Source organism: Polypterus senegalus, chromosome 1 (assembly GCF_016835505.1).
Source record: "Polypterus senegalus isolate Bchr_013 chromosome 1, ASM1683550v1, whole genome shotgun sequence".
In the NCBI taxonomy this organism is placed as follows: domain Eukaryota; kingdom Metazoa; phylum Chordata; class Cladistia; order Polypteriformes; family Polypteridae; genus Polypterus; species Polypterus senegalus.
In genome coordinates, this window is record NC_053154.1 from 313,282,968 (window position 1) to 313,344,689 (window position 61,722).

General features: G+C 39.8%; 1 protein-coding gene across 1 annotated transcript; it reads right to left on the reverse strand.

Annotated features, from left to right (window-relative positions):
* Positions 1–2,359: 2,359 nt before the first annotated feature.
* Positions 2,360–58,541, reverse strand: uevld (UEV and lactate/malate dehyrogenase domains). The gene is made up of 12 exons (XM_039736201.1): positions 58,228–58,541; positions 42,494–42,578; positions 30,182–30,247; positions 27,486–27,649; positions 22,203–22,338; positions 20,167–20,297; positions 18,523–18,628; positions 13,556–13,726; positions 10,925–11,098; positions 9,175–9,262; positions 6,489–6,612; positions 2,360–3,383 (listed from the first exon to the last, which is right to left on the reverse strand). The coding sequence occupies exons 1-12, from the start codon at positions 58,267–58,269 to the stop codon at positions 3,219–3,221; spliced, it is 1,452 nt and encodes a 483-aa protein (XP_039592135.1). The 5' UTR covers positions 58,270–58,541; the 3' UTR covers positions 2,360–3,218.
* Between the last annotated feature and the right edge of the window lie 3,181 nt (positions 58,542–61,722).

Genomic DNA, 61,722 nt, shown 5'->3' on the forward strand with positions numbered 1-61,722 from the left:
CTATTGACCTGAAATTTGGTACAAATATACTACATGACGTCTGCTATCCGCTTTGCGGGGTGATGATTGACCTCCAAGGTTATTCCTCTTTTTATTTTTATTTTATTGTAGAATCAACTCTTGGAAGCACATAGCAGGAAAGCCGTGAGGTGCATGCGTATCGGCACCGTTCTCATCCCCACCACCTTCATATCTTAAATCATTCTTGAGGCAGATTGAAGACTTATGTGCCAACTTAAGTGAAAAATTAAAGAAAACGTACTAAGTAATTAATAATAATAATTCTTTGCATTTATATAGCACTTTTCTCACTACTCAAAGCGCTCAGCATTTGCAGGTTAAGGGCCCAACAGAGCAGAGTCCCTTTTAGCATTTACGGGATTCGAACCGGCAACCTTCCGATTGACAGTGCAGATCCCTTAGCCTCAGAGCACAAATGCTGACTTAATCAGTTTTAACTCATAAAGATGCCAACGAAAGTAGAGAAGAAGCGGGCCGCTAGGGTGGAGAAAAGAAGAGCTGCTCAGGAAGCAGCAAGCGCATCAACCTCTGAGCAAATGAATGATAAACGTACAGAGAAAGAGGATGAAAGTCAAGTGTATTCACTACACGTTATCATGCAGTGCGCCGTTACTGGCAAGTAATGAAGCATCATTAGTCCATTAGTTGACATTTTCAGTGCAAGTTTCAACTTGTGTACAAAAAATGGTACTGAACATCAGTAGGAGCCCATAACCCGATGTCCGCCTCTAGCAACTCATTTTCACGCACTTCTCTACCGCTACATTGGCGAGACACAATCTATTTGTTCTTTATGCACAGTTTTGTTTTTTAAGCCACAGACTTCAAATTTAGCACACAGGCCGTTCTCCCCATAAGGCAGGTTTCTGACATTTAACGTTAGCCCAGACCCGGGATAACAATGAGTGAGAAGAAATAGCCCCTCACTGTTTTTGTAATCATCCTCAAGCTGCTCCACATGGGCTCACACTGACCCCAAAAGGAAAAACCTTTACTACTGTATATAAAGATGCTTTTCAATAATTACAATAGTTATGCACTTAATGGAATACACCTAAAGGTAGTCGATAATTATCAGCTCTTTTGCGATCATTTCGTTTAGTTTGGTTGTACAGCTTTGTCCTTGCACATGTGACACATAAAGGTTTGACCTCGATCAGTCAGTTTCTCTTATTGTGCTGTAGGCGGCTCTGCTCTCCATTTGCACCAAACAAGAGCAGTGAACAGTGATGTTCTTTTTATGGGCTGAAATGCTCATCAGATCATCACAATCATGGTACAGACGTTCAATGTTGTTATCAGCAGTGGATATAGATGGGCGTACTGCTGCTTTTTCATGCTTAACACTTGCCCGACCATTTTTGAACTGCTCAATCCATTTGTAAACACTCAGCAGTAAAACAACTGAGGTTCTGCTAAAGCTTTATAACACACTGGTGAGGCCTCATCTGGAGTACTGGGTGCAGTTTTGGTCTCCAGGAAACAAAAAAGACATAGCAGCACTTGGAAACGTCCAGAGAAGAGCGACTAGGCCGAGTCCAGGGCTACAGGGGATGAGTTATGAGGAAAGATTAAAAGAGCTGAGCCTTTACAGTTTAACAAAAGGAAATGAAGAGAAGACCTGACTGAAGCGTTTAAAATTATGAAGGGAATTAGTTCAGTGGATCGAGAAGGTGACTTTAAAATGAGTTCTTCAAGAACATGGGGACACAGGGTACATTTTTGCACAAACGTTAGGAGGTTGTTCATTACGCAGAGAACCACAGATGCTCAGATTAAGTGACCAAGTACTATGGTATACAGTATGGCTCTGAGAACTTTCAAAACTCATCTTGATGGTATTTTAGAAGAATTAAGTGAATTGGACTGGCAAGGTTTGTTAGACCGAACGGCTTGTTCTTGTCCAGATTATTCTCATGTTCTTGTCTCCATTTTAAGCAGAAAGCCTTCTGAGGATTTTGGCCCCTGGTAAACTTTCAGCCAATAAAAAGTGGATCACTGTTCTTCTTTTGTTGTCAAACAGGGACCATGTTGGCCACGTTTAACCTTAGGAAACAACAAGAGAATCTGACTGATCAGGTTGCCAAACAAGACCCACCATGTTTCCAGAAGTGCACAGGGAAAGCTATACAGCTAACCCACACAAATTTATCATAAAAGTGTGGAAAACTATCAACATATCCTTGCACTATGTATAATTACTTTTTACCTTTCCATTCTCTCACCTGGGTAATGTCAGCTACCTCAACTATTACTTTAACAAAATAGAAAACGAATTATTCTAAAAAATCTGCACATGCATTCTACAGTAACTGTTTGAATTCCTTTGTACACAGAATTTTCACTTGTATTATACAGATTTATTACTATGGCATGATTTTTAAATATGCAGTATACATTACAATACACAATCACTTCATTTTTAAAGTATAAAATATGGGAAGATTATTAAATCTAAAATTGCTGATGAGCAATTTTGTAGTGCAAACATGATGTGTTAACAGTTCAGAAGTACAAATTCATTGAGTCATTTGTTAGTGCGATCAAAATTCCGTTAATATTGCTACATTTCAATGTTCATTTCGAGAATATATTATGAAGTACAGTATGCAGTTCAAATGAAAGATCCAAAGTGGGCACTCATAGCAATTAGCATGTCATCAGATTATATAAATATACACTAAGCGTCCTTTATGCATACCATCTACCAAGCATGAAGTACACAGAATTAATATGATATTCAGGTTTCTTGACTTTAACTTAAATTAGGTTAAATTCTCTACCACTTAAACTAACTACCGACTTTTCAAATTATTCAGATTCAGATGCTAAAAGCATTCTGCGACGTAATCTCCGCAAAACTTTGTCTAAGCCTGCAAAGCTAATCATCATAGCCAGCTCCCATTTCAGGTTTATTACAGACATTTGACAATTCAACTTCTTCAATAAAAACCTTCTTTACCAAACTCGGCTAAATAAATACATTTCCCTATTACTGTATATTATCTTGCCCTGCCATGGGAAGTGCCCTTTGGTTAAAGTAAATGATATTTGGTTTCCCTATGAAGACCACCAGGCTATGTGCAACTGCTAACTCGGGTTTCTTTGGTTTTCGAATGATGACTCCCAATGGCAATCAGTTTTAAGGCTCATGATGCACAAACAGCAGGATGGAGGATCCTCTGAAGCGCCAATAATTACACGGTCAGTTGCTCCAGAATGCTGTGCAAACTTGCAGCACTTTTTCGTATGTTGTCAGCTTCTTCCTCTTCTAGAGATATCTTGCATTTGTCAATCACTCCACTCGCTCCTATAACACAAGGTAAACTAAAAAAGACCTTGGCATTAAACCCACACCAGCCCTGAAAAAGAAAAGAAAACATCATTATTCACTTTTTATTAAGTTCCCTGAATTAACTGAAATAATAACATCTCAGCTGGATGTGTGATTTCTACTAAAATAACATTTTTAAAACACAATGAAAACTAAAAATTCTACGGAATTCTACGGAATCTATGGAAAACAAGTCATTTCATTTAAGGAAGGTAAAAATTTAGATTCCAAACCAGAACAAAGTTGGAAAACGGGCTTCAAATCCAATACATAAAGGTGAACGTGTGTTTGTCTGGTATGCAGATCCACATTGTTGAACAGGTCTCTGCCAAATTTAGCCCAAATTCCTCATTTGTACTGGGCAAGAAAGTTGGCCAAGTTTCATTCCAAAATGTATCCCCCATAGAGGAACTTAACTCACTGCCCACACCTGCACTTAAATTTTGGGAGCTGAGGATCAGTTCGGCAAGGTACTTGCCACTGAGTGCCACCCTTATGGCTCCTTCTGTAGGTTGTCCTATGTTGCTCATTCAGGCTGTGGGTAAAAGCCCCGACCACCAGGCGCTTGCCAACAAGCTTTAAGTCCTCGCTTCTTTGTGTGGACCCGTTTCCATTTTCCTGAGACCTTAGAGCAGACCCAGAACATGCTGGGCAGGTTGCATTTTCCAGCTAGCCTGAGAAAACTGTGGTATTCCCCCCACATGGGTCCAACTCCAGCCCAAATCAGGGCATCACAGCTTAGACTGCTGCCCTTGTAATCCATACCCAGATAAGCTACAGAAAATGGATGGATGGGCAGATATATACCTGCACTTTATTAGGGCAGTGCCCCTAGGAGGCATTTTTGGACTTGGGACAGGTATGCAAAGTTGCTCCCTATGGTGAGTTTAGTCAGAACAATGTTGGTTTGGGCTAAAATTGCAATTCTTTAGTAACTGTACTTGCACTTTAGTAAAAGTTTACCCTGGGCACTACTGTGTACCCCTGTAAATCTTATATATAAAGCAGACTGTAACAGTCTTGTGGTCTTGTACGAATGTTATCATCCAATTGAAGTGTGGAACGTTTACTGAAGCACCATTTGTCAGCTGATTAGGAAGCTGACATGTAACCATATATATATATATATATATATATATAATATCCAACGCCTTTATGTCTGAATGCCTGTTCGCGTTTCAGAAGAGAACTACTTAACAGATTTAGATTGAGATTTTTTTCTATAATTTGCTTGAACATTACGGTTGATTTTGTGACTTCTCTCATTGTGCATCATAATTCGCTTGCGGTACCGATTTATTTGTGCGAATCCAAGAGGGAGTTGCAGCAGGCCAAGTGGAGAGGGGCGGGGCCCTCCTCACTCACACGCCAGCCTTGGGGCGTGTACCTTACCTCCACTTAGCTAGCAAACGAGAGAACTACTTAGCGGATTCAAATCAGGTTTTTTTCTACAATTTGCTTGGAAATTCCGGTTGATTTTGTGACTTCTCTCATTGCGCTAAGAATCATAGTTCACTTGCAGGAGCGATATATTCATGCTAATCCGAGACAGAAGCTGTGGGCCAAGGGGAGGGGAAATGTGACGTCAGGAATAGGGAGCCAGGCAAGACCCTCATCACTCACGCGGCAGCCTCCACTTGAGTTGGTCTAACCCAGTGTCTCCCAACCTCGGTCCTGCGGCCCTCCACTGTGGCTGCAGGTTTTTGTTCCCACCAGCTTTTGTTTTTAATTGGACTCCTGGGCTAATTAAGTGATGTGTTATTTCCCAAGTTCTGTGTTTTGGAAACAATATAGAAATTAGAAAACTAAGTTTGGTAACAAATAATATATATATATATATATATATATATATATATATATATATATATTAAAATATACCAAGCAGTTATATGGGAATAATGTATTTTTTTCTTTTAAACAATATTTTCATCTTGATTTTCATTCTACTTTTCCAGGTGTTCTAATTGTTTAATTAATCCATTATTTACTAATTACTGGGTCTGATGCTAAAGTACTTGCAGCCTTTGATTATTCAGTGTTGTTTGCCAGCATGTCTTCTCTGCTCATTTTTAATTGTCATTAATAAGATACAACAAAGTGGAAAAGCTACACAGAGAAAGGGCAAAATATAATGAAATTAACAAAAGAGAGTTAAGCATTTAAATCAATAGCAAAAGCAGAAATATTTCTAAATGTCATATAAATGTAAAAATCATGCTGCTGTGCTTTTCTGAATGTAGAATAAAAGAAAAATAATACCAGCTAATTAAATGAGATCAGAGTTATCAGGTGTTGTCACTGAAGAGGAATCTGGTTGGAACAAAAACCTGCAGCCACAGGTGGTCCCCAGGACCGAGTTTGGGAAACACTGATCTAACCTCTGTGTTTTGGAGTGTACCTCGCCTCTGCTTAGCTAGTGATACCTGTTTGTTTATTGATTTTTAAAGTTTGTCCTGTTTCACTACTACGCGGGCAGAGCCACGGGGAACGGCTAGTATTCTATAAATTAGCCATTGAAGCTACTTTAAATAGTCACACAATAGATAGGAAGTGACAAAGATGTGAATAAAGCATGGCAACAATGCTAATGATGTAAAACATAGTAGAATATTCTGAGGCCCACTTGGTCCAAGAATAACCACAGCCTATTCCTGGGAAGACTGAGAGTAAGACGGGAACCAACTCAGGGTGCCAATCATAGGGAACAAATAAATAACAATCCATCAAAAACCTAAAAAAATTGAATATTTGTATCCAGTTTTGTTGAAATTAACACTTTAGTGGTTCTTGACAGCTATTCCAAGTAAGATGGAGTTTGAAAATAAAATATGGGTGAGCAATTGTTCTAAAAATGAAAAAAGGGTGAGAAAGAATGAAAGTGATGATGAATAAAAGACAAAGTAATAGTGAAGCCTAATGAAGAGTGAAAAGAAACGATCTGAATATGAACACTGCAACATCCTCTTTTCTGCTGACAGGCTTTCGGTATCAGGGATCCACAATTTGTTAGGTCAAAAATTAAACATTATTCTCATGACACATTTTCATCATGCGCCTAAAGCATACCAGATGTTGTAAATGCCATTTGAAATCTCAGTTTTGTTTGGGAGAAAATGAAAGAAATTGTTCATACCTTTGCCAAGGTGCTAATTGAGTGAACATGTCTTTGATCCAGCAGTATACTATGAACCACATCAGCCACTGATAGTCCAACTGAGGAAGAACGGTGTCCTCTGCCCTTTAGGATTTCAAGGGCCCTATGAAGAGAAGAAGCAGACTTTATAGTACCATTAAATAGATATACTGGGCACAGAGTGCCAGCTGCCTTACACGACAGCAGATGAGCAAAAAGCAGTACATGAGGAAAAAGTCACATGTAACTATTTTTCAGAAAGGCGTACACTATCAAATCTTATCGCATGCCAGGTCAGGAGCAATAGAATAACACTTTTTTGTGCACAATGTGTGCGCCTGCACAATTCTGAGCACTGTCAGCCACCATATTGAACTTTCCAACATCACTAATTCTCCAACTTCCCGTGTAGGTAGAAGGCCGAAATTTGGCAGGCTCATTCCTTACAGCTTACTTACAACAGTTAAGCAGGTTTCATTTCGAAATTCTACGAGTAACGGTCATAACGGTTGACAATGTTCACCATGTTGAACTTTCTTATTTATGGCCCCATCTTCACGAAATTTGGTAGGTGGCTTCCCTGTGCTAACCAAAACCGAGGTACGTACTTATTTCAGTGGTATGACGCCACTGTCGGCCACCATATTGAACTTTTCAACGGTCTTTGTTACTTATGGGCCCATCTTCAAGAAATCTGGTACGCGGGTTCCCAATGCTAACTAAATCCTCCTTACGTACATATATACGTCCATAGCCTGCAGCTCGGTCACCATGTGAGGCAGCGTTGGGTCCCCTATCCCAACGCCTCCCACCTTGTTGGCTGCCTGCCTATATAAGGCCGTCCATCGCTTCGGTCTCTACATTCCCTTCCTTGCTTCGCCACGGGATTCATGTCTGCCTGTTGATAACTACAACCTTTTATTTAAGCCACGGCTTCTCCGCTGTTTTATTGTTCGTTTATTATGATTATAGTTATTGTTTAGGTATTTTAGACTTACTTTACATTGTTCAGGTACCCATTTCCTTTATCATTCCAACCTTACCCCCATTAACATGTCTATCGAGGTGATCACCATCGATCAAAGAACTGTCACTTACTGAGTGGTTTCCATGTCCGGAGATGGCACCTGCCTTTTCCATTCTCTGTGTTACATATTGCACGGCCATATCAGGCTCACTCTTGATATCTGGAGGAACATTATGTCTTATGTATTGAATGACTGGGACAGGTTCAAGGTGTGGACTGATGACGGTACAGGAGATAATTATACTACACAGGAGCACTAGAAGAGTCAAATGCTTAAGCCCTTCACCTATGGTTCTGCATGTGAGTTGATGGCTGCCGCTGAATTGTTCGGTTGTCACTTTCAAGTGTACCGAAATGGCCAAATATTTTACACCTTTCAACAACTGCCAGTGCTTCTTAAACATCTTAGACTCACAGGTGACAATTTCAGTAGTGGACACTTTGATGTTTGATGTTTAAGTTTAAACTCTCAAAAGCTGGATGTGAGGTTATCGATGAAACCGGTTGTATACTTACAATGCTTGACAGATGCCGAATGTCACTTCAACACAAGTCCTGCAAATACTGTCGTAATTGAAACAAACCATGAAACTCAAACCGATTATGACAGCAGCAATCCAAGCTGTGAGATTTGAGACAAGATTACTGTTCACATGGCCGACTGTACGTTGCATGTTCAAGAGTAAGCTTAGCGCACAGCTTGGTCATATTACAACCGGAGGGCCAAACTCACAATGTGGTATACAAAGAGATCCTTAACAAATAATTATTGGTATATTTTCCCCCAGTTTAAAAAGGTTTAATTTGCTTCTTAATAAAAATGTTAAGGCAGTACTTCGCCGCTGCGAAGCGCGGGTATTTTGCTAGTACATTATAAATAGTAGCAGTCCTAGCACTGACCATTACTGGACACCACTCTTAACATCAGCCAATTCCTATAAGGTGTCTCTCACTATCTCCCTGTGCTTCCTGTGTCTGAGCCAATTCTGCACCCAACTACACACATCGCCCTTAACTCCCACTTCTTTCAGTTTGATGCCCAGCCTCTCATATGGCACCTTCTCAAATGCTTTCTGAAAGTCCAGATCAATATCATCATGTGCACCACTTTGATCGTATCCTTTTGTTGTTTCATCATTGAACTCCAACATGTTGTTACAATGTGACCTTACTCTTCTGAATCCAGATGGGCAATGATGTCTGTATACATCCAAGATTGTGGATAAGTTCTTACAAAAAATTACCATTTGTTTTCTTGACATCATTGTCTCTGGCACAAACTTATTTATTATGCATTTTTTTGACTTTGGGTTTTATTTTGCGCTTAGTGAAAGTGCAGTCCGACATTCTGGTCGTTCTACTTTCAACTGTAATTTATTTCCTTTTCTGCTTTATTAAATATAATTTTTTCCCGTCTAAGGTAGTACAGTACTTCAAATTTGACAAGCAAAAATGGAACAGAGCAAGCTTTAACAGAACACTGTTATATATTTAACTAGGTTAAAAAAATATATATAGTTCATTATTTTAGTAATAATCTGGCCAAAAATTACTTACTGTGAATTCACAATGGAGACTAAATAGGAACTCTACCTTCTCTATCACCCAGAAAGGCTACAAGTTTAAAAATCTCCACAGAGATACACATGAACTTTTTACCTGTCAGTGAGCCGCCTCAGTGGAGCAGACCCAGGTATAACTTCTGCCTGGTTGTCCTTGGAGATGTCAGCGCCGCTCCAAGCAATAACTAAAGAAATAAAAGTAAAATATACTAGCAAGTTGGTGTTTACTGATTTTTACAATCCAGGAAAATGTTTAGGACTAATGTATTACCATCTGCCTCCTCATACTAAGTCAGTGATTTGAAGCCTACTTGTTTTTACACCTTACAAAATGTATGTAAGTGTTACAATGGAGTAAAATAATACATCTTATTTATACAAGGCGCCTTTCTAAGCATTCAAGGTCACCAAACAATCAATAAAAAAACACATTATAAACAAATCTTAAAACATCAGAAAATATAAAAATTAAAACCAAACAAAGCAACCGTAATCATAGAGAAAATTTAAACAGATGAGTTTTAAGTTTACATTTGAAGGTTGAGAATGATTCACTATTTCTAAGCTCAGTAGGTAGTGAGTTCCAGAGCAGCTGAATGCTCCGCTCCCCATGGTGGTTAGATGGGTGAGAAGGACGGTCACGTGGATGGAGGAACAGGATCTAAGGTTACGGGAGGGAATGGCAACATGAAGAAGGTCGGACAGATATGGAGGGGCGAAGTTATGAATGGCCTTAAATGTTAACAGCAGAATTTTAAAATCAATTCGAAACTTAATCGGGAGCCAGTGAAGCTGCTGCAAGACCGGAGTAATATGGTGAACAGATAGGGTTCGAGTAATGACGCGAGCAGCAGAATTCTGGACTAGCTGAAGTTTATGGAGATATTTATTAGAGAGAACAAAGAGGAGTGAATTGCAATAGTCCAGAGATGAGAAGTAACAAGACTGTGAACAAGAATGGCAGTGGTATGGAGAGTGAGGGAGAGGCGGATACGATTAAATATTATGTAGGTGGAAGTAAACAGACCAGGTGTTGTTATTAATGTGAGATTAGAAAGATGGAGTACTGTCGAGGATGACACCCAGACTCTTGACCTGAGGAGAAGAGGAAACAAAAGAGTTATCAATAGCAAGTGAAAGATTATCGGCCTTGGATAATGATGATCTTGTACCAATGAGAAGAGCCTCAGTTTTGCCACTGTATAATTTAAGAAAATTTGAAGAAAACCAAGATTTAATTTCAGCAATGCAGTCAATAAGCGAAGATGGTGGAAAAGAAGAGGTGGGTTTACTAGCAAGGTAGAGCTTCAACATGTGTCATCAACATAACAGTGAAAATTAATGTTATATTTACGAAAGATATTGCCAAGGGGAAGAAGATAAATAATAAAAAGAAAAGGCCTCAGGACAGAGCCCTGGGGCACACCAGAAGTAACAGCGGTGGGTTGGATTAAAGCGGTGGGGGGGATTAAAGTACAAAAGAAAAATCCTGTGCCTGAAACTTGGATTGGGGGGCCAATTTAAAAACTAATAACTGAAATAACACGTAAATGAATTTGTATTTTTATGATCCTAAAAACGTCCGTATGCTGGAAAATCATAAAATGTCACAATGATTAAAATGATATAGCACTACTAGCATTATAAGTGCTCATCAGACTTCATGCAACCTTATCCAGGTTGGTTTTTCCCCTGTGGAATCTCTAAGCTGCCTTAGAATAACAATGCTTGCATATGCACTGCTATGCCAACCAAAATTCCTTTATTTCTGAAAGAGGCTTCAATATCTTTAAATGAAATTATCAGGTGGTAAATGGATGGATCAGTAGCTGACTGAAAGGACTCACCGTTATTTTCGGACAGCTCCCCAATGACCCATGCCTGCTTCTCACCGGGCAATAACTTGGTAGAATTAGAAAGTAGACGCTGCAGCCGCTGCGAGTCCAGATTACATCCTATTCCTATAACTTGATTTGGTGGAAGGCCGCTCAATTTCCAAGCAACACAGGTCATAATGTCAACTGAAAAATAGTTTTATTTTATAGAAAGGATAAAAATTAAAAGTAATCATGGTTACCTATATTTAACACCCCAGTACTTTACAATATACAATTTTTGTGTACATAGTGTGAATTTGTCTCAGTTGAGCAACACCAATATTGCCATATGATCAACAGTAAAAACAAAACTCAATTTTCTATTTAAGGTCTTTTAGATTTTCTATAGGGCTATGTTAGGAATTGCTGAATTGCCTGAGTTTTGCCTGCTATTTTCCCCAGGGCTCTCCAATAAGTAAGCGCTTTTGGGCTCTGCCACCACCCTTCTTTATGCCTTTTATATGCCCCAGCCCTTCCTTTTGTGAGGAAGTCGGGAGTAGCAGAAAAGTATGCGAGAGTGGTGCAGGATATGTATGAGGATAGTGTGACTGTGGTGAGGTATACGGCAGGGATGACAGCCTGGTTCAAGGTGAGAGTGGCATTACACCAAGGAGCTCGTTCATATGTGTAATGGCGATGGACAAATTGATAGAGGAGGTCAGACAGGAGTCTCCACGGACTGTGATAGTTACGAATGACTTTGTGATCTGTACTTAGAGTAGACAGCAGGTTGAGGAGTCCCTGGAGAAGTGGAGATATGCTCTTTTTCATTAAAAAAAATGTTTTTTCCCCATCCACACACTAGCATTTTCACATCATTTATAGTCAGACCCATAAGTATTTGGACAATGACACAATTTTCATAATTTCTGTATGCCACCACAGTAGATTTGAAATTAAGTAATCAGTATGTGATTGAAGTGTAGACTTTCAGCTTTAATTTAAGGGGTTTACCAAAAATATTATATGAGCTGTTTAGGAATGACAGCCATTTTTCTGCATTGCCACCCATTTCCAGGGACACAAAAGTATTTGGACATTTGACTGTCAAGCTCTATATCCAGGTGTGAGCAGGTCCCCGATTATTTTATTAACTATTAAGCAGGTAAAAGTTGTGGAGTTGATTCCAAGTGTGGAAATTGCTTTTGGAAGTTGTCTCTGTGAGCTCTCAATATGACGTCCAAAGAAATGTCAATGCAAGTAAAAACAGGCCATCATTGGGTTAAGAAAACAAAACAAACCCATCAGAGAGAGAGCAGAAACACCAGGAGTGGTCAAATCAACCATCTGGTACATGCTTTAAGAGAAGGAACACACTGGTGAACTCAGCAACACCTGAAGGTCTAGAAAACCACAGAAGATGACTGTGCTGGATGATTACACAATTCTGTCCTTGGTGAAGAAGAACCACCTTCACAACCCTCAGCCACACCAAGACAACTCTCCAGCAAGTAGGCCCATCATTGCCAAACTGCACAATCAAGAGAAGAGTTCATAAATGTAAAGAAAGAGGGTCTACCACAAGGTGCAAACCACTGGGAAACCTCAAGTATAGGAAGAACAGATTAGACTTTGTCAGTAAACATTTTTTAAAAGCCTGTCCAGATCTGGAACAATTATATCTGGACAAAGGAAACGAGGATCAGTATATACCAGAATGCTGGAAACAGTATGGAGAAGAGAAGATATGGTTGATGATCCAATTAATATTTCATCTGTGAAACATGTTAGAAGGAGTGTTATGGCAGTCAGTCAATGGTGTTTATTGATGATGTGACTGCTGGCAGAAGTAGCAGGATGAATTCTGAAGTGTGCAGGGCACTATACTGTCTGCTCAAATTCAGCCAAATGCTGCACAACTGAGAGGACGACACTTCACAGTACAGATGGACAATGAGCCACAACATACTGTAAGAGCAAAAAAAGTGCTTTTCAACATAAAGAAGTGAACTATTCTTCAATGGCCAAGTTGGTCAACTGACCTCAACCCAACTGGACAAGCAGTTCACTTGCTGAGGACAGAAGTGATGGCTGAAAGTCCAACAAACAAGCAGCACATGAAGACAACGGCAGTAAAGGCCTGGCAAAGCATCACTAGGGTGGAAACCCAACACTTGCAGACTTCATGCAGCCATTGACTGGAAAGGATTTTTAACCAAATATTGAAAATGGTCATTATATTTATGATTAGGTTAGTTTGTCCAAATAACTTTGAGCACCTGAAATAGAGGGGCCATGTATACAATTGGATGTCTTTTTCTAAATGGCTCACACAATATTTTGTTAAACCCTTTGAAGTAATATTGAAAGTCTACACTTCAATCACATCTTGATTGCTTAATTTCAAATCCACTGTGATGATGTACATTGCCAAAATTATGAAAATTGTGTCACTGTCCAAATACTTGACGACTGTACTGTACATCATTTACAGAAAGGCAATAAATGGAAACTAATGTCTAAATTTTTAAACAGAAACATGGCAGTGTGGACGTAGCCTTAAGGAAGGTGTGCGGACATGAACGATAATCAGATGGGACTAATTCTGGGATTCTTAACGTGTTTACTTATTTAAAAAAAAAATTAAAGTTGTTTACTTACCTGGTTGAGAGGCAATAAGTAACACTCCATTGGGGTTGTGCCTGGCCACATTTGGTATGATCGTTCGGAAAAGGTCAACATTGGCCTGGACAACATTTAAATAGGACTGCTCATTACTCCAGGCATTCGCCATTACTGCCACCACCATTGAGCCGGCAGATGCTGCAAAATCTAAAAACACACAAAAGTTTAATGAAACTGGGTTTGCAATGGTCTGTACATCTCAGTTTAAATAAATGGGTTAACATCTTTTCCTTGCAAATTGCATGAAAAAACCTTATGTGTCAACTGTAGTAATCTCAAAGCAGCACACTAACAGGACAGCCCCCTGTGGTTAGTAAATACAAAATGAACTCATATTTCGCTTGAAGTCCATTCACAGCAGACCATGCAGTATTAAACTTGTCCTCAATTGCAGGAAACACAAAGCAACAGCTGCTGCCCTCTAGAGGTGACAGTAAAAAAAAATATTTCTCCTCCCTCCTAATATCCTTTGTTGTTGCATGTTTTACACAACGGCCAGCCTCAGACCATTAGCTAAAATAAAATACCTGTGTATATTTAGATCACTGTTTTCAGTTTGTAGATCATTATTTTCTTTATTCAAGGAACACAGTCATCCAACACCTTCCACTGTATCCAGGGTACATCCTGCTTTCCTGACACGTTTATTCAGGCATTGTGTTTCTTTGGAGCTCAGGTTGCTTCCCCAGGAGACCACAGCGTAGAACACCACACTGGCTATTATGGTCTGACAGGACATTTCCAGTAGCTTGCTGCACACATCAAAAGACCCGAGAGTCTCCTTAGCAAGTGTGGTCTGCTCTGTCACTTCTTATACAGCCCCACTGAATTGTCAGACCAGTCCGGTTTGTTGTATATATGGACCCCTAGGTACTCGTAGCTCTGCACCACTTCCATGTTCTCCCCCTGGATGGTGACATGTCTCAGAGGCTCCTTGGCATGCCCAAAGTCCACCAACAGCTCTTTTGTCTTGCTAATGTTGAGTTGAAAGCTGTTCTTCATTTCAAGATAATGACACTCACTGTGGTGCACTGGAGTTCCAGGGCATTAGAAATGGCTCTGTAACGTTTATCCGATTGGTAGGTTTCAACAACCCTTTTCCTCACCTTTTCAGGAATTTCTTTGATCGAAGCCTAGTGTTCTCAGAGAAAACTTGTAGTAATGATTTCCATCTTTTGATTTGGAAAGGGTCACTAAATTAGAACATTAGAACACTCTAGACGAGAACAGGCCATTCAGCCCAACAAAGCTCGCCAGTCCTATCCACTTATTTCTTCCAAAAAAAACATCAAATTGAGATTTTGAAAGTTCCTAAAGTCTTACTGTCTACCACAGTGTCTGTGATTCTTTGTGTGAAGAAAAACATCATAATGTTTGTGTGAAATTTACTCTTATCAAGTTTCCAACTGTATCCCCGTGTTCTTGATGAACTCATTTTAAAATCATCATCTCGATCCACTGGACAAATTCCCTTCATAATTTTAAACACTTCAGTCAGGTCTCCTCTTCATCTTCTTTTCCTTAAACTGTAAAGGCTCAGCTCTTCTAATCTATCCTCCTAACTCATCCTACTGTAGTCCTGGACTCAGCCTAGTTGCTCTTCTCTGGACCTTTTTTAGCACTGTTATGTCCTTTTTGTAGCCTGGAGACCCAAACTGTACACAGGACTCCAGATGAGGCCTCACCAGTGTGTTATAAAGCTTGAGCAGAACCTCCTGGGACTTGTACTCCATCAAGGTGCTATATAACCTGTTAGCCTTCTTAATGGCTTCTGAGCACTATCTGGCAGTTGATAGTTTAGAGTCCATTACGACTCCTAAATCCTTCACATAAGGTGTACTCTCGATTTTTAGACTGCCCATTGTGTATTCAAACCTAACATTTTTATTTCATGTGTAATACTGTACATTTATTGACATTAAATTTTATCTGCCCAAGCCTGTATGATATCCAAGTCCTTCTGTAATGATATAACAGATTCCAAATTATCTGCTAATCCACCTATCTTGTCTGTGTGTCACAGTTTCTTGAGGATGGCCCTGAGCTAAAATGGCTGGATGGAAAAATACCAGACTCAAAACACAAGCCTGTCATTAGATTATGATGTACCGATTAGTTTTTGAGCCAAATCATGCAAGAGAAAGAGGCACTCTAGAGGAACCCTCAAATTATTTTTTGAAAATATCTTGAGAATTATGGCAACTACTGCAATTCTGCAATTAATTATGGTTTTTTCTCATCAATTGCTATCATTATGACCTATTTTATGATCAGAAAGATCAGCATCAGAGTGGTAAATCATTACTGAAATGTTAGAGAATAGTTTGGGTAACTTGGTTCCTATGGCGCAAAGCCTACTGACGCTCACTTGTCTTGCACTTATTCTGTGTTATGTTACAGATATACTATTTTAGTATACTGTATGTTGCACTGTGGCCTGAGGGAGACACTGTATGCTACAACTCTGTGTATGGATGGTACGATAATTAAGTCATACAGTGGGGGGAAATAAGTATTTGATTCCCTGCTGAATTTGTAAGTTTGCTCACTTACAAAAAAATTAACAGTCTCTAATTTGTATGGTAGTTTCATTTTAATGGAGAGAAGCAGAATATCAACCAGATATCCAGAAAAAACACATTAATAAAATTTATAAATTTAATTGAATGTCATTGAGGGAAATTAGTATTTCATCCTCGTACAACCCAGCAAGAACTCTGGCTCCCACAGATTGGCCGTGTGCCCATGTGGCACATAGATTACAATCAATCAATCAAATCAATCAATTCCAGATACTCCTGATCTCAGCTTATTATGTGTATAAAGCACACCTGTCCACAGAATCAATTTCTTCCATTTCAACCTCTCCACCACCATGGGCAAGGCAAGATCAAAGAGCTGTCAAAGGATGTCAGGGACAAGGCCTGCACAATGCTAGAATGGGCTACAAAACCACCAGCAAGAAGCTTGGTGAGAAGGTGAAAATTGTTGGTACGATTATTCAGAAACGAAAGAAATATAAAATGACCATCAGTCGCCCTTGGTCTGGAGCTCCACACAAGATCTTGCCTCATGGGGTGAGGATGATTATGAGAAAAGTTTAGGGGTCAGCCCAAAACTACACTGGAGGAGCTTGTTAATGACCTGAAGGCAGTTGGGACCACCACAGTCACCAAGAACATTGTTGGTAACACACTACTCCATAATGGATTGAAATCGTACAGCTCCCACAAGGTCCCCCTGCTCAAGAAGGCACATGTACAGGCCCGGATATTCACTGGCAAACTATAAGACGGGCAAACTACCAGAAAAATTAGAGACTGTTCATTTCTTTGTAAGTGAGCAAACTTACAAATTCAGGAAGAGATCAAATACTTATTTCCCCCACCGTAGGACTCGACTTTATCTTCTCCTCCTCTCAGCTGCTCCTGTTAGGGGTTGCCACAGCGGTTCATCTTCTCGACTCAGCTTTATCTACATAATATTATATTTTGTCTAAAGACTTGAAGCCATTCATTGTGACAAAGAAAATAGGATATCAGGAAGGAGGTATGTTGTCAACGGACTGTAATCCTTTTCTTTAGCACCATTTCAGTGCCAGTCACACAAGGAGTTCCTCAGGGCTCAGTCCTTGGTCCTCTGCTTTTCTGTATTTATATGATTCCCCTTGGCTATATTATTCGTAGCTTTGGACTGGGTTATCATTTTTATGCAGATGATACTAAAGTTTATTTCAATTTTAAAAGTGTAACTTCATCAGAGGTTCTCAGCTCACAACCTGCCTCAGTGAAATTAATACCTGGATGGACCAGAACTCTTTAAAATTAAATTGCAACAAAACTGAACTCCTACAAATTGGGACTAAAGTGCAACTTAATAAAATGAGCTCCTTCCCAGTCCATCTTGGCGGTGATCTCATCAGACCTGCCTCCGCAGCAAAGAATCTTGGTGTCATTTTTGATTCCTCCCTTTCTTATTCCGCCAACATAACCCACATTAAGAAACTTTCTTACTTTCACCTCCGTAACATATCATGTGTTCGCTCCTTCCTCTCCTTTTCTAACGCTGAAGAAACTTGTCCATGCTTTTATCACATCACATTATTGTAATTCCGTACTGGCAGGTGCCCCTTCTAATCTTGTATCACAGCTCCAGCTTATTCAAAACTCGGCTGCAAGAGTCCTTACATGAACCAGCAGCAGCGAGCACATAACACCAATCATTGGCTCCCCGTGTCTTACAGAATCGAATATAAAATCCTACTAATAACCTACAAAGCCTTAAACAACCTTGCGCCAAACTACATCAATGACCTTCTCCATCACTATGTGCCTGTCCGCCCACTGAGGTCCTCCGATTCTGGCAATCTTGTTGTGCCCCACACTAATCTACACTCCATGGGTGACAGCAGGGCCTTCAGCTGTATAGCGAGTGCCCAGACTCTGGAATGACCTACCGAAATTAATCAGGTCAGCTGACTCCATGAATTCTTTTAAAAAACAACTCAAAACTCATCTGTTCAGGAAGGCTTTTAGCTCTACTTGACTTTATTACCCTTCTTTCAGTTTACCTCCATGTCAAGATGCTCATGTAACCTGTGTGTGTGTGTGTGTGTGTGTGTGTGTGTGTGTGTGCTGGACCATCAATTATGTTGTCTGTTAGGCTTTTTTTCTCTGAATTTACTGCCTTAATCTTCTTTATTTATTTATCTGGTTTGTACAATGCTATATACTGTATACCCTGCCATTCTTTCTTAAACTCTGTGAAGTGCCTTGAGCATGGGAAAGGCGCTATATAAATAAAATGTATTATTATTATTATTATTCAAGTTAAAAAAATAAAAACAGTATCATTTGACCATATGGTGTCAACAGGGCAATGGTCTAAATGTGAAAAAATGAAGTCAGCAGATTTATAAGAAAGAGATGGAAAAGAAACCTTACCAGTGCAAATCTCCACTTTTGGTGACAAGAACATCTCTAAATCTGATGTTCCTCCTTTGTTGCTGCTTTCTGGGGTATCAATAAATATTAGTTTATCCACTTGCCCCTGTGAAATAAATAAATAAATGAATAAACATCTTTCATGTCTCTGCATTGACCCAAGTTAATCCTTTTATACCCTACTGAGCAGCACCCTATGACCCACTCATTTCTTTTGTCAACTTATTTCTAGTAAAGACAGAAGGCTGCTTAGTGATGTCAACAAATGTGAGGATACATTTGTGAATTGATGGATGACACCTTAATAATATACTAGCAAATTGTGCTTGCGAAAATTTTGCAATAATAAAAGCATTAATGAAATGATAAGGATGGAGAGAAGAACATCACACGTTACAGTAAGAAAGCAGACTATTTTAATAAGTAGTGACTTCATATTAGAATAGTCACATGATTAGTATGGGATGTTATTATAGTCACAACAGCAGGAATATTTACAATGCAAAGTGTAACATGAACAGGTGAACAGCACATATTGGATAAGATGGGAAATGCAGGGCGCATATAAGTCAGTATGTATGTGCGAAGTGTGGCCGTCAGGTAATGTAGTATACCGAAGTCTACAATAATTGTTGGAAAACAAAATTTGCTGCATAAACATTATTTTCAGCGAAAATATTCCTCCTGTGTGTAACCCGCACGTACCTGTACGTTTAACCTGGGTTTTGATGTAACCCTGGAAAATGTAGAGTATAACTGGCCATGGGTAAAAACAGGGCCTGGAGAATAAACTCCAATGTTATTAAACGTTTGTCGTTGTAACTTTTTGATAGTTGTACAATATGCTAAACGAATGGTGAATCGCCTACGCCACAATATAAAAGGAATATCTTGTTTTGAGTTGTCAGTGTAATGGAATCCCTCTAGTTTTTCTGTCGTAATGTTTCTTGTTGTCTGGCAGTTTGCCACTGCTCTTCAGAAAGGTTGTGTGTGTAATTCGTTTTTCATTCACAGTGGTTTGTCATACATTGTCTTTGTTATTCTAAGGCATCTTGCCTGTTTTGGTTAGTCTGGTTTGATGTCGATGTTTCTGCTTCTATGCATTGGTGCGAGTATGTCGGCTGGTGAGACTGTTTCTGCTGGTTGCCACTAGGCTGTTATGTGCTTTTTCATTTTATCAGGAGGCTTACATTGAAGTGAAGGAAACAGGAGGTGTAAAATGGTAGTGTCATATTGCAGTTTTGGTCAATAATAAAGAATGAAACAAATAAACAGTCAAATACCACAGTCGAAAATTGGTCACATTGAAGAACTGAAGACTTGTAGATAAGCCTAAGACCAAAACTCTTTCAGAAACACGGATACGTCTCTATTGTTGTGGAGGGATATAGAAGTTATGGCAATTGTTGTTTATATTAAGCATGGACGGGCAGAAACGGACAAACATAAGGAATTTATAAATGAGTAAGATGTTTCATATCAAAATACTGTGAATGACAATATTGTTGAACACAGTCACTGAAAATTCTTACAAAATTTTTATACTGCTTGTTCACTAACGTGATATGACGCTCAAAGTTGTCAGCACTGCATTATTAACACTAAACTTCATTTCCGACTGTCCTTAAGTGTTTAATAACTCACCTTTGCCAAAATACTTGTGACACATGCAATGCTCAAATCCCCAGCTCCAATCACCGTGACTTTTCTGAGTGGTTGGTTGGTTTTCTGCTCATTCACTTTTGTCGGTGAGTGCAGGTTTATATTAGACACACCTGCAAAGAAGAAATAAAGGATTTTAATTTGTATATCTGTAAGCATTTTACAGTCTCAGGGGGCAAATCTATACTAATAAAAGGCAAAGCCCTCCCTCCCTCACTCTCCAACTTCCCGTGTAGGCAGAAAGCTGAAATTTGGCAGGCTTATTCCATACAGCTTACTTACAAAAGTTAAGCAGGTTTCATTTTGAAATTCTACACGTAACGGTAATAACGGTCGACAACGTCCGCCATGTTTTTCTTTCTCATTTATGGCCTCATCTTCACGAAATTGGTAGGCGGCTTCCCTGCGCTAACCAAAACTGATGTACGTACTTATTTCGGTGGTATGACGCCACTGTCAGCCTCCATATTGAACTTTCCAACATCACTAATTCTTCAACTTCCCGTGTAGGTAGAAGGCTGAAATTTGGCAGGCTCTTTCCTTACAGCTTACTTACAAAAGTTAAGCAGGTTTCATTTCGAAATTCTAAGCGTAACGGTCATAACGGTCAACAACGTCCGCCATGTTGAACTTTCTTATTCATGGCCCCATCTTCACGAAATTTGGTAGGCGGCTTCCCTGCGCTAACCGAAACCAATGTACGTACTTATTTCAGTGGTATGATGCCACTGTCGGCAGCCAAATTGAACTTTTCAACGGTCTTTGTTACTTATGGGCCCATCTTCAAGAAATTTGGTACGCGGGTTCCCAACGCTAACTGAATCCTACTTACGTACATATATACATCCATAGCCTGCAGCTCAGTCACTGTGTGAGGCGGCGTTGGGTCCCCCATCCCAATGCCTCCCACGTTGTTGGCTGCCTGCCTATATAAGGCCGTCCATCGCTCCAGTCTCTACATTCCCTTCCTTGCTTCACCACGGGATTCACGTCTCACTGCTGATAACTACAGCTTTTTTATTTAATCCACGGCTTTTCCGCTGTTTTATTGTTCATTTATTACGATTATAGTTATTGTGTAGGTATTTTAGACTTACTTTACATTGTTCAGGTACCCATTTCCTTTATCATTCCAACCTTACCCCCATTAACATGTCTATCGAGGTGATCACCATCGATCAAAGAACTGTCACTTACCGAGTGGTTTCCATGTCCGGAGATGGCACCTGCCTTTTACATTCTCTTTGTTACATATTGCACGGCCATATCAGGCTCACTCTTGATATCCGGAGGAACATTGTGTCTTATGTATTGAATGACTGGGACAGGTTCAAGGTGTGGACTGATGACGGTACAGGAGATAATTATTCTACACAGGAGCACTAGAAGAGTGAAATGCTTAAGCCCTTCACCTATGCATCTGCATGTGAGTTGATGGCTGCCAGTGAACTGTTCAGTTGTCGCTTTCAAGTGTACCGAAATGGCCAAATATTTTACACCTTTTGACAACTGCCAATGCCACTTAAACATCTTAGATTCACAGGTGACGATTTCAGTAGTGGACACTTTGATGTTTATGGATGTTTAAACTCTCAAAAGCTGGATGTGAAGTTATCGATGAAACCGGTTGTATACATACAACGCTTGACAGATGCCGAATGTCACTTCAACACAAGTCCTGCAAATGCGGTCATAATTGAAACAAACCATGAAACTCAAACCGATTATGACAGCAGCAATCCAAGCTGTGAGATTTGAAACAAGATTACTGTTCACATGGCCAACTGTACGTTGCATGCTCAAGAGTAAGCTCAGCGCACCGGAGGGCCGAACTCACAATTTGGTATACAAAGAGAACCTTAACAAATAATTATTGGTATATTTTCCCTCAGTTTAAAAGGTTTAATTTTCTTCTTAATAAAAATTTTAAGGCTGTACTTCGCCGCTGCGAAGCGCGGGTATTTTGCTAGTACTTCAATAAAAGGCAAAACGCAGCGTTTTTCACCTGAAATTCATACCTCCAGAAATTTTTGACAAAACAGTCTGAATCTTCGCAGCATCCTGGTCATCTTTTGCAGATTTCGAACGAAGAGGAGGATCCTCTTCAAATTTTTGAATCATTTCACTTATAAGTCCGATAATTGTTGATTTAGGCTAAAGGTTTAAGAAAAAACAGGAAATGATATAAAATAATAGAAGCAATTATTAATATAATAAAATATTTTACTACTATCAAAAAGTATGAGCTACACATTTACAACAAATTAAAACTGACTACAAATCAAGTAAAATGACCCCTTTTATTGGCTAACTAAAAAAGATTACAATATGCAAGCTTTCAAGGTAACTCAAGCCCCTTTTTCAGGCAAGACGTAATATTATTATTATTATTATTATTACATGTAATCTTTATGTATAATGCGCTACCGTGGCTGTCCAGGATTTTAAATTAACTGTTTAAACTACTGACCTGAAATTTGGTACACATATACTGCGTGACGACTACTATCCGCTTTCGGGGTGATGACTTTTATTACTCTTTTTATTTTATTTTATCTTCTTGTATAATACGCTACCATGGCTGTTCGTTTGTCTGTCCAGGATTTTAAATCACCTGTAGATCGCAAATCGTTTGACCTATTGACCTACCTGAAATTTGGCACACATATACTACGTGACCTCTACTGTCCACTTTCGGGTGATGATTGACCTCTAAGGTTATTCTTCTTTTTATTTTTATTTTACTTTATTGTAGAATCAACTCTCGGCAGGGGCCAGTAGGGCGGCAGTGTGGCGCATGCATACAGGCACCGTTCTCATCCCTACCACCTTCGCCATCACTTCCCCTACCTTTTTATATCTTAAATCATTCTTGAGGCAGATTGAAGACTTATGTGCCACCTTAAGTGAAAAATCAAAGAAAACGTACTAATTAACTAAAACACAAACACTGACTTAATCAGTTTTAACGTGAAAAGATGCGGACGAAAGAAGAGAAGAAGCAGGCCGCTAGGGTGGAGAAAAGAGCTGCTGAGGAAGCAGCAAGCGCATCAACCTCTGAGCCAACGAATGATAAATGAACAGGGAAAGAGGATGAAAACTAGGAATACTCAAGTCAAGCGTATTCACTGCATGTTATCGTGCTGTGCACCATTACTGGTGTAATATAATATGTATGATGATATGTACAAGATGTAATATTATTATGATTACATCTTGCCTGAAGAAGGGGCCTGAGTTGCCTCAAATGCTTGCATATTGTAATCTTTTTAGTTAGCCAATAAAAGGGGTCATTTTACTTGTCTTGTCGCTACATTCATAATGGCTAACATGGGACAACACCCTAGTACTACTGACTACAAATAAATTTAGGTACTGAAGGTCAGTTAGCAAACAGGAGCATGAGTGTGCTACTAAAACCCCTTTTTATGTTGACTGCAATAAGGGACCGGGATAAATAACCTCTTGAACTAGCAGTAATCGGATAATAAAATACATATGGCATGTATGCTTCTTTCTATGCTCTTAATAAAATCTTCCCAGTGCTTGGTCAGAAAACGTTGAAGCTCATCTCGGCAGCAGTGGGCACAAGGCAGGACATAAACAGAATATTTGAACATCACAGCCTCACAAACTCATTCAAAATATGATTTGGCTCAAGATTAAAGGTGTTTAATTTTATGACATAATGAGGATTAATAGATCTTAAAATTTTTTTGCAACGCTATAGAACTGAAAAAAGTGTATACTATTTCACAGGTCTGGAAGTACAGTATTAGCTTTACCTAAGTGTATACAAGTCAATTTCCGTTAGAACGAAAAAGTAATTTGTTATAATGGTGATTTCATTATAACGGAACTGGAAAACTGTGCGGTCTTTGGCACATACAGTTGACAAAGCTGACTTCAGAATGCTGCACCCGATGGCGATGTCTATTCTTTCTTGCTAGCATTAATGGTAGTGAGAAGTTCCACATTTTTCTGCAAAGCAAATTACTTCAGTTACATAGCTGGCACCCCTCGGAATCCGTAGTACACAGTCAGTATAATTAGAAATTGAGGTCCTGAGGCAGGAGGTCGTCCTCAGTATCTGGAGAATGCGTAGTGTTTTAATTAAATAATTAGAGACCCTTGGTGTTCTCTACCCCGGTCCTTCCACTGTTGAGGTGCCCCAGCCAGGCAAGGGTCCCGGCCATCCGCCACAATCTACAGTATGTACATGTATATATGTTCCTGTCCATACACATACATGCCTTCACATCTTCTTTATAATTTCATGAATCTGCAACTCAGTACAATGTATGATGTTTAACTTATTTAATTTATGTGATTTGTATGTGCCGTTATGTCCTGTTATAAGCAGCTCCAAATCTGCCAAGTTAAATTCCTGTACATTAAGTACTGGCAAATAAAAGTGATTCTAATTCTAAATCCATTCAGGAAAAAAGAGCTCAATAAAATAAAAGATGGCTTGATGTACAGTTGATTGAGTGTACTATACTGCCTTACTGTATGTAACAGCATCTACAAACTACACAATAATAAACAATGGCTGTGGTTTTTTTTTTTTTATAGTAAACAAAAAAAAAGGAATCTCTTAAAAATAACAGTATTAAGAGTAAAATGTACTAAGCACATGCAGGCTACCATATTGTTAAATAAAATCAGTTTTCATTCATTATGGCATTCCTTATTTATTTGAAGCAAATTAACATTTTTTTTAACGAGGAAGCATTCAGAACAACAACATGCATTTCTATAGCACACCTTCACACCTGAAAGTAGCTCAAAGTGCTGCACAGTACTAACTGATAGACAGAGTTACAAAAGATAGCAAAACTACATATAAAGAACAACTATCTACAGCAATAAAGAATCATAATGTCCATCTTAATAACAAAAATTATGTCCAGATGGCCAGAAAGGACAGGAAAATAAAAACTCCAGTCAGTGGGATGTTGGAAGAAAAAAATCCCCCATAAATTTCATTTCAGCTGTCAGGCCCCTGCATAGAGATTTCTACAAGCCTAGTTATAGATATAATAAATAATGAATCGAGCAGATGCTCCATTTTCTCATCAAGCCAATTTATTTCTTGTTTTAAAGAATTGTATGCTGTAGGGATTGGGAATGTGTGTTCATTACGTTCAACTATAAAGCAGCTTAACATGGCCTTTATTTATCTGAACAACAATACCAATGGCCTACATAATGGCTCATTGTGACAAGTTTTCTTTCTTTCTTGTTAGTTATTCTGCTGTGTCTTCAGAACATACTGTATATTGGGTATTTATTTATCTGTCTATCTGGAAAAAGATGATCCACTGTGGCAACCCCTGATGAGAGCAGCAAGAAGAAGATTATCTATCTATCTATCTACAGTATTTATGCATTTTTTTACTTAAGAAACTTCTGTAATAAGCCAGATTTTCCACTGGGGACTGTATTATCGTAGTATTTTCATCTACTTACCCTTTACCTGTTTTCTCAAGGCTAAGTGTACTCGTCAAGGTCGTTATCGGGTTGGTCTACTGCTGCACTTTAAGATTATCACACACATACATAGCAATACGCATACACATGGACCCTAACCACAACAGTGCCCCATGAATGACACACACACACACACTGATTAACCTTTAGCACTTTAAACCACACAAGTGCTTTAGGAATAACACACCCTGTCACTCAGCACTTCAAGAGATTTACTTATTATTGGCACGAACAACATATGATGCTTTAATGATATCTCAGACCTAAACATTACTTTTGGTCTACAAGAACACATTTAAACATACAAAGGCTCAGCACTCTTGACTATAGGCCATTTATCAGCCAAGAATACCTTACTTTACGTACTGTTCCCTACTACTGAGTGGAGCTCTCACTCGCCGCCTTAATAAATCTCGCAGCACAGAGGCAATGGCAAACCTTCGGCTGCACCAGGTGCTCAAAGAAATCTACCTTACTACGTTATCACTCCCTAGACATTAAGACAAAGCATAGAAACTTAAAAGCAGCATGGTATTTATTACAGAAATAATAATACCACCACTGGAACAAAGAATAATAGAAAATAGGTACTGATAGAAAAGTCTGGATATATATAGTTTTTAGAAAAAGCGTATGAAAAAAGTACAGATGACAAGGAATCAGTGATGTCAAGGATGAATGTCCCAGGCGGCATTTGATTTAGCAATCGATGTTCATGAAAATGCTGTTAACTGATGATCAGATGAAAACTGGTCATACGTCTCTTTGTTTTCTTCTCTGACGTCACTCTTTCATCGTCGCCATTTCTCTTCTTCTGACGTTGATTTCAAATGAGGCATACTTATTATAAACACATGATTGATGCATGCACCTGTCTGGCTGGTTGTCAATATGATGGATGAATTTTGCTCAAACTCTTTATCTATTCTTTCCCAGACTGTAAACCAAATTGTTGCCCAAGATGTTCATTCATAAAGTAATCAATAGCCTGAGGTATCAGCTCAGTCTTCCTTTCCCTGGCTGTAAAACCATTTTAGCACTACGCTGTGCACAACTGTTATAAAAGTGAGGTGTAAGGAAAGAGGATATGCCTTTTTTATTATATTGCCTATACAAGTGTCCATCTGAATTCATCTTATTGGGATTGAGCAAAAATTAATAATAAAAGTATAGAGAAATATGTGTAGATTTTATACACCATAACAGGGCCAAATGCAGTTCAATCTATTTCTTTATCTATTAGTACTAGGGTGTTGTACTGTGTTATCCATTAAAATAGTGAGAGGTCAAGCAAAATTACCCCTTTTATTGGCTAACTAAAAAGATGACAATATGTAGGCTTTCAAAGGCAACTCAGACCCCTTCTTGACATTTTGCCTGAAGAAGGGGCCCCGAGTTGCCTCGAAAGTTTGAATATTATAATCTTTTTAGTTAGCCAATAAAAGGGGTAATTTTGCTTGCTTTCTCGCTCTATAAGAAAAACTAAACACTACAGTTAATCAAACTACTTAAATTAAGTTTAGGGTTGTGGTGATCAGCAGCCAATCCCAGCAGCAACTGGCAGAAGTTGTGAACTAACCTTGAAGGAAGAAACAGTTAATCACAAACTCATGCAAGCGCCCACACTGGGTGAAATTGCCACTTAATCTAACTCAGGTGTTACTGGGATGCTTAACGAAAACTGAACAACAAAGAAAAAATAAAAAAAACACAGACAAGGGCAAATTATGCAAGCCTATTGGTTCAAACCTACATTATTGAAGTCTATAACAAAATCAGGAAAAAAAAAACAAGTAAAGCTGACTTACATAGTTCCAGTCCTTCAAGTAAGGAAGGTATATCCGCCCTTGAGAATCCACATGCTTTCCTTCCCATATGACCATTTCTGGCGTTGGCATTAGAAAACATATAGGTGGCGTGAAAGGATACGAGTCCAGCAGCCATAGCTGAATTGGTATGTTGTAAGACCGGCCTAAGTAAGCATAAGAAACAGTCAACATAGTTACTAGTGTGTTCTTCATATCCTGTCAGTGCACATGTGTTAGCACCAAGGCTTGGCAAAACTCTACCTACAGCAACTAATGCCAAGTGAGGCCTCCTTACAGATACTTAGATAGCAAACCCTGTCATTATAAACTTAATTCCTGGGGACCATCATATAAGACTACTGAGCAGCAGAAACCAATAACAGCAAAACATTTTAGAAGGCCTGGTCGTACGGAGTAAGTTCTTTCCATTGTGTCACACACGCAATTAGGGGGGCCCGACACAGCGCAAAAAGATGCGGGATGGGAGTACAGGACTGCGTATTAATTCCTTTCTCTCTTCCTTCCCAGAAAACCCAAAGATCCGAGATCCAAAAATGCATAAAAGGACGTTCCAAAGTCGACCTCCCGACAACAAAACCCAATGCACTTCCGCACCGCTTACAGTCCTACCGTGATGACTTCACCTCCTGTTCCTTACTGATGTCCTCACTTCTGACTCCTGTATGGTACAGCTTATGCAATTAATGATGATAAATCGATATTCATTTTATGTTTTGAAGCAAACATCATGAAGGTGTTGTCCATTTCTCCATAGACATTCTGACAGCCTGTTGTGGAAATTCTGCATTTCTCAAGTAACATGTCAAGAGATTTCCTCTTCGATCGTCCTTTTCAGTTCAGCAATGGTTGCAGGACGTGTGCAGAACACTTGGCTTTTAAGATGTCCCCACAGACAAAAATCACAAATAGTGAGATCTGGGGATCTTGGAGGCCAAGGAGTGTCACCATTGCGTGAAATGACGCGCCTTCCAAATGATTGTCGAATCGCTGACATCGATTGTCGGGCAGTATGTGATGTGGCTCCACCTGGGGACTTCATTTTTAAGGCTGAACCAGTTTTTTCAACATTACGCATCCATGTTGTAATCACATAAGCAGACGGGACACGATCATGACGTCCTAACTGGTAATGACGCCAAAATTCCCTTTGCATAGCAGTCACGCTATCACCATTCTTATAAAAAGCTTTCACAGTGAACGCTCGTTGCCCCCCACTCCACTGCTCCATTATAACTAACAGCAAGGGGTTCTAAACGAGGTTGGATTGGTCCCAAACAACTGCCGACACCCCAGGGTCGCCAACAACTAGTTCCAAAATTTCTCGTTTCCCTGCGCCACCCTGTATAAGCTTTGCCTACAAATCTCTTAATTACGTGTTGTGTGCACTACTTATTTTTTTGTAGATTTGATATTGTTTTATGTAATATACTCTATTAATCCTCAAAAAGAAACTGCATTTTTGCATGACCTTTGGATGTCAGAGTGCGGGATCATCCATTGTACAGCGCCCCCTGGAGCAGTTTTCAGTTTGTGGGCCTAGCTCAAGGGCCCACTGGAGTAGGAACCCTTTTGCTCCCAACCTTCCAGATACCAGGGCAGATCCTCAGCTTCAGAGCCACCACTTCAAATTCAGAATTTATTAATTTGGAAGTGTTGTCACTCACACAGGAAGGGGTGCACTTACAGGTTTACTAATTCATTTCATGCTATAGACTTCAAAGACGAAACCTGATGACTTAATGTAGTCATCTCTCCATTTTCAAGTGATTGATTGTAGTCTTTGGCCATGGTGTAGCCTAATGGAATTATGGGTAATGAGCTAAAGTCAGATGTGATTGGTGGAGTCCTCAGAGCTGCGAGAATAAGACAAAACCTTTTATTGTGCTTGTACTTCCAGGCAGGTGGGGCAAGTGCATTGAAAAGGGTGGAGACGACATTGAGAAACGACATCATCAGATTTGTGGAAAGTTCGTTCAACTTTCTAATAGACCCCATTTTCTAACTTTAGATGGACTCCCTCTCGTATATATTTAAATGCCAGTCCAATCAACTTTGTAATATTGTGAAACACAGTATGTTGCATACTGTAATTAATATTTTAATCTAATAAAAAGATTTTATGTGCTAAAAAAATTTATTTGGAAGTGTAAAACATTTTTAACAATTAGTCACTACTCTGCAAAAAAAAAATTAGGAAATATCATCTTAATACAGTAACTGAAAGGGCACAGATAACAATGAGACATTGCCTGTTCAGCCTATTGTCATCCCTAAAACAAACTAATTATATTGAAGAAACTATCTACAAGCTAGCTTGTATTGGCCCCCTTCTTTGTACTGTATTGTACTGACCCCCTTCTTTGGATTGTAACGTATTGTATTGACCCCCACTGCATGCCCAGCCTACCTGCAAAAGGGGTCTCTCTCTTTGAGCTGCCTTTCCCAAGGTTTCTTCCATTTTTTTTTTTCCTACAAGAGTTTTTTTTTTTGGGGAGTTTTTCCTTGTCTTCTTAAAGAATCAAGGCTGGGGGGCTGTCAAGAGGCAGGGCCTGTTAAAGCCCATTGTGGCACTTCTTGTGTGATTTTGGGCTACACAAAAATAAATTGTATTGTGTTGTATTGTATTATAAGAAGCTCTAGTTTCACATTCCACTTAATAACAAGAAGTACCATACCTTGGTAGTTCACTGGAATGGTGCCAGTCAGCTTCAGTAAGTCCTTCTGGGAAGTGTCATTAAATGCTGAAAAAGAGAGACAAAATCTGTTTAACTTTTTGAAAACCTGAAATGGTGACAGTGAAAAATGGCATTCATACAAATTCAGGAACCTCCAGGGATGCAGAAAAATCAAGATCAAATAGATTCTTCAATATAGTGCACTTTCCTTTCCTTGTTGGTATATAAGACAAGGAAATGCCAGTAATAAAAGAAAATGAAACAAAAATGTAAGAGTTTCACTGAAAGAGTGTGCTAACAACATGACGTAACATGAAACCAGCTTATCATTTTACACTGAAAGCCAAATAATGCATCCGGTTTCCAGTCATGACATACGTATCAATATGGCCCTAGATCAGAGAGCCAGTTTAACTGCATTTTCATTTACAGTGCAGATCATGGCGTGTCAAACTTCAATCTTGTGGGGCTGTAGTATCATCAGGGTTTTGTTCCAGCCACTCTCTTCAGTCATAATGAATTACTGTTGCAAATGGAGCATACTTTGTTCCTTTGATTGTTTTAACTGACTTAAATTTTAAACATTTCATCTATCTTTTACCAGTACACCTAGGTAAAAAATATTGTTTTTCAGATTAACCGTTATTTTATGTTTAAGCAATTCTTAAAGTCTCAAGATTGATATCATGAATCTCTATCCTGCTCAATTACTCTTCTTCTTCTTTCGGCTGCTCCCGTTAGGGGTGGCCACAGCGGATCATCTTTTTCCATATCTTTCTGTCCTCTGCATCTTTTTCTGTTACACCCATCACCTGCATGTCCTCTCTCACCACATCCATAAACCTTCGTTTAGGACTTCCTCTGTTCCTCTTCCCTGGCAGCTCTATCCTTAGCATCCTTCTCCCAATATACCCCTCATCTCTCCTCTGCACATGTCCAAACCAACGCAATCTCGCCTCTCTGACTTTGTCTCCCAAACATCCAACTTGAGCTGACCCTCTAATGTCCTCATTTCTAATCCTGTTCATCCTCGTCACGCCCAATGAAAATCTTAGCATCTTTAACTCTGCCACTTCCAGCTCTGTCTCCTGCTTTCTGGTCAGTGCCACTGTCTTCAGCCCATATAACATAGCTGGTCTCACTACCATCCTGTAGACATTCCCTTTCACTCTTGCTGATACCCGTCTGTCAGAAATTACTCCTGACACTCTTCTCCACCCATTCCACCCTACCTGCACTCTCTTTTTCACTTCTCTTCCACAATCCCCATTACCCTGTACTGCTGATTCAAAGTATTTAAACTCATCCACCTTCACCAACTCTACTCCCTGCATCCTCATCATTTCACTGACCTCCCTCTCATTCGCAGACATGTATTCTGTCTTGCTCCTACCGACCTTCATTCCTCTTCTCTCTAGAGCATATCTCCACCTCTCCAGTGTCTCCTTAACCTGCTCCCTACTATTGCTACAGATGACAATGTCATCAGCAAACATCACAGTCCACGGGGACTCCTGTCTAATCTCGTCTTTCAACCTGTCCATCACCATTGCAAATAAGAAAGGGCTCAGAGCCGATCCCCAAAGTAATCCCACCTCCAACTTGAATGCATCCGTCACTCCTACCGCAGACCTCACCACTGTCACACTTCCCTCGTACATATCCTGTACATCTCTTATGTAATTCTCTGCCACTCCCGACTTCCTCATACAATACCACAGCTCCTCTCGTGGCACCCTGTCATAGGCTTTCTCCAGGTCCACAAAGACGCAATGCAACTTCTTTTGGCCTTCTGTAAACTTCTCCATCAACATCATCAGAGCAAACATCACATCTGTGGTGCTCTTTCTTTGCATGAAACCATCCTGCTGCTCATTAATCATCACCTCACTTCTTAACCTAGCTTCCACTACTCTTTCCCATAACTTCATGCTGTGGCTCATCAATTTTATTCCCCTGTAGTTTACTGCAGTCCTGCACATCCCCCTTATTCTTAAATATCGGCACCAGTACACTTCTTTTCCACTCCTCAGGCATCCTCTCACTTTCAATGATTCCATTAAACAATCTGATTAAAAACGCCACTGCCATCTCTCCAAAACAGCTCCATGCTTCCATAGGTATGTCATCTGGACCAACGGCCTTTCTATTTTTCATCCTCTTCATAGTTGTCCTTACTTTCTCCTTGCTAATCCGTTGCACTTCCTGATTCACTCTCTCCACATCATCCAACCTCTTCTCTCTTATTCTCTTCATTCATCAGCCTCTCAAAGTACTCTTTCCATCTGCTCAACACACTCTCTCTCCTCGCTAGTGAGTACGTTTCCATCTTTCCCAGCTCAGTCCCTCTGTCTAGCCCACCGATCCTTTTCTCCCTCCTTATTGTCCAACCTGTCATACAACTCATTGTATGCCTTTTCTTTAGCCTTCACCACCTCTCTCTTCACCTTGCGCCTTATCTCTTTGTACTCTTGTCTACATTCTGCATCTCTCTGACTATCCCACTTCTTGCTCAATTACTATATGTAGATTATTGCTTATCTTCCTTTTTGGCATCCGATCCAGTAGATGGCACTAATGTGCCTGTTAAGGCTTTCTACGGAAAAAGTACTTTATTACTTCGCATGAAATGGTGTGTCCAGTTTAAATGAAATTAGACAATAAATCAGATGTGTAGACTAACTACGGGTTCAAACGGTACATTGGTAAAGAACAACTGAATAAAAGCAAAGCCATATGTAAGCTGTGCAACTCAGAGGTTAATTATTGTTGTAACACAACAAAATTGAGAAATCACTTATCTCGAAGTCACCCAGAAACTTTGTTTAGCTCCAAGCTTCTGATTAAGTTGCATCATGCCCAAAAAATTAACACAATCTACAGCAGATTTTATATGTAAAGAGAAGAAACCCTACAAACCCCTCACCTGGCAAAGCAAACGGACAATTGCTGGAACTTCCCAAGCAGCCTGCGATACAAAAGTGAGCCGACTTGAAGTAGCTCTATAATAGGGGCAACAGTAATAATGGCCAGTTCTTTTCCTTTTATGTTCCATTCATTCAATGCCGCTGTCAACAAGCATCAGCTCTAGATACTCATTTTAAAATGCTTCCTTTTGGTCTGAGGACTGTCAGGATACATGTTCGAGACTGATTAACATGACTTACTACAAGTGAGCAACTGAACATACTGTATGTGTAGCTTGAAGAATTATAGAAAGACACAAGATAACCCGCTGCATCTTTAATTTCAACTAATTCAAGATTATTTTAAATATCCAACAGGGGAGTCATTTGGCTAACAGTTTAGTTGAAGGGGTCCTCATGGAGATTCACAGCACACAAACAGGTTTTTCAATAACTATTATTTAAGAAGCGATATTTGATTATTTTATAATATTATATGCAAGATGATATAGATGTTTTATAAAGTAGATGCCATTGTATTGTATTAAAACAAGGAGCCCCCCATAATATGTGTGAACACTGATGCTGCAATACATGTTAGTTAAATTATGGTGAATTTTGAGTGCAGTGCTGTGCTGTGTTTTGATTTTACTCTCGTATATGAAGTATTGGGAAAGTATTGGAATCGTTGAAAAATTCAGTTTGGAGATTTTGATTAATCTTGACATTTTAATAATAATAATAATAATAATACGTTTTATTTATGTATCCCCCTCCATACACTCAAGGACACTTTACAATTCAATAAGCACAAGACAATAGAAATTACATACAAGAAAATGAATAATACTCATTGCAGAGATGTGTTTTTAACAGGAGTTTGAAATGAATAACAGATTTTTTCTTTGTGAAGGCTGAGAGGAAGAGCATTCCAAATTTTAGGGGCTATCACACTGAAAGCTCTGCCACCCATAATTTCTAACCTGTATTTAGGTACAGTGAGTAAGTGAGAGGAGAGGAGTGATGTGAGCAGAGTTTTTTAGTGTGTGTAAATAAATGAGCAGCACAATATTGAACATATTGTAATCTATTGATATAATTAGTCGGGAGGCCATAAAACAATGCATTGCAATAGTCCAGACGGGTAGTGAAAATGAAAGCATGAGTGGGTGTTTCAGTATCCTTGTTAATACAAGTGCTTAAACACTTTTGCACCTACCCCTTGCTGCACGTGTTACGTCCTCATCTGCCCAGCTCATGTCAGTTCAAGACTATCAACTGTTCAGGTTCAAGAGGCTCCCAGATGGAACAGGGAGCATGGAGCTGACCCGGACCGTCACAACACTAGTGATAGATATGCAGGTCACTTGAACTTATGAACGTGAATTGTCAAGATAGGCAAACCCGATCTCAGCAAAAAAATGGAACTGAGCAATGAGGCTTGTAACGTATAACGTATGACGTAACGTCATCGTTCCTCTGAATCGTTTCAGTTCTTTCCTTAAACAGAAATGAAACAAGAAGTGTGTGAGCCAACAGAATACCAACTAAGTTAGGGCCTCAACTCCAACCAATTTCACCCCAACCATTTGCTTCATTAGGCTCTGATTCTTGTTGTTAATTAAATTAGATGATAGATTATAGAGGGGGAAGGCGCATAGCAAACAAAAAATTTATCTTATATTATACTGTACTAAACTATATTACACTATACCAGGGATCTCAAACGCCAGTCCTGGAGGGCCGCAGTGGCTGCAGGTTTTCATTCTAACCCTTTTCTTATTTATTGCCCTGTTTTTGCTGCTGATGAACTTCTTTTGAATTCATTTTACTTGACTTGTCTTTTAAGATTTTTTTCCCCCGAAATTTCTTCATTGTTCCTCTGAATTGCTTCATTTCTTTCCTGAAACAGAAATGAAATGTGAAGTGAGGGAGCCAACAGAAGACCAACTAAGTCAGGGCCTCAAACTCCAACCAATTTCACTCCAACCAGCTGCTTAATCAGGCGCCGATTCTTGTTGTTAATTAAACTCATTCTTTAATTCCATGGCTTGTTGCTGCTCTCATTGTGCAATTGCAGACATTTCTGAAATAGTTGATCTTCTCTTTTTTAAGAGCTCTGGTAAAACAAAGACCTCACTTCACTGAATTAACAAGGATTACAAGAATAATCAATAAGTGTTTGCCTTTCTCTGGCCATTTGTCCACTGGATTCGATTACGCCAGGTCTAGTAAATCAATAATCTGTTTAAGATACTACAAAAATGAAAATTAAAAGTCACAAAGTTTGAGTCGGTAAAGAATTTAAAATCAATCTATAGCAGTCAATACAAATATACACAGAGTTTAGAATGGGATTAAAGATTCCAGTTTAAAAGTTTAAGGACACTTTGTTTAAATAAAGGTGCGGGGTTTTCTAATTGCTGGTTGTTTACTCGGGTGTCCTTACTGCTGACAGTTCACACAATTCACATTTTGAGTTCCTTTTTTTTCTTTCTAGTTCAATTTCTTATTTTATAATTCAATTAAAGGAGTGTTCTGTATTGGGAGTTTCAAACATTAATATCTTCACGTGGCTTAGATAGATAGATAGATAGATAGATAGATAGATAGATAGATAGATAGATAGATAGATAGATAGATAGATAGATAGATAGATAGATAGATAGATAGATAGATAGATAGATAGATAGATAGATAGATAGATAGATAGATAGATAGATAGATAGATAGATAGATAGATAGATAGATAGATACTTTATTAATCTCAAGGGGAAATTCACATATTTGATGCCAATGCATGTTTTTTTGTTTTTTTTTTTGTCCTTTACTGTCTTGTCACTTTATGTTTCTGCATCAGTAGATGTTTCTGAACGAGCAACAACAAATTATACTAAAAGGTTACCATTATTACAATCAACTTTTGGTTCTTTGTTAGAGACATGGCACTCATCTTAACTGTGAAGCTAATATTTTTGCAATCTTACCCCAAATTATGCACACATTGTAAAACAAAAATTGAAACATCAACTTAGCTACTGGAATAGAGGAGCAGTGCTTTGTCAGAATGCAAGCCCATTTCATTGTGGCGTACCTTTATCAACTACAGGTGAAATTCCGTTACAATGAATGTCGTTACAATGAAATTTTCATTACAATAAAGTATTGTTACAGTCCCAACAGTTTCCCCATATGACAGAGTCAATAGAAATCTCGTGACTGTGAAATACTTTCAGCAGATACTTTCATTACACAACGAAGTGACCAAATGAATCAGCCACAGAGCAGTTAGTTCTGTGGTTGCAGGTCAGTTGTGCACAATGATCCCCGAACACAAACACTGTAAATTTTTTCTTTCTTCGAACTTTCCTTGTATTGTTTTTTATTACCACGGTTCTTTTAACTTCACCTGTTTGTTGTCTGGTACAAATCTTGTCATTGATATTTCACCCACTTCTGAAATTTTGCACACTTACTCACTTCCGATGACAATACACAAATCAATAACCTAATGTTATAAGTTTCACTAATTGATCAATTAATCCATGTTAATTAAGAAATGAAATTTTCACATGACGAATACTTCAAGATTTCACCAACAGATGGCGCTATTAACAGATAATAAAAATATTAAATGAAGTGTTAAAATATCGATTACAAAATTATACCAAAACAAACACAAGACTAAAAAGTTGAAAATAATATATATATAAAAAAAATAAGTTTCTCATACATCACTCGTAAAAGCGTGGGCGCTTTTTATCAATCAACATTCAAAAAACATTTCTTAAAATCTTAGTAAAAGCACCCACGTTTCATTTTACGAGTGATGTACGAGAGACTTATTTTTTACTTTTTAGAACACTTTTTAACTTAATATAAGTGTGGTTTTTAAAAAGTATTTATATATATATTTTTTTTTTTTTTTGCTGTTTTTGTTTTGGGTGGTTTTCAGTGATACCTTTTGCTTATTGCTCATCAACATCCATTGGAATTTAACTCATTGCCTCCTATAGAAATGGCAGACACGAAAAAACGAGAACAGTTCAAATTAGAAAAAAAACTTTAAATTTTTGAGACTCTCGATTCCGGCAAAAAGAAAAAAAGACGTTGCCAGTGAATTCGGAATTTCGACATCGACACTGTCAACTTTCTTGAAATGCTGAACAAAAGAAGAGCAGTCTCGGGTTGCAAACCTTGGGCCTCAGTGCTGCTTTTGAAGACATCGAAAAAGCTGTTTTTATGTGGTTCAGTGATGCTCGTTCAAGAAACATTCCTATTAGTGCGCCACTCATTCAAGAAAATGCAAAGTCACTGTTGTGAGGTTTCTAAACTCTTTTGGGACTCCCCCCAACAGGACAACACACCGAAGAGTGTCCCAAAGTGCGATCGTTGTGACTGTGGAAGATTGTTTATCTGTTGCCGGGGCAACAGCAGGCTCTCAGCGCTGTAGCGGCTTGCTGCCAATGCAACTCCAAAAAGATCTCAATGGTGATGCAGGGAACTTTGTAAATGCAGGGGACAGGATTACTTGGCCACTAACCGAACCACAACCCTGCCCGAGTGCTGTGTCTGTGTATAGGGGAGCGGCAGATCACGTTACAATAAATAACCGTGCTGTTCCTGTTTCAAGCTGAATAAAGCTGGTTTTGCTAAAGTACTCAGACTCAACTTCGTGTTTTGGGATGCAAGACAGGGACTTATAGCGCGACCCTGATCTTTTATGATTTGCTTCTGTGGTGCTTCACTGAAGCGTTGTGAGCCTGCTGTTGCCCTGCCCCGGCAACGGACAAACAATCTTCCACAGACGCAGCAATCGCGCTTCGGGACGCACTTCGGCATGTCATCCTGTTGGGTGGTGGGGGTCCCAAAAGAGTCCAGAAACCTCACAATATGAAGAAGAAAAGGAAGATTTGGCTTCTGATTGATAACTGTGCTGCCCACAGCATACCTCCACATTTAGATAATGTTCGTGTTGAGTTCCTGCCACCCAATTGCACGGCAGTGCTTCAGCCATTAGATCTGGGCATCATTCGCACCCTGGAAGTGTATTATCGTGAGTAAATGCTGAGAAAAATTCTCATCAGCATAACTTGTAGACAGGAGGTTACAATTCGCGTGAAAGAAGCTATTGAAATGATTGCAAACGCCTGGACGCAAGTTAAAGAAAGCACTATAGTAACAAATACAGAATCTCATTACTACAAAAGTTTCATTACAACGAATATTTTTAGGTCCCTGGCACTTGGTTGTAACAAAATTTGACCTGTACTTTTAGTGTATTTGTGGTGAAAAGGTAAAATAAGTTCATAACTGTGACAAACATTGGATGTGTCACCACAGTTTATTACTGGAATTCATTTTATATTTCAACTAGCAAAATACCCGCGCTTCGCAGCGGTGAAATACTGCCCGAATATTTTTATTATGAAAAAAGTAAACATTTTTAAAGTGAGGGAAAAGATATAAAAAAATATTTGTTAAGGATCTCTCTGTATACCACATTGTCAGTTCGGCCCTCCGGTTGTAATATGACCAAGCTGTGCACTGAGCTTACTCTTGAGCATGCAACATACAGTTGGCCATGTGAAAAGCAATCTTGCCTCAAATCAATGCCAACCTTTTGTAGTGTTTGTCCCTGAGACTTATTAATTGTCATCCATCAACTCACATGCAGAACCATAGGTGAAGGGCTTAAGCATTTCACTTTTATAGTGCTCCTGTGTACTATAATTATCTCCTGTACCGTCATCAGTCCACACTTTGAACCTGTCCCAGTCATTTAATACATAAGACACAATGTCCCTACGGATATCAAAAGTGAGCCTGATATGTCCGTGCAATATGTAACAAAGAGAATGGAAAAGGCAGGCGCCATCTCCGGGCTTGGACACCACTCTGTAAGTGATAGTTCTTTGATTGATGGTGATCACCTCGATAGACATGTTAATAGGGGTACAGTTGAAAGAATAAAGGGAATGGGTACTTGATCAGTAAACAAAGTATAAAATACCTACACAATAACTATAACAATCGTAATAAACGAACAATAAAACAGCGGAGAACCCATGGATTAAATAAAAAGTCTGCTTACTTGGGGAAGCAAGGAAAAAACGAAGGCCTTATATGTCGTTCGTTTATAAAACAGTGGAGAAGCTGTGTAAAGGCTGCTTCACAAAAAAACAGCGGAGCGCCTTATATGGGCAGGCAGTCAGCCAAAGAAGGGAATCAATAAATAACTATAATCGTAGTAAAGGAACAAAAAAATAGTGGAGAACCCGTGGATTAAATAAAGGAAATGGGTACCTGAACAGCAAACTAAGTCAAAAATAGCTACACAATAACTATAACAATCGTAATAAACGAACAATAAAACAGTAGAGAACCGCAAAGCAAGGAGAAAAGATGGACTTATATGGCGTTTGTTTATAACACAGCGAAGAAGCACTGTAAAGGCTGCTTCACAAAAAAACTGCAGAGTGCCTTATATGGGCAGGTAGTCAGGCAAAGAAAGGGAATCAAAGAACTATAATCGTAATAAACGAAGAAAACAACAGCAGAAAAGCCGCGGATTAAATAAAGGAAATGGGTACCTGAACAGTAAACTAAGCGTAAAATACCTACACAATAACTATAACAATCGTAACAAATCAATAACAGTAACAATCGTAATAAATTAACAATAAAACAGCGGAGAACCCGTGGATTAATTAAAAAGGCTGGTTCCTTGGCGAAGCAAGGAAAAAGGACTTTGTTATATGTCGTTCGTTTATAAAACAGTGTAGAAGCCGTGAAAAGGCTACTTCCTTGGCGAAGCAAGGAAAGTAATGAACATACCGCAGCAAAGAATGGCCTTATATGGGCAGGCAGTCAATTACATGGGAGGCGTGCTGAGTTGCGCAGCAGCCTTACTTATGAATATGCTAAGCACAGTCCTTCACCCACGAATATTTACCTTATATGGGCAGGCACTCAATTACTTGGGAGGCGTGATGATGCAAGACGCAAGATGCAACCGCGCTGCCCGCTATGGCAGTATACAGCATACGAAAGTATATGAAACCTGCCCAACTTTTGTAAGTGAGCTGTAAGGAATGAGCCTGCCAATTTTCAGCCTTCCACCCACTCGGTCGGTCGGGCGGGCTGAGCGAGTCAGTGAGTGATTGAGCGAGTGAGTGAGTGCTTTGCCTTTTATTAGTATAGAGTGTCTTAATTACTCTCTAGCCGGAGTTGGATTAAATGGTGGCAATACCTGGCCGGAACATCTGATGATGTCTGTACTGGACGGGATGCCCAAAGAATACAAGGACTCGCAGTAGAGGATGGCACGGAGTGCCAGTTTGAATGCCCGCAGGGCTGAATAGGAGTTGGGAGTCTGGAGGAGCACCCTGCTGTACAATAGAGAGCGCTGCTGGGGGAGGGCCTCTCTGGCTTTCTTGTGACCTGGAAGTGCTTCCAAGTGGCCACGTCATGCCACCAAAAGTACTCTTGTGATAAAAGAGACCACGTCAGACCTAGGAGGAAGGAAGGAAACACTCAACTGGAGGGGGGCAGTGCAGTGGGAAAAGAGAGAGAAGAATAGAAGAAAACAACCTGTTTTATTGTTATGTGTCTTTGTGTTTTGTGCTCACTGGCACCCCCTAGCCTTCACAGCATGTTATTCCTGTTGACTTGGTAAAACAGGTTGTAACTGTACTCACAAGGAATAACCTTCTATAAAGACTGCTTGATTTCACTCTAAAATGAACAGATACTATTTACATATCGTGTTTCCCCAAAAATAAGACCTACTCCGAAAACAAGCCCTAGCATGATTTTCTGACTGCTCTGTAATATAAGCCCTACCCTAAAACTAAACCCTAGTCAATATCATCAGCTGAAAAGTAAGGCAGCTAAGGCCAGGTTTATACTTCACGTGATGTGACGCATGTGCCCGAAACATCCATTAAATTCCACGGACACCCTGCCACAATATCTCTCAACAGGATGTTTAATGATTACATCCATCAATTAGGGAATGCGCCCATTCCAGCAGGATTGGGCGCAAGACAGAAACAAAATCCTTGGACAGGGCATCAGCTCATCGCAAGGTGAACACAAGCACACACACATCTGGTGTCATTGTAGCTTCACCAAATCTCCAAAGACCTTCATGGTCTAAACTGAACACACTGTGGAAACCCACCAGGAAAAACATGCAAAGTCAAGGCAGGGATCACAAGGAACATGACACCCTACGAGACAGCAGCGCTACCGCACTGCCACCGTGCCATCCCATAAGTGTAACTATTAGCAGTATTCATTATTTAAACCAAGATATCGATTTATCTGTAAAATGTAACATACATATTTTAATGCATTTCATCATGAAAGTGATATCAAGTATAAATCTAAGAATTCTAAATATGCAGAGAGCTGGAATATCATAAAGTTAATGAGTTCTGTGTGGTGTGGGAAGCTCCAGAAGCGCATAGCAATTAACAACTGGGTCGGTTTTAAGATGACGCTTACGACGGTCTAATTGAAAGACAAAGTAAACTACGAAGTTAAAGTGGACATTTCAAGTTTACAGAGGAAATTTCCCCTTTAATCACAAAACAGACATTTTCATTATATCCTTATTTTTTTTTCTCTGTGGCTCAAATACGCCACCATACGTTCTGATGGTACTGTGAAGGTGCAAAAAAAAAAAAAGACGATACAGTAGACTTTTACGATGTATCATGTCGTTACTTTTGGGAATATGTGATGCTTGACTATAAAGGCAATATGAATACATTTGTATGTCAGCATTTTGCTTCACAACATCGAACCGTTCATCAAACATCGAAGTATGCACCTCAATCCTGGGGAATCCTAAAAGCGGCTGGAGTAGCAAGAAATTCAGGGTTTGAATGTGGAGAGTTATAACGATATTCCAAAAGAAGATGACATGACTGTATTTAGATAAATGTATATTGTTGTACATGAATAAATATAAGATATCCCCTGAAAATAAGCTCTAGTGCATCTTTTGGAGCACAAATTAATACAAGACCCCGGTCTTATTTTCGGGGAAACACGGTAATAAAATAATAATAATAATTCATTACATTTATGTAGTGCTTTTCTCACTACTCAGAGCGCTACCACACAGGGAGGACCCGGGATGCGAATCCATGATCTCCTTACTGTGAGGCAGTACTGCTACCTGTGTGGCACCCATTTTTAAAATCTGATAATTCAAATTTAGCATTGTGCAGGCAGGATCAAGCACAGGTCAAAAATAAACCCAGTGGAGCACACTACACCAAAATGGAAAGCCCATCTAAACAGAGGAGGAAGAAGGTCCACATTCTATAAAAGCAGTGGCATAGCCCAAAACCAATGCCATGTGTCCCTGCAGATGGCAGGCTGTGTTACTTACTGTATGTTTCCACTGATGGCTGGAGCCTAGCATTGGTTTTGTGAATCGTTTGGAGCTCTTCGATGGTTAAGTCTCTGAATTTATACTGGAATGAAACAAAAAAAATAAAGAAATATGTTAACGTCTCATTTTTTGATACATAAGACAGTCATTTAACACTTTCAGGGTTGATGTCAACTTTTGTCAATAGATAATCAACTGTAAATGGTGACCAAACCCACCGTTACAGATTAGTTTGCTAGAAGCAAAGTTTGCTTCGTTGGTTTGTTGGAGATTCCCTGCACTCATGTGTGTAGCGCAGAGCAAAGAACAGCAAAAATGGCATCGACATCTAGTGACAGATTGAAGCGAGAGCACAAAGCAAAATACCGCATGGATGATGTTTTGCATATTATCACTGAATTGGAATCTGCTAGTGATATGGAGATCAAGACTGAAAACAAAAGTTAAGCTGATCATGGTGCTGAACTCGCTTGTGTAGCTGACGTGCCTACGGAGATGGTTACATGGAAGGACTGCCACTTATGATGACAAGATGTATATACCAGATTGCAATGCACAGCATCGCCAGTGCTGTAGCCACCAAATCCCCCCCCCAAGCCACATGAAGACAGCCTGGCAGCCAGTCTGCCACGCATTCCTACCAGCTGTCATGCCCCCCGTGAGCGACTCAAGCCACAAGAGATGGCAAACTGGCGGCCACAGCTTGCAGCAACAGATGTTGCCCAGAGGGGACTGGGCAGTCTCATGGTCTGGAATCCCTACAGATTTTATTTTTTCTCCAGCCGTCTGGAGTTTTTTTGTTTTTTTCTGTCCCCCCTGGCCATTGAACCTTACTCTTATTCGATGTTAATTAATGTTGATTTATTTTGTTTTATAGTTGTGTCTTTCATTTTTCTATTCTTTAATATGTAAAGCACTTTGAGCTATGGTTTGTATGAAAATGTGCTATAGAAATAAATGTTGTTGTTGTTGATGTTTTATGTTGATTTCTGTGTCAAACCGTTGCTTTGTGTGCTTTTCAGAAAAACTTTTTTTGGAAAAAATATTCAACCCTCAAAGAGTTAAACTTCAGTAATGACCCACTGACACATTGAACATCACCTTCACTCAAGATGTCATGACTCACATGACTGCTTTAAAAGAACTGCCGTCTTATAAATGGTATTACTTGAATATTCTCCCACTTATATGGCAAGCAATGGTCTCCTGATGTTTGCTAATCCATAACAGCAGACCTTGAGCCCCTTCAGTAAACAGTTAGCTGATGTATACGGAGCATTCAGAAGGTATTTAGACCCCTGCATTTCTGTACATACAGCCCAGACAACGCTGGAGTAGCCTTAGGAGAAGTCTGTGAGTGTCCTTGAGGGGTGCAGCCAAAACCCAGAGTGGAGGCGGAGTGGTGGTCCTGAGGCTAAGGATTGGCGCTGGTATCCGGAATCCAGTTGAAATCCCTGTTACTGCCAAAGGGGATCCTACACTGCTGTGCCCTTAACCTGCACTTGTTCCTAGGGCGCTGTACAACGGCTGATCCTGCGCTCTGACTCCAAGGGGTATGCGAAAACTAACAAATTCCTAATACAAGAGATTGTATAAGGAGAAATAAAGAATAAAAAAAAACTATACAACATTCATGGAGGAACCTGAAGATGGCCGCTCAGAGACACTTCCCATCCTATTTAATGGAGCTTGAAAGGATCCTTTAGGGTAGAATGGGACTGACGCCAAGGACTGAAAACTGAGGGGCTTACGCAAAGCACTGAATTTAGGGTCTGAACTGTGAAAGAAAACACAAACTTTGTATGTGATAACATTTCGGCGTTCACTTGGGATTAAATGACAAGCTTCAGGCTGCCTGAGGGAGATTGGCACTGTCGACTATGCTGTGAAAGGTAAAGGGAAAATGAGGCTTCAACTAATCAGAGTAAGGAATGTGAGTTACCCCGTGCACGGGTTTTGTGGTTTAACAAATCAGTGAAGCACTGTGTGATCAATTTGTGGTATTTTTGTGTCCAATAAGATGTTTTCTTTTCTATTATAACTGAGATATGCAAATCTGTTAAGCAAGCTGAGTGGGCATAATTAGGACTCTGTACTTCCGCACAGGAATCATCCCTCCTGTGTTTCCGTTTGATGCAGGGATGTTTGTTTTCACAAAAAGAAATAAAGATGAATGACGAGCTTCCTCCTGCCTGGTTCTTCAGGGGTGATTATTTACATCGATTAAATGTCGACCATTGAATACTTCTATGAATAAGAGGTTTAAGTTTTTGAGTTTTAATACATTTTCAAACCTTTTGTCCATCCATCCATCCATCCATTTTCCAACCCGCTGAATCCGAACACAGGGTCACAGGGGTCTGCTGGAGCCAATCCCAGCCAACACAGAGCACAAGGCAGGAACCAATCCTGGGCAGGGTGCCAACCCACCACAGGACACACACAAACATACCCACACACCAAGCACACACTAGGGCCAATTTAGAATCGCCAATCCACCTAACCGGCATGTCTTTGGACTGTGGGAGGAAACCCACGCAGACACGGGGAGAACATGCAAACTCTACGCAGGGAAGACCCGGGAAGTGAACCCAAGGTCTCCTAACTGCGAGGCAGCGGCGCTACCACTGCGCCACTGTGCTGCCCAACCTTTCGTCCATTTTCACAAAAAAGAAATAAAGATGAATGACAAGCTTCCTCCTGCCTGGTTGTTCAGGGGTGATTATTTACATCGATTAAATGTCGACCATAGAATATGAATAAGAGGTTTCAGTTATTGAGTTTTACTACATTTTCAAACCTTTCTGTTTCTGTTTTGCCTGTATAGATCCCCAAGTGTACATTGATGGGCAACAATGGCAAATGTATCCATTTACATTAAATTTACAACACAAGAAAGTGTGCAGAAAGTGAAGGGGTCTGAATGCTTTCTGAATCCACTGTACATAACCAGCATCTTCTCTTTCAAATTGTATGATTTCCCTTATGCTCGAAAGGGGTCAAGAGAGGTAGACATTTATTTTATGAAGAATTCATCTGAAAAATTGATATGTCAAATAGCATGACTTCTCATAACTATACAGTCATCTAGAAAATGGTCAGAACAAAAAAAAAATCGTACTGGTCATTATAGTGTCACTGGTTTTTCCAAACAAAGGCAATATCCAGTCATATGAAAAAGTTTGGGAACCCCTCTCAGCCTGTGTAATAATTGACTCTACTTTCAACAAAAAAAAGATAACAGTGGTATGCCTTTCATTTCCTAGGAACATCTGAGCACTGCGGTGTTTTCCAAACAAAGATTTTTAGTGAAGCAGTATTCAGTCGTATGAAATTAAATCAAATGTAAAAAAAACTGCCTGTACACAAATGTGGGTCCCCTTGTCATTGTGCTGATTTGAATGCCTGTCACTGCTCAATGCTGATTACTTGCAACACCAAATTGGTTGTTATGCCTTGAACTTCATAGACAGGAGTGTCCAGTCATGAGTGGTAAAAGGTATTTAAGGTGGTCAATCGCAAGTTGTGCTTCCCTTTGACTCTCCTCTGAGTAGTGACAGACAGCATGGGATCCTCAAAGCAAGTCTCAAAATATCTGAAAGCAAAGATTGTTGAGTCTCATGGTTTAGGGGAAGGCTACAAAAAGCCATCTCAGAGATTTAAACTGTCAGTTTCAACTGTAAGGAATGTGATCAGGAAATGGAAGGCCACAGGCACAGTTGCTGTTAAACCAACTCAGGTCTGACAGGCCAAGAAAAATACAGGAGTGGCATATGAGCGGATTGTGAGAATGGTAACAGACAACCCACAGATGAACTCCAAAGACCTGCAAGAACATCTCACTGCAGATGGTGTATCTGTACATCGTTCTACAATTCAGCTCAATTTGTACAAATAAAGTCTGTATGGCAGGGTGATGAGAAAGAAGCCCTTTCTCTACTCACACCACAAACAGAGTCGCTTGTTGTATGCCAATGCTCATTTAGAAAAGCCAGATTCATTTTGGAACAAATTACTTTAAACTTATGAGACAAAAATGGAGTTATTTGGTAAAAATAAAAAGCACTGGGCATGGCGGAAGAAGAACACCACATTCCAAAAAAACACCTGATACCTACTGTCAAAATTGGTGGAGGTTCCATCATGCTGTGAGGCTGTGTGGCTTGTTCAGGGACTGGGGCCCTTGTTAAAGTCGAGGGTCGGATGAATTCAACCCAATATCAACAAATTCTTCAGGATAATGTTCAAGCATCAGTCACAAAGTTGAAGTTACGCAGGGGTTGGATATTTCAACAAGACAATGACTCAAAACACAGTTCAAAATCTACAAAGGCGTTCATACAGAGGGAAAAGTACAATGTTCTGGAATGGCCGTCACAGTCCCCTGACTTGAATATCATCGAAAATCTATGGGATGATGTGAAGCAGGCTGTCCATGCTCGGCAGACATCAAATTGAAGTGAACTGGAGAGATTTTGTATGAAGAATAGTCAGAAATACCTCCATCCAGGATCCAAACCCTTATCCGAGGCTATAGGAGGCATCTAGAGGCTGTTAGATTTACAAAAGGAGGCTCAACTAAGTATTGTCATATTTCTGTTGGGATGCCCACATTTATGCACCTGTCTAATTTTGTTATGATGCACATTGCATATTTTCTGTTAATCCAATAATCTTAATGTCACTGCTGAAATCCTATTGTTTACATAAGGCATGTCAGATACTAAAAGCAAGTTGCTACTTTGAAAGCTCAGCCAATGAGAAACAAAAATCTAAAGAATTATGAGGGGTTCCCAAACTTTTTCCATACGACTGTATTTATAAGAAAGTTTTCCTGTAGCGCATCCATGTTAAATATGGCAAAATTTGAGCAAAAGCTACTAAAGAAAACAATAACTGCAACAGGGAAGTTTTGTGCAAACATAATCCAATAATATTATGAAGCCTCATCTAGGGTATTGTAGGCAGTTATGCTCACCATAAAAACCAAACACATCAAGGCAAGCCGTACTGAAAAAGATCCCAAATGAATCACTGGACTAAGGGGAAGAAGAACACAGGTGACCAAATGAGCTTGGTGGTCTCAATGGTCTCCTCTCATTTGTTAAACCGAAGTTATCCCAGATTACTCTTGGATATTTAACATTTTTCCAGGTTTTACACTTCAATTACACACTCATCGGCCACTTTATTAGGTACTCCTGTTCAACACCATCCAACCTCTGCTCCTTAGAGACAAGCTGACTGAGATGGGAGTAGACTCACACCTGATGTTATGGATTGTGGACTATCTTACAGACAAACCTCAATATGTGCATCTTGGGAACTGCAGGTCTGACATTGTGTGCAGCAATACAGGAGCGCCGCAGGGGACTGTACTTTCTCCGGTCCTGTTCAATCTATATACATCAGACTTCCAATATGACTCGGAGTCCTGCCACGTGCAAAAGTTCGCTGATGACACTGCTATTGTGGGCTGCATCAGGAGTGGGCAAGAGGAGGAGTACAGGAAGCTAATCAAAGACTTTGTTAAATGGTGTGACCACTTACATCTTAACACCAGCAAAACCAAGGTGCTGGTGGTGGATTTTAGGAGGCCCAGGCCCCTCATGGACCCTGTGATCATCAGAGGTGACTGTGCAGAGGGTGCAGACCTATAAATACCTGGGAGTGCAGCTGGATGACAAATTGGACTGGACTGCCAATACTGATGCTCTATGTAAGAAAGGTCAGAGCTGACTATACTTTCTGAGAAGGTTGGCATCCTTCAACATCTGCAGTAAGATGCTGCAGATGTTCTATCAGATGGTTGTGGCGCGTGCCCTCTTCTACGCGGTGGTGTGCTGGGGAGGCAGCATAAAGATGAAAGACGCCTCACGCCTGGACAAACTTGTTAAGAAGGCAGGCTCTATTGAAGGAGTAAAGTTGGTCAGTTTAACATCTGTGGCAGAGCGACGGGCACCAAGCAAACTCCTGTCAATCATGAATAATCCACTGCATCCACTGAACAGGATCATCTCCAGACAGAGGAGCAGCTTCAGCGACAGACTGCTGTCACCATCCTGTTCCACTGACAGACTGAGGAGAACGTTCCTCCCCCACACTATGCGACTCTTCAATTCCACCCGGGGGAGTAAATGCGAACATTACTCAAAGTTATTGTCTGCTTTTTTATTTTTATTTTTTTTCATTTTTCATTACTATTTAATTTAATATTTCTTTTTTTGGGTTTTTTTTTTTTATCAGTATACTGCTGCTGGATTATGTGAATTTCCCCTTGGGATTAATAAAGTATCTATCTATCTATCAACTGCTTGTTAATGTATATATCTAATCAGCCAATCACATGGTGCATTTCAGCCTGTAGACCTTGTCAAGACGACCTGCCAAAGTTCAAACTGAGCATCAAAATAGGGAACTTGATTGAAGTGACTTTCAACGTTGCCTGGTTGGTGGTGCCAGGTGGGTCGGTCTGAGTATTTCAGAAACTGCTGACTTACTGGGATTTTCATGCACAACCATCTCTAAGTTTTACAGAGAATGGTCCAAAAAAGGGAAAATATCAGTGAGCAGCAGTTCTGTGGGCGAAAATGCCTTGTTGATGACAGAAGTCAGAGAAGAACGGCCAGACTGGTTTGGAGCTGACAGAAAGGCAACAGGATCTCAAATAAGGACTCGTTACAAGTGAGGTGTGCAGAAGAGCATCTCTGAACGCACAACAGGTCAAACCCTGAAAATGCAGCAGCAGGAGACCACAGCAGGTACCACTCCTGTCAGCTAAGAACCGGCAACTGAGACTTCAATTCACATGGGCTCAGCAAAATTAGACAACAGAAGAGTGGAAAAATGTCACCTGGTCTAACGAGTCTCGATTTCTGCTGCAACATTCGGATGGTAGTGTCAGAACTTGGCGTCAACAACATGAAAGCAGGGATCCATCCTGCCTTGTATCAACGGTTGGTGCTGGTGGTGTAATGTTCTGAGGGATATTTTCTTGGCACACTTTAGGCCACTTAGTACCTACTGAACATTATTTAAATGGCACAGCCTGAGTATTGTTGCTGATCCCTTTATGACTGCAGTCTCCCTACCTTCTACTTCCAGCAGGATAACGCACCATGTCATAAAGCTCAAATCATCTCAAACTGGTTTCTTGAACATGACAGTGAGTTCACTGGACTCAAATGGCCTCCACAGTCTCCAGAACTCAATCCAGTAGGGATTGCAGTGGAACGGGAGATTTGCATCATGGATGTGCATGCATGATGCTGCCATGGCAGTATGGACCAAAATCCCTGAGGAATGTTTCCAGCTCCTTGTTGAGTCTATACCATGATGTATTACAGCAGTTCTGAAGTCAAAAGGGGGTCCAACCCGGTACTGGCAATATGTACCTAATAAAGTGGCTTCCGAGTGTAAATCTCAGTAGCTTGATCACAATTCCCATAACCCTTTGTAGTACAGAAGTAGTTCCTGGCTTAAATGCATTAACCTTAGCCTCCGCTAGGTGTCCTTAGGTGTGTTATTCACTATTCAAATTGGCATCTACTGTATAGTTGGGTGTTCTTGAACTTTTAATACCGTAATGAAGAAAGTGTCCTGTATAGTAGCACTGCTACCACATTAAGAAGTTTCTTGGACATTAACTCAATAACCCCCTGTAAAGGACTGCACCACACACTGCTGTAATAAAATATGCTATGTTTGGAAAGTGACCATTCCATAGGATTTGTAGGAACTAAACCACAGGCAACACAAAGAACGATTTAGAGAACACACAAGATATTCAGAGACCTGTCTACTTCCTTTTACAGACCCTGACCTGTATGACGGATAGTGACTCTGCCCTGTTGATCCCTACCTAGGATATAAAAAAACAGAACCAGGACTATGCCATAAAATGATCATTTACAGATCCCTTTTATTGTCCACAACATGCAACGGAAACACAGAAGAAGGCGGATCAATACTCAAGCTTTTACTTGTTCAAAAATGAAATGTATAAGCTATTTTACAGCGTGTGTACAATCACAAGACACAGATTAGATAGAATGTTATTTGTCCTCAGGGAAAATTTGTTTTTTTACAGAAACTCTTTAAATAAAAACATTAATAAATAAACAAACAAATAAAAAAACAAATAAATACATACACACGTTGGTCTGAACACGCTCTAAAACAACTATAATGCAAGAAAATTATAAAGAAAGGAAAGTTCTGACTTGGCTCTCCCAGTCCCAGTCCCAGTCCCAGTGAGGTGCTATGCAGGTGTATTGCTGTTGGTATAAAGGACCCCCAGTCTCGTTTCTTGATTCACTTCTGCTGATTAATTTGTTGTCTGAAAGTCCTCAGTGTTGTTGTGACACAGAGAGGATGTGCAGCTTTGTCTATAATGGCACACGGTTTTGTTTCCATTCTCTCCTTTGCTACGACCTCCAGGGGGTCCCAAATACGGCCTATAACTGAGCCTGCCCTTTAACATGGATCATTAATCAACAACTGTCTTGGATTCAAAAATGGCTGTATCGGTATCGGTCACTTGTAAATCCAATTAGAAAAATCTTTTTGCCTTAGCTTTTAAAACTGCTTTTTTAATTTATTGATTTATATATTTTGGTGTATTTTTTACTGTATCTATATACTGTCACACACGTGCAAGTTGGAGGCAGTCAAAGAACCTAAAGGTGAGTGAAATCTCGCGAGACAAGGGACTATCCAAAATGGCCGCTATGACGTCACTTCTGGTTCCACGATCCATTACTTCTGTCTACTCCTGATGACGTTGGTTCTGTCTTCCCGCCTCCAATCGTAACTTCCGACCATTTCCTCTCTTATCATACATTCTGCTATAAAAGCGCCATCTTGTCTACAGTAAAACATTCAATTCTGTACTGAAAAGTCATTTTGAATTGCTTCATTTATTTCATTTGTCTGAGCGACAATATATGGGGACAATCCCCAAACCTTTTTTCTATTTGAAGACTCTTTATTGTCACAATACTTACTGGTGTATTTATGTAGACTGTACAGCACATTGGGCAACTTCTGTTAATTTAAATGTGCTCTGAAAATAAAAATTGACTTGACCTCAGTGCCCGAAAACTACAATTTAAAGGCGCCAGTGTGAGCAAGATTATTTTTTAAATTATAAAAAATGCTTTAGAACACATCGAATGCATATACACGTGCATACATCATACATATATATACAGTGATCCCTCACTATATCACACTTCAACTTTCGCGGCTTCACTTCATCGCGGATTTTATATGTAAGTATATTTAAATATATATCACGGATTTTTCACTGGTTCACGGATTTCTGTGGACAATGGGTCTTTTAATTTATGGTACATGATTCCTCAGTTGGTTTGCCCAGTTGATTTCATACAAGGGACGCTATTGGCGGATGGCTGAGAAGCTACCCAATCAGAGTACTTACAGTACGTATTAATTAAAACTCCTCAATGATATACGACATGCTTCCCGCACGGTGCTTTACATACTCAAAAGCCCGAGCAGCACTTATTGATTTTTGATTGTTTGCTTTTCTCTCTCTCTCTCTCTGACATTCTCTGCTCCTGACGGAGGGGGTGTAAGCAGAGAGGCTGTTTGCACATTGGCCTAGAGGATACGGACGCTCCTCTAAAAAAATGCTGAAAGACTACCTTTACATTGCTCCCTTTCTTGCAGCTGCTTTGTCAGGCAGTGCTTCGCATACTTAAAAGCCCGAACAGCCCTATTAATTTTTGATTGCTTGCTTTTCTCTCTCTCTGTCTCTCTATCTCTTGCTCTTTGACATTCTCTGCTCCTGACGCACACTCCTTTAAAGAGGAAGATATGTTTGCATTCTTTTAATTGTGAGATGGAACTGTCATCTCTGTCTTCTCATGAAGCACAGGTTAAACTTTTGAAAAAGAGACAAACGTTTGTTTGCAATGTTTTAAAGTCCCTGTCTCTACAACCTCCTGTGTTTCTGTGCAAATCTGTGACCCAAGCGTGCCACTCTAAAAATAACAATATACACGTATGGCTTTTACTTTGCGGATTTTCACCTTTTGCGGGGGGTTCTGGAACAGGAACAGGTTTTCTATGCTCTAACTGTGAAAATATTCGATTTATAAATAAAGAATCCTACTTCGTGGAAATTAATTTATCACAGTGGAGTCTGGAACTGATTAACCGCAATAAATGAGGGCCGACTGTATATATACACATAAACACTTTTTTATATACAAGTATTGAACACGTCAATGTTTTTCTCAGTAAATATATTTCTAATGGGGCTACAGACGTGAAATTTTCACCAGACGCTGGCAACAAGTAATCCACATATAAAAGGAATAAAAAAAAAAATCCATAAATTAAGTTAAAAGAGAGTCTTTACGAACCTTAAGAAGCTTTTAGACTTCTCTAATTGAAAGGAAACACTGCCCCAAAATGAAAGTTGTCAAACGAAACAATGGAAAGGATTATAAAACTCCTTTAAAGAAGGAAATCCAACATGGCGTGTGGCAAAAGACGTTCGGTGTTCCCAGTCAGCTGTGTCTTAAATTTGGCGCAGGTATAAACAAAATGGGGATGTTATAAAAGGGAAGCATACGGGTAAACCAAGGAAGATGCCCAAAGTATTAGGATAGAAAACTCAAAGCAACAGGCCTTCAAAATCAAAAATGCGCAACCAAAGAGGTAAGAAGCAAATTGGCGGAAACAGAAGTCAAAGTTTGTGACAGAACTGTAAGAAATCAGGCGCATGAAATGGGACAAACACACAGTGCCCTCCATAATGTTTGTCCCAAAGACACACTTGCTCCTTGCTTTCCGGCTCTGCTCTACAATTACAAATCAATTCAGACATGCGTACATTTCAGTCACACCACGTTGAAACAACTACACTTTTGATCCAAGGTCCCCCCATTTTTTAAACATTATTTTTTTTTTTGTCTTTGCACCAAAAATTATGGAGGGCACGGTTTAGAAAAGCCAAATGAAAACCAGCACTAATATCCAGGGTTGTAGAGTCGGAGTCAGCCAAAATGTACCGACTCCTAATAAATTTAAATTGTGATGAAAAAAAATACAGCAAGTTCAAATGTCCCATTTCACAAACAATAGTCCTGACGAAATACTTCTCTTGTGTATGAATAAAGCCCAGTGCAGTCAAAGTAAAAAAAGTATGTGAACCCCTAGGAATTCTCTCTCCCTCTATTTGTGTCTAATTCCCATATAAAACATGGTCGTATCTTCATGTCAGTCACAATAATGAACACACACAGTCTCCTATAACTAAAGACTCACAGATTTTCAGACAATTTTTGACCGTATTGAATAAATCATTCCAACTGTGAAACTGAAGGTTGGAAAAAGTAAGTGAACCCTAAGTTAATGACTTTTTACAAAGCTCATTGCGGTCCGAATTTAGCACACCTGGAGTCCATTTAATGAAACGAGTTCAGAGGTGTGGTGGCCTAGAATGACTTTGATTGATCAAAAACACTATAAAGTTTGAGTTTGAGCTTTTGACAAGAAGCATATCCAGATGGGAGTCACGCCTCGCACAAAAGAGCTGTCTGAAGAGCTACGATCGAGATTTGTTAATCTCCATAAGGCTGGAAAGGGTTACAAAGTCATCTCAAAAATTTGAGATATTCATCAGTCTACTGTTAGGCAAGCGGTCTATAAATGGAGACCATTTGGTATTCTGGCTACTCTGCCTAGAAGTGGGCGCCCTGCCAAGATGACCCCAAGAGCACAATGCAAAGACATCAATGAGGTAAAGAAGAACACTAGAGTGACAGCAAAGGACTTGAAGAAGTCGTTAAAACTGGCTAACATCTCCGTTCATAAGTCAACTACGCAAAACACTGAACAAGAAAGGAGTCCATGGCAGGACACCAAGCCACTGCTATCAAAAAAGTACATTGCTGAATGCCTGAAGTTTGCGAAAGAGAGCTTGGACACTCCACAACGGTACTGGGAAAATGTTTTGTGGAGTGATGAAACCAAAATTGAACTATTTGGGAGGAACAAACAAAACTTCATTTGGCATAAAAAGGGCACCGCATATCAACATCAAAACATCTTCCCTACAGTAAAGTATGGTGGAAAGAACATCATGATTTGGGCCTGCTTTGCTGCATCAGAGCCTGGACAGCTTGCCATCATTGACGGGAAAATGAATTCACAAGTTTATCAACAAATTCTCCAGGATAATGTGAGGGTGTCTGTCCATCAACTTAAGCTCAGAACAGGCTGGGTGATGCAACAGGACAATGAGCCCAAACATCGCAGCAAATCCACAGCACAATGGCTTCAGAAGAACAAATTCGGCCTTTTGGAGTGGCCCAGTCAGAGTCCAGATCTCAATCCTATTGAGATGCTGTGGAATGACTTGAAGAGAGAGAGAGAGAGAGCCATACACAGAAGACAACCAAAGAATATGGAAGAGTTAAGGCAGTTCTGCAGGGAAGAATGGGCTCAAATCCCCCCCCCGCACGATGTGCAGGTCTGATCTGCAGTTACAGGAAGCGCCTGTTTGAGGTCATTGGTGCCAAAGGAGGGTCAACCAGTTATTAAATCCCAAGGTTCACTTACTTTTTCCACTACCACTGTGAACGTTGAATGCGTCTGTAAAATAAAGGCATGAAAGAGTGGAATTTTTTATGTGTCACTGGCTTAAGCTCATTGTGTATATCATCAGTACCTGTGACTTAGATCAGGGGTCCTCAATCCCAGTCCTGAAGGGCCGCAGTGGCTGCAGGTTTTTGTACTAACCTGGTTGCTTAATTAGAAAGCAATTCTTGCCAATAATTTAATTTCATTGCTTGTTAGTGCTTTAACTCTGCTATGGCAGGTAATTTTCATATCCTATATTTTCTTCCCCTTTCTAAGGTCTAAGGATATCATCCAAATGATCTGAAGGCTAAAATGGATAAGTAAATCTAGTCCTTTACTTTTTTTCTCTTCGCTTTCCTTCCAAGTATTTAATTAAACCCAACAGTGCATGATAAATACACACAGAGGTGTAAATGGTAATAAGCTAAATGGAGAAATGCTGGTCTCTTTTGTCATTTGCACGTTATTGGTAATTAGGTGCAATTAAAAACAAAAAACACAGCTATTTAAGACTAAAATAAGTAGTAAGGGTTCAAAATTGTTACGAGCGAGACAACTAAAGTGAAGCAGAAGTGTTACTTGAGCAATAAGAGCTTCTTATTAAGCCGTTGGGTTGGAGCAAAAACCTGCAGCCACTGCGGCCCTCCAGGACCCCTGACATAGATGAAGATCACATCACTTTTTACGACCAATTCATTCAGTAAACCAGATAATTCCCAAGGGGTCACATACTTTTTTACTTTGATTGTAGTTGTGTTACTGCTAGTGTGAAGTTCAACTGAGCTATTATACAACCTGACATTCACGTATTGTAATCTGGATTAAGGTACATTACAAAAAGTGTTTTTATTTCAGATCTAATGTGTTTAACAAGTTCATTTGAGTATAATAAACAAGTGTAATGACGTAGGTGAAGGTGTGTGCTATGGCCTGATGGGTGTTCAGGAGTTCTTGTCGTTTGTTTAATCTGGCCAATATGGTAGAGAGAGTCAGCTTCCTAGCCAGTAGTTCTGTGGTTAAATGACGTGTATGTTACATTCCTTTAATCAACATGGAAAATACATCAGAATATTAAATACAGAGGAGTCGGAGTCAAAGGATTTATCTACTGACTCCACAGCCCTGCTAATATCTAAACAGATGAAAATAAGGTTACAGTGGACTAAAGAGAAGCAATCATGAAGTGTGGATGAAAGTGACGTTCAGCGATGAATCACAGATCTGCTGTGGCCCAGGACACGACGCTGGCCCTTTTGTCTGGTGCTGCTCAAAAGAAACAGATAAAGACGGACTGCCTGAGGAAAAGAAGTTAATTTCTCCACTCATGTATGATAGGAGATTGCAGGTCAGGTAATTGACCACCGGCGATGGTAATACAGTTGACCCTCGATATACGACCGGCCTGACATGCGAACAACTTGGTTTACGACCAAAATTTTTGTTTTGAATAATGACCAACGTTTTGAGTTACGACCCGAATGCGGTCACGCGTATCCGTTTGTGCGACAGTAAACAAACAGCCGAGAGCGTTCTTAAGCGTCAGTCGGATACCAGATACATGTGTTTGTGGACGTAATTTCGGTCAGTGCAGTGATTTATATAATTTATTTCGATAGTTGCTATCGAAATGGCCCCAAAACAGCTAGAAAAGAAGCTAAGGAAGGAAGAGAAGGTAACGAAGGTAAAGAAATCGATCATAATTGAAACAAAGAAGGAAACTGTGCGGAAATATGAGAGAGACGTTCATGTGACCGATCTCGTGAATATGTACAGCATGTCCAAATCCATCTCGACAATTTTACAAAGAAAAGAGTTGTATAAAGAAGTTCCTACCAAACAATAGCCACCTTCCATTTCATTCTCCTCCTCCTCCCTTCCTGCAAGCTAAAGATGTCAACTTAAATGGTAAGTACAGTATGAAATTGTTGTTTCTGGTAGGCTAGGCACTTTTTATAACTTTTTGGTTAGTACATTAGAAAAATTATTGGTGTTTTTGGTAAATTATGCACATTATACAACCCTTTTTTATTATGAAAAGGTTAAGTAAGTGTTGCTGAGGGAGGTTCAGAATGCATTATGGGTATTTCCATTATTTCTTATCGGAAAAATAGTCTGGACTTACAACCAACTTGAGTTACAACCAGCCCTCGCGAACAAATTGAGTTCTTAAGTCAAGGGTCCACTGTAATTAGAATCATTAGGTCAGCAGTAAATACACAGGCGTACACTTAAATTTTGGACACTTTTCTCATTCCATCAATAGAAATGGTGATGAGGACATTTTTCAGGATGATAATGTATCTTGCCATTGAGCAAAGAGTGTTAAAGTTTTTATTTATTTGTTCAGGAAAGGCATTATCAACTCAATCAGAAGGCCAGGAAACAATGTGGACTTCAGTCCAATTGAAAAGTTATGGTGGAATTTTTAAAAATTGGTCCATGATAAGGCTCTAGGCTGATCTGTCAATTGCTAATCGAGAAAACCTGAACCAGCATGATGTGGAATATCGTTTCTCATAAACAATGTCCATGCCATCAGAAAAATCCATGGAGAAGTACTAATTACAATTATTTAGTTGATGATTTTATCATTTTTTCCACATCCTTTAGTGATTCCATGTTTTTAATGTATGTGATCGAAAAAAAAAATGTCATTAATGAAAATAATCAAATTTGTGTGAGGCATGTGTCACAAAGCCAAAATGCTCAGCTATTAAACAAAAAATGTTTTGTGTTGTATCTGTTGTTTTTTTATTTGCTACTAAAGCAAAAATCTGTGAATGTCCTCCAAGTGTGGTGGTTTCGTGTCATTTTTGCCAGGGCTTGCATATTCACTTTAGATGAGCTGTTGTCAATAAACAAAGTAAATTAAAGGCTAATCAACTCAACGATTTGCCCGACTGTTGACAGAGGCTGCAGTGTCAACTTGCCTACTTATAAGGCGCTATATGCGACAGTGTTTGACTTCACAGGGTATACCACTGCCATTCGCCTTACCCACCAGTACAGATGGTACAAAACAAAACCAAACATTTTAATAACTATTAAACACACAGACTGTCCTAAAAGTGCCATATTATACACTGGATACACATATAAGAAACAACATTACAAACCTTGGACAGGATCTTCTTGATAGTCGCATCACTGAGATCCATTGAATCGCCTGTCAAGTCGATCTCTGCATAAACGAATAAAGTTAGGAGAGGGGCCGACACTCCGGCACTCCCATCAGCCCGCTCACCCGGAAAAACACGAAACCAAAAGTTACCGCTTCTTTTAAAAAGAACCCTTTATAAATTGCGACGAGTTTATGCCGTACAGACTTCGTAGGTGAGTTAAACAAAAGCAGACTGACACTCGTGTACCGCTCACTTTTACTTCATTCTCCAAACGAGCAGGTAAGAAACAGCAGCTATTCGACGTAACAGTGACGTCACCGTTTGAAGGTAGGTGGAAGGGGAATGGGACCGCCCTTATGCTGATTGGGCAGCTCGAGAACTCTAATTGGTTCATGTATGTATCAATCGACGTAGACCTCTACTTCATTGGCTAAAAGTAGCAACATATGCATGTCATGCAAGTCTCTTCTTGGAGTCCTGACACTGAAGTGCACGAAGATGAACAGAATAAACAGTCAGAGTACCTTGCAATCTGCTAACATAGTAAATTATATTAGCATAATCATTTATTTATTCAGTATATATACTTTTCCAATCTGCTTTAGTGTTAGCGTCACGGGGAGCAGGAGTCATTGCGCCCAAAGCTGGAGCCAATCCAGGAATGGAATGCCATCCAGTGCATTTTTAAATACCACCAGTCCACCTAAAATTTATGTCTTCTGGAGTTTGTTTTTTTTTTCTAGGCGTTTCAATGAATAATCAAAACAGAGAATATAAACACATACAGTGACCAGGTAAGTTGAATTTGACCACAATGCCTTAAAGCTGTGAGGCATTCGCACTGTGCCACCATGGCACCCATTATCAGTTATGCAATATAAGTAAAATCAAAAAGGCCACAGTTGACATCCAAAAAATGCTTATAGACAGATACATAGAATACACTATAATATAAAGAAAAGCCAAGCAAAATCCATCCATCCATTTTCTAACCCGCTGAATCCAAATAGGGTCACGGGGGTCTGCCGGAGCCAATCCCAGCCAACACAGGAACCAATCCTGGGCAGGGTGCCAACCCACCGCAGGACACACACAAACACACCAATCACACACTAGGGCCAATTCAGAATCGCCAATCCACCTAACCTGCATGTCTTTGGATTGTAGGAGGAAACCGGAGTGCCCGGAGGAAACCCACGCAGACACGGGAGAACATGCAAACTCCACGCAGGGAGGACCCGGGAAGCGAACCCGGGTCCCCTAACTGCGAGGCAGCAGCGCTACCACTACGCCACCGTGCCGCCCACCAAGCAAAATGACACCTTTTATTGCCTAACTAAAAAGATTACAATATGCAAGCTTTCGAGGCAACTCAGGCCCCTTCTTCAGGCAAGATGTAATCAATACAATACATTACATTACATCTTGCCTGAAGAAGGGGCTCGAGTTGCCTCAAAAGCTTGCATATTGTAATCTTTTTAGTTAGCCAATAAAAGGTGTCATTTTGCTTGGCTTTTCTCTACATTCATAATGGCTAACATGGTACAACACCCTAGTACTACTATAATATAAAGATAAGCAAAGGCAGTATATTAGATAAATAATAATACATTTTATTTACTTTGTATATAGCACCAAACCCAGCCACAGGGGATGCACAAATCAGTGTGTTTCACTCCACAGCAGTGCCACTCGCAATATTGCGGCAACGTTTATGTACGATGCTGCTGGTCATGCAGTGTCTAGTAATTCAATGTCTATGTTAAAAGCCACCATCTTACCTCAATAACATCAATTCATTATTGGACTTGAATCTGTGAACATCCATCCATCCATCCATTTTCCAACCCGCTGAATTCTAACTACAGGGTCACGGGGGTCTGCTGGAGCCAATCCCAGCCAACACAGGGCACAAGGCAGGAACCAATCCTGGGTAGGGTGCCAACCCACCGCAGGACACACACAAGCACATCCACACACCAAGCACACACTAGGGCCAATATAGAATTGCCAAATCTGTGAACATCTCTGTTCAAATTAACTCATTTTTGCAGATGTAGAACAATATACGGGTGGCTGCCCCAAACCTTCATGGTGTCTGTGACTCATTCTTGTGACAAGGCATATTTCAGTTGGTATAATGGAGTCCCAGCAGCATTTCTTCACACACTTCTGTTGACTAATTTAAGAATGCCCCCCATGACTGGAGCCTGCTCTTTTAATTAGCTTGTTGATTCGGTGGGCTTGTATACAAATACACAGTCAACCCCAGAAATACTGGCACACCTCAAAAAAGTGAACAAAAACATGAATATACTATAGATAACACATACAATGTTTGTAGTATTCCTCAAAAGTTTGGAGAAACTATTGACTATTTATTTAATAAAAACAATTCCTGAAAAAGTGCTGTTATATCTTCAGAATAGTTTATGCTGTCAAAAACATATGTAGAAAAATTATTGAAGAATACTATAAATATGACCAAATAAATTTGAATCTTTGGGGATAAAAGGTTTATTGATTTTTATTATTAATGTGTAGGAACTTTTGGTGTCTGAGAACTGTTGTCTGTGGCCATTTCCTATTTCATATGAGGTAACACACAGGTAAAATCCTTCTGTCATCCAACAACATGGGTAAAATCAAAAACCTCTAAACTCAAATGAGAAATAAGGTTGTTGAGCTGCATAGATTGGGGAATGGCTACAATAAAATAGCTATTCAATTGAAATTACCAGTAAACACAATCGTAGTAATAGTAAAAACGTTTGAAAAGCATGGAACTGTTGAACATTTGCCAGGAAGGGGATGCATGTACATACCTAGTAGTACAGTTAAGAGGGCAAAGAGGAGCCTCAAAGATCCCAGTTTCACAACTGCAAAGTTTAGCTGAATCTCAAGGATGTCCCTGTTTCAATGTCAACTGTGAGACAACACCTCCATGACCAGAAGCTTTATGGATGAGCTGGCACAGAAGAAGCTTCACCTGAGTCCAAGATACAAATCCCAGCATCTCAACTTTGCAAAGCAACATTGGAGATACAACTGGAATCATGTGTCGTGACCAGATGAGACAAAAATTAGAGTTTTCTGACCTCGACCTCCATCTCCATGTTTGGCCGTAAAAGGGAGCGGCGTACAAAGCAGGGCACTTCAACCCCACAGTAAAATATGGTGGTGGCTATTTGATGCGTTGGGGTTGTTTTGCTACCAGTGGTCCAGGGGCTATTGTTAAGGTCAGTGGTGTAATGAATTCCATTAAATACCAGAACATTCTAGCGAAAAATCTGGTTGCCTCTGCGAGAAAGCTGAAACTGGGCCATGGATGTGTCTTCCGAAAAGACAATGATCTGAGGCACACATCAAAATCAACAAAGCATTGGTTACAGAAGAATTGAGGCATTGTGATGGCCATCTCAGTCCAGATTTGAGCCCAACTGAAAATCTGTGGTCTCGCTTGAAGAGAGCAGTTCGCAAGAGAAAACT

Bases quoted from the DNA above. Each gene is read 5' to 3' on its own strand.
- uevld (XM_039736201.1), bottom strand. From the start codon at position 58,269: ATGGATCTCAGTGATGCGACTATCAAGAAGATCCTGTCCAAG. The intron at 42,579-58,227 runs GTTTGTAATGTT...GTTTCATTCCAG, and splicing joins TCAAGAAGATCCTGTCCAAG to TATAAATTCAGAGACTTAAC. The intron at 3,384-6,488 runs GTATGAACAATT...TTTCTTTTTCAG, and splicing joins CAATTAGCACCTTGGCAAAG to GGCTGGTGTGGGTTTAATGC.